Raw genomic sequence first — 70850 nt, forward strand, 5'->3', positions numbered from 1 at the left:
AGAGACAAAACCATCCCTTGAGGCCCCTCGTCCAGCGTTTCCTCTGGTCTCTCCCCTGCCTCCCCACACCCCTGTCCAGCCACCATTTTCTACCACAAGTGCGTCTGTGATTTCACGTCTTTATTTCTCCTAACTTTCCTCTCCTGTGCTTGGCAACTGCTCATCCTTCAAGGTCCACACATTTCTTCAATTGTTCGATTGTGGTACTAGGGCTCCTTGTCTCTGCCACATCAGAACTCTGGGCTCCACCTCCCCTCATTTACTGTGAGCCCTTAAGAGCCTGGTAACCATTCCAGAGGGCAGCTCACACAGATGGGACCCCTGCGAATGAACCCTAGGGGTGGGGCTGCGGCCTTGGGCGTGCAGAAGAGGCAGCCTGGGCTGGAGGGGCGTGGAAGGACTTGGGGGAGGCAGCACGTCTGGAGGGGTGGCTGCCATCAGCCAGACTACAAGATGTCTGTACACAGGGGCAGTGCCAGTCTGGCAGGGATGGCAAGAGTAACAGGCAAGGGGCTGGCTGCTCCTCCAGAAAGGGAGGATAAAGACCCCCGAGAACAGGAACTGTCGGGACAGAAGGTGCTGGTGTGTGTGTGTGTGTAGGGAGAGCCAGGCCCACCTCACATGCTTGGAGACAGGAGAAAGGCAGAAGGCAGGATTCCTAAGGCCAGTGACACTAAACGGTGGGAGAGGAGGTCAAGCAACAGGGCAGGTCAGACAGCAGAAGAGCAACAAACCAGTTAAAAAATGGATCACCAAGAAGCACATGAAAAGATGCTCAGCGTCACTGATACAAATCAAAACCACCTAGTCCTCATTAATATGGCTACTATTTTAATAAATAAATAAATTTTGTTATGTATATTTTACCACAGTAAAAAAAATTGGGGGGGATTCCTTGGCTGTCCAGTGGTTAGGACTCTGCTTTCACTGCCAAGGGCCAGGTTCAGTCCCTGGTCAGGGAACTAAGATCCCACAGCCATGTGGCATGGACAAAAAAAAAAAAAAAAACCTGGGAAAAACAGTATAACGGAAAGCCATTTTCCAATAGAACAGAAGTTAAAAAAAAAAGAAAAGAAAGCCAGCTACAATCCTATCCCTAAGAATAATCAATTTTAATATTAATTGAATATCAATTACACATTCTTTTAAGGATGGTTTGATATGCTGTGTTGTATCCTATTCTTTGGAGGAAATAAAATATGATCAATCAATCCCTTATTATTGAATATTTTGATGGTTTCCAATTGTTAACTATTATAAATGATGTTATGATTAAATTCCTTGTATATATTTTTTAAATGAATGGTTTATTCAGAGAAGGGAGGCATTCAAATGGGTGATGGGTCATGGGGAGAGCAGGGCGGGGAGCACAGTCCATGCTGGGAGAGGACCAAGGGCTGGGGAGCCAGCAGGGCCACCCAGCTCTTTGGAGTGAGAGTGGAGCTTGCCTTACTTCAAGCCTTCACACAGCTGAGCATGTCCAAGGATCCCTTGGAAACGTTGCTACAATGGAGATTCCAATTCAGTAGGTCAGGGTGGGCCCAGGCTCTGCGTTTCTCGCAGGCTCCCAGGTGATGCCAACACTGCCGGACCTACCTTGTGCCACCCTTGAAGTAGCAAGGATAAGGATACCCTTAGGATAAAGGGCGAACACACAGGGTACAGCCTGTAGTAATAGAGATATTTCCCGCAGCATTCGGTCCAGCGGTTTGTAAAAACTGCACCTGATCTCCATTTCATAAAGACCCGCAAGAGAAGGGGATTCTGGGCACCTGATGCCAGAGCCAAAAAGGGGGAAGCCATGCATCCCAGAGGTGGCCGCAGGGACAAAGTCAGAAACCTCCAAGGGGCAGCTGCAGAAAGCTGGACCCCTGGGAATGTTCCCGCCTGGAAAGTGCATGGATTTCTGTTTAGCTTTTAATCATGGAACGGTTCATTCACTCTCTTAAGTAGGCAAGCCCTCTTATTCCAACACTAAGTTATACAATTATCAAGTCATGGCCCATTTCCTCCAACCATCTGGACCATTCTCAACAGATTACCTCATTCAAAAGTATTTTAAAACAAAGCTCCAAAATAGAAATCCTTTCTTTTAAAGCATATAGGCTTTATTTCTATAATTCAAAAAGATATATGCACTCCTCTGTTCATAGCAGCACTATTAGCCATAGCTAAGACATGGAAACAAACTAAATGTCCATTTACAGATGAATGGATAAAGATGTGATAGATATATACACAGTGGAATAAGAAAGGACACACAGCAAAGAATGAAATAATGCCATTTGTAGAAACGTGGAGGCAAGTAGAGGTTATCATACTAAGTAAGTCAGAAAAAGAGAGACAACCATATGATATCACTTATATGTGGAATCTAAAATCGGACACAAATGAACCTCTCTATGAAACAGAAATAGACTCACAGACTCAGAGAACAGACTTGGGGGAGAGGGTCGGGGGAGGAATCAAATGGGTGTTTGAGGTTAGCAGATGCAAACTATTGTGTATAAAATGGATAAACAGCAAGGTTCTACTAAACAGTGCAGGAAACTATGTTCAATATCCTGGGATAAACCATACTGAAAAGAATAGGAAAAAGAATGTATGTGTATATATATATAGATAGATAGATACACATATACATATAGCTGAATCACTTTGCTGTACAGCAGAAATTAAGACAACATTGTAAATCAACTATACTTCAATTTAAAAAGAAATGAAAAAACATACATTTTGTTTTAATAAGGGGAACAAATCTTTCTGAAAAGCCATTTAACAATATCTGTTAAAATAATTTGTTACAAAATAAAAATGTTGGCAAAATAATGTGTTAATAGAGAACGTCTATTTTCCACTTTCACAGAATGCAAAATATGCAGTGTTTAAATATCCTGTGAGAAGATGCATTTAAAGATACAGAAAACTGGTGGTGTCAAATGGCAGGTAAAAAACGTCAGGTACATAAGAATATAAGCCAGATAACCTTATTTTTATAAAACCACAATACAGACATATACGTGCACAGGAAAAAATATATCAAAATTTCAAGTGGTTCTGGGTAATTTTAATTTTCAAATTGTGCTTTTCTGAATGTTTCAATTCAACCGTAAGTACATATGACAATCATAAAAACAGTGTTAAAAAATACAATGATGGAAGAGATCATAGGCAAAATATTCTCTGATATAAATCATACCAATGTTTTCTTAGGTCACTCTTCCAAGGCAATAGAAGTAAAAACAAAAATAAACAAATGGGACCTAATCAAATCTTCAAGCTTTTGCGAAGGAAAAAGGAAATCATAAACAAACAAAAGGACAACCTACAGAATGGAAGAAAACATTTGCTATCTAACAAGGGCTTAATTTCCAAAATATACAAGCAACTCATTTAACTCAACAACAACAAAAAAACCCAGTTGAAAAATGGGCAGCAGATCTAAATAGACATTTCTCCAAAGAAAATATACAGATCCCCAGTAGGCATGTGAAAAGATGCTCATAATCACTATTATTAGGGAAATGCAAATCAAAACTACAATGAGGTATCACCTCACATCCATCGGAATGGTCATCATTAAGAAGTTTACATATAACTAAATGCAAGAGAGGGTGTGAAGAAAAAGGAAACTTCTTACATCGTTGGTGGGAACCTAAGTTGGTATAGTCTCTATGGAGAACAGAATGGAGGTTCCTTAGAAAACTAAAAATAGAATTACCATATGATCCAACAGTACCACTCCTGGGCATATATCTGAGCAAAATTATAATTCAAAAAGATACTTGTACCCTTGTGTTCATAGCAACATTATTCTCAATAGCCAAGACATGGAAACAAGCTAAATGTCCATCGACAGAAGACTGGATAAAGAAGATGTGGTACATATATACAATGGAATACTGCTCAGCCACAAAAATAGAATGAAATAATGCCATTTGCAGCAACATGGATGCAACTAGAGATTACCATACTAAATGGAGTATGTCAGAAAGAGAAAGACAAATACCATATGATATCACTTACGTGTGGAATCTAAAATACGGCACAAATGAACTCTCTCTACAAAACAGAAACAAATTCACAGACATAGAGAAGAGACCTGTGGCTGCCAAGGGGGAGTGGCGGATGCGGGAAGGATGAACTGGGAGTTTGGGGTTGGCAGGTACACACTATTATGAATAAACAACAAGGTCCTACTTCACACAGGGAACTCTATTCAATATCCTGGGATAAATCATAATGGAAAAAATATTTTAAAATATAAATAAAAAAGAATGGATGTATATGTAAAACTGAGACGCTTTGCTGTACAGCAGAAATTAATACATTGTAAATCAACTATACTTCAATAAAAAATAAATAATACAGTGCTGGTATGGCTTCCCAAAGGGCACCTGTGTCCTCCCAGGACTTTTTCCTCAGCCCACAGCTTCCTCCCAGTTAGTCCAGTTTTCTGGGTTAGGGGTGGGCTCCTTCAAAGCCTCCCACTCAGTTCCTCTGCTTGGCATTAAATCCTAGCCGGCCCCGTTTGGCTCCAGATGATTGGCGAACCTGTTTCTTCCCCAGTAGCTTCCCTGGAATGTCCTTTTAAGCACCCATGGGGCTGGGCCTGGAGTTTCTGGACTTGATTTATTGGACAACGACCTCACACAATCTTAACCCTTCATCTTACATTTGGCCCAAGAGACTGCAGTGTCACATGTTGCCAATAGGTGGTGCTGCCTAACACAAAAGCACTCTTGTCCAGGCGTTCTGAAGATGGATTTCAGAGATCATGATGTAAAACTAACTGCTTGTGAGGTTGTGCATACATAGCATTGCTATGTAAAGGCATGAGGACAAATCTACCACCTACCACGACCACTACCATCACTGCACAAGAACAGCCACTTCAATACCAATGCAGGAAGACAAAAATCTCAGGATAAAGACAATCATTGTAATGGAGTACATTTTGAGAAAAAGTTGTTTGGTTCTTATTCTTAACATTGCACCTCAGGCCAGTGAAAACTTGACCCTAGACCAGCACAGGCCCTGGACTGGCCTTTAGAACCCCTGTTCTAGCCAAGGATTTAAGGAATTGGTGGCCTCTTCATTTTCCAAGTTCAAATTTCTGTAAAAATCAATTTGCTTTAAGGACACCTTTATTCTCCCAGTGTGCAGTGAGACACCATGCATAGACCTGTGCTCCACTCATGGCCGCAGTGACGCGGCAAGTCACTTTAAAGCAGAGCCATCTCTCTCTTTTTAAAAAATTGTATTGAAATAAAGTACATTTACAGTGTTGTATTTAATTTCTGCTGTAGAGCAAAATGACTCAATTATACATACATATATACCTAATTTTTAAGCATTTTTGAAGTGGACTATTTTTAAAGTTTTTATTGAATTTGTTGCAATATTGTTTCTATTGTCTATGTTTTGGTTTTATTTCATTTTAGTTTTTGGCTTTGAGGCATGTGGGATCTTAGTTCCCCGGACAGCAATCGAGTCCATACCCTCTGCATGGGAAGGTGACGTCCTAACCACTGGACCAGCAGAGAAGTCCCCATATACATATTCTTTTTCATATTCTTTTCCATTATGGTTTATCATAGGTTATTAGATACAGTTCCCTGTGCTATACAGTAGGACCTTGTTGGTTATCCCATCTCTCTTAAAGACACAGGTCTGACCACATTATTCCTCTGCCACCTCCCTTTGTCTGTTAAGTTAGAGGACTCAGCATTTCACACCAGTGTCTTCATGTTCCAGCCCTAGGATCCACTCACTAGGATGACACAATGAAAGTCACTTCCAACTCACCCCAGAAACCTAACAAGAGGAGGAGTGCTAGCCTCGCCACCTGTTGTCCTCAGGACAAGCCAGTTTGCATCCCCATGGGGTGTGAGTGCAGTTTCCCACACCTACAATGCTGTCATGTCCCTTCGCCTTCCTGGCATTTGTCTGTTCTTCCCTATCAAGTCAGCACAATGTCTCTTCCTCCAGGGAGCCACCTCCTCTCTCATTCCAAGGCATCAAGCATGTAAGAGTACGCATCATCTTGCTGCAATGTCACAGTCCCCCTGGGCACAGACTATGTCTCTTCAACTTGTATCCCCTCTTCAAGGCTTGACACAAAGAAGGTATCCAGTGAATCCTCACTGATTTGCTGATGCTCCGTATTGGCAAAAAAACCTGGGTCAGCTCTTTCAGTATCTTTCCTTAAGATCTTTTCAATAAACCCAAGAGATGCTGGCAGAAGCTGGCAGCCTGACCAGAAACAAGAAAAATGGCAGGAAAACCTAGAATTCAGGGAGCTGTGTCTCTGGCAAGAAAAGTACATTGGTTCTCCTGACCCCCTGAGGAAACTCCACATGCTTTGGTATCCCCCTTATAAAATATAATTCTGAAATGTATTAGCTCTGCCATCATTCACCAAAAAACATTTTTTTTTTTTAGAAGTTGCTCAGTTGCGTGTAACTCTTTGCAATCCCATGGACTGTAGTTTACCAGGCTCCTCCGTCCATGCAATTTTCCAGGGAAGAGTTACTGGAGTGGGTTGCCATTTCCTTCTCCAAAAAATGTTTTTTAATGGAGCTAAAAGTGCCCATGATCTGTAACTAGAAGTGACTTGCTAACAAAAAACAAATTGTTTCCAAATAAGCGGGTAGGTGAAAGAAGAGATTTGTACACTTAAGAGTTGTTCAGTGTATAATGCAAGCTATCAATAGGCGGGAACATGAAGAAACAAAATGTGTTATGATTATGGTTTACTGGGTACTTCGCATGGCCAGTCACCTAGCAAAATGTTTCACCTACATGACCTCATTTAATCCTCACAACTGTTCTATAAAGTGGGAATTACACTCTTCCCCAGTTTACAGACTCAGAAAAGTTGTCATTTTTCCAAGATTCAACAACTGAGAATGAAATCCAGGTCTAGCAGCAAGGCCCAAATACTTTTTCCTTTCCTATGACAACATGCTTTTTCCTGGTGTGCTACAGTCCGTGGGGTCACAGAGTCGGACATGACTGAGCAACTGAACTGACCTGATAATATATTTGATTAATTTCTTTAAATTGCAGCTAAATATAATTTAATTCCTGCCTTTGTGAATCGCATACTCAGAATATATTTGCATCCGAAAGATGCAATATATATATATATATATATGCAATATATAAAGATCTCCTAGGGGGCCTACCCCACAGCCAACCTGGAGCCCCAGACACTAAGGAGAACAACTCAGGCACATCTTGAATTGCCTTTGTTTTTAATAAACCCAAGCCATCAGCTTACTTTATGACTTACCTCTTTTCCTTAAGTTCAGATGATAATATGATAAAGCTCAAAAGGCTAAATTTCTTCTTTCGCTAAATTCCTTAAAACCAGTAAGAGATTAATAATCTAATTTTTAATGGGTCAAAGCTATTAATAAGTAGCTCATAGAAAAGAGATATAAATGGCCCAACTTAGAGGAGTGCATTTTAAAACACACCATTTTCCATGTGTCAGACTGTCTAAAGGTCAGAAAGCTCTGATACCACAAGGAAAGCTCTCACACACCGGTGACTGTGACACTGGGAAGACCCTCCTCTGTGGGGAGAAAGCTGGCAGGATCCCTCAGGAGCTGCATACACGCTAGCTCAGGAACACCGCTTCTGGGAACTCATCCTTCAGATTGCCTTTCAAGTGACGAATAACCCACATTCGCCATTTATTGCTGCAATGGCTGTAACTGAAGAGGACTGGTAACAATCAAATAACTCACCATCCAAAGGGGCCTGGTTAAACAGAGAATGGTTCAGCCATATCCACGCAACCCTAGACAAGACTGGGGAAGCTCTTTCAGTATGGCTAAGGACCTCTTCAGAACACTTTAAGTGAAAAAAACAAGAAACACACAGAAAACTGAGGATAAAGGCAGCCTCTGAAGAGGGGAGGTGGCAGCTGGGGTAGGAAATCTCACTGTATACTCCTGAGTATCTTCTGAATTTTGAACCAAGTGATTATTAGCTATCCAGAAAAAGAAAATTAAAATGCTTATACATATTGAGGCCTTCCATGTTACAACAAACAAAAGGGCTTCCCAGATAGTGCTGGTGGTAAAGAACCCGCCTGCCAATGTAGGAGATACAAGAGACACGAATTTGATCCCTGGATTGGGAAGATCCCCTGGAGAAAAGGACATGGCAACCCACTCCAATATTCTTTTTTTTTTTTTTTCAGTATTCTTGTCCAGAGAATCCCATGGATAGAGGACTTTGGTGGGCTATAGTCCATAGGTTTGCAAAGAGTCAGACATGACTGAAGTGACTTCAGTCAGTTCAGTTGCTCAGTTGTGTCCGACTCTTTGCAACCCCATGAATCACAGCACACCAGGCCTCCCTGTCCATCACCATCTCCCGGAGTTCGCTCAGACTCACGTCCATAGAGTCGGTGATGCCATCCAGCCGTCTCATCCTCTGTCATCCCCTTCTCCTCTTGCCCCCAATCCCTCCCAGCATCAGAGTCTTTTCCAATGAGTCAACTCTTCGCATGAGGTGGCCAAAGTACTGGACTTTCAGCTTTAGCATCATTCCTTCCAAAGAAATCCCAGGGCTGATCTCCTTTAGAATGGACTGGTTGTATCTCCTTGCAGTCCAAGGAACTCTCAAGAGTCTTCTCCAACACCACAGTTCAAAAGCATCAACTCTTCGGCGCTCAGCTTTCTTCACAGTCCAACTCTCACATCCATACATGACCACAGGAAAAACCATAGCCTTGACTAGACGGACCTTTGTTGGCAAAGTAATGTCTCTGATTTTGAATATGCTATCTAGGTTGGTCATAATTTTTCTTCCAAGGAGTAAGCGTCTTTTAATTTTATGGCTGCAGTCACCATCTGCAGTGATTTTGGAGCCCCCAAAAATAAAGTCTGACACTGTTTCCACTGTTTCCCCATCTATTTGCCATGAAGTGATGGGACCAGATGCCATGATCTTAGTTTTCTGAATGTTGAGCTTAGCACATGCTAAAAAAATTTCTGGCTTAAGTCCAGCTAATTGAGTTACTGTACTCTGTCCTACTGTTCTACAGTATATCCTGCCTCACAGAACTCCAGAGATAAAACTTAAGAGACACTGAATTAGGTGGGTTCTGTCCTCAGCCAGCTCAGGAAAGGGAGAGACTCCTTAGGGTCAAAGAGGCCTGTACTTCCTCTTTATCATCAACAGATGGCGCTACAGGGCCTGCTGCCTGGGATAGATGGCTTGGAACCTCAGGCAGCTGACAAAAGAAACAGGCAGACACAAATAAGTAACATAAAATAGAAACTAACTTTATTTCTCTGGAAGAAGCAGATATTCATAGCTGGGGCAGCAACTTTGGCAACAGAGACTGGTGGGAAAACACGGAACAGCACAGGGGAAGAGCTGGGTCAAAGAGGAAGCACTGGTGTCCCTCCAGGGCTGCTGCCCCCTTGGTCTCCTTCCAATCCTGGGCCCTAGGGCCCTGGTCCCTGCCAGAGAACAAACTGGCACCCTAGCTCTGCTACCTGAGCCACCTCAGGCTATTTTCAGGCACAAGATCCTAAGACCGGCCAAGTCCCATAATACGACCATGGTGAGGCCACATTCTGTTCGACAGGGCTCCCTGGAAAGGGCCTAGCCCTGTGAAGGGCCCCCACCCACTTCCTGGTCCACTTCTCTGTATGGCCAACACATCCTCCCTGCCCAAGGTCAAGTCTGGCTTTCCCGCCGGCAAGGCCTGGCCACACCCTTTAGCCACAGGCTCCACCAGGGACTGAAGCCCAGAGGCAGGTCCCTCCTGCACCTTGGCTGGGGCAGCACAGGCTCTGGAGCTGCAGGGTCAGCACTGGGGGAGCGAGGGACAGGCGGGGTGGGGGTCCCAGCGTCCCAGCTTCCTGCTGCCGTGGCCTCGCTCTGCCACTGGGAGCCGTGGATGCAGCAGGTCCTCCAGGCCTGGCAGGGAGTCTCCCCGCCCTCCTCAGATGGACAAGCTTAAGTGATTCCTTCAGGGCAGATCCTCTGGCTCTTCAGGCATCTCAACGCCTAAAGGATGGGAAACAATCAGAAAGCCCTCCGTCAGCAGGGGTCAGTGCAAGAGGATGGAAGGTCCAGGGTAAGCAGGTACGAGAAGGCCTCTTGGTGCAGGCCAAAGGGGTTGAAAATGGGTGGTTCTAGGCAATAATTTTGGAATTTATCATCCTGGATGCCTTCTTTAACCGTGTATCATTAACTGATGCAAATGAGTAAGAATGACCACAAGGTAACGGTTAACATTCAGGGACAGCGTCCTGTGGGCCAGACACCTGCTGTGTGGTATGACAGAGGCATCCCTCATTAATTCTTCTAACCATTTCTATGAGCTTGGAACTAACACTGATACACATGTTACAGATGAGCACCCTGAGAGATCAGGAAAGGAGCATAAGCTGACACCATATGTGAGCAGGGCGTTGGGCTCCAACCAGGCTGTCCTGCCAGGGGACTCTTGACACCCCACACCCTGCCAGCACCTCCCAGGGAAGAAGTTCACTTTTGACTCAATAAAACTTTCATTGGTATTTATACTCTACATCAAGTTTGCTATTAATATACATCTATATATTTTGTCAGATTACATATAAATTTTTTACAGGAAAAGTAATGGATTTTTTTTTATTAGACATTCCTTTAAAAAGGCATTAAAACTTCAAGTGTTATTTTAAACACAAATAGGAAATGAGAAGGTGAGAAGTATTTGTCTAAATTATTGGATCCTAAACTGCTGCTCGCTAGAGCCTGCTTAGGAAGCAAGCTCCCTGCAACCAGAGTGGCTCTGATTCCTCTTACTCATTAGTTCATCTGAACAAAGAAGCTATGAAGTCAAGACAAACGTGCTTAGGAGAAACTGTTTTCCTTGAGAACTGCCTGTCTTGTGGGATTGGGACCCCCTCCCTCCTCCTGCCTGGAGCCCTGTGTCTGGCCGTGCCATGTTGGCTACTCCCAGGGGGGCTGCTCCAGGAAGCCCGGGGACAGGAAGATGGCAGATGCAGGGTTTGCTCACTTGTGGTGGGCAGGGCCGCAGGAGCCCAGCAGGTGGCAGCCGGCCTGTTCCAGGTTCCAGTCGAACATCTCCAGCACATTGTGGCACTCGCCTCGTGGCCGCAGACCCAGACCAAAGAGCTGCTCCACCTGGGGAGCAGAGGGCGGTGCCATGGGACACACTGGGGTGGGGTGCTGGACCAGGGCAGGGCAGAGGAGGGGGGTGGGGGGAGGGAGGGAGAGAGTGGGAGGAGAGCCGCAGAACAGTCTTCAGGGTCCCTGAAAGCCAGAGTGGGCAGGAGGTGGTGGTACCTTCAGATACTGGGCAGCCCTCTGCACGCTCCAGCTGTGGCTCTGCAGGGCCGCCTGGCACTCCTCTGTGGTCACCCCATGCACCATGGCCTGCAGCTGGGCACACCACCCCCACCCGTCAGCACCACTCAGGCCCCTTCCTCTGGGTCCCTCGGGCCCCCGCCCCTTCTCACCCTGCAGCCAGGCCCACTACTCACCATCTGGATCTTGTCTGCAGGCCGCCCAGCCTCTGGCCCGTCCCCGGGGTAGCCCCTCTGTGGCAGCCGAGCAGTGGCCCTCAGGGAGGATGGCCGGGCCCCTGGGTTGCTGTTGTTGCTGGAGAAGTTGGCCTTGGGGTCTGGGGCAGCCTGGGGCATTGGTCGAACAGTGGCAGTGGGGGCGGCTGGGGCTGGGGTGCTGGGCGGGGGCAGCAGCAGGGGTATGGGCGTGGGGTCTGGCCCTCTGGGGCTCTGGGCCTCATGCAGGAAGCGCTGGTAGCGCTCCAGGTAGGGCGGGCGCTCGGGCAGCAGGTAGTAGTGGGTGCTGCTGACCTTCTTCCCGTCTCGGACGATGGGCAAGATGCAGGGGCCGGCCCGCGGGCCAGGCGCCTGGATCACCTGGGGTGTGGCGTACTTGGGGTCTGAGGCAAAGCTCTGGGTGGTGGGCATGGTCTTCCCAGGTGAGCTGGAGAGCCGGGGAGGCAGCGGGGAGCTGCCAGGTGGCACCAGGGGGCTGGGAGTCCTGGAGCCTTGTGGAGACAGGGGCTCCCGGGGAGGCACCCGGGGAGGGGAGGCAGGTCCGGGCCACCGGCCCATCTCCTCCTCACCTGGGGGGACTGGAGACAGCTCACCACGCGAGCGCGTGGGCCTCGGGGGGATGGGCACCCGGGGGGGCACCTGGGGCTTGTCGTCACCCCCAGGGCTGGGTGAGGGGACCAGAGAGCCAGGCGGGACCTGTAGCTGCCGCATGCATTCCTGCTGCAGCGCCTGGAAGATCTCTGCGGTTTGGGCCGAGTTGGGTGGCTTGCCCCCACTCTGGGGTGGGAGGAACAGGTTGTCCTCCAGCGGGGGGAGGAGCCTCGCCGGCTCAGGCACAAAGGCATAGTTGGTCTCGCCCTGGCTGGGCTCAGCAGAGACCCCGGCGCCCACGAGGGTGCTGTTGATGGAGCAGACCTCGAAGTCATCCTCATCCTGGGCCACGTCATCGTAGGCGGGAGGCGGGGGCAGTGGGCGTGCATCCCAGTCCACCACAGGCGTGGGATGCAGGGGCCGGGGCAGGGCCCGTGTAGGGCTCTGTGGCGGGGTCTTGTCCAGCAAGGAACAGGCGTCCATGGCCAGCTGCGCCAGTGATGGGGCACAGGGCCGTGGGGCCGGCACAACAGGCTCCTCGCCGAAATCGATGAGCGTGACCTCGCCACCACCGCGGCCGGCCTTGGTGCCTGGCACCCGGGCTGAGGGCTTCGCGAGCCACAGCCCACGGGGCAGTCCTGGCTTTCGCAGGCCCAGCCTCTTGAAGTCGCTGGACAGGGGGTCTTGGTCCTCACTCACGGGGTCGTAGGTTGGTTCTGTGATGGAAGGGAGAACCCCAACAGGGAGGCAGCGTCAGGCAGGTGGATGGGGAAGACAGTCAAGTATCTCTACCAGCTCCCAATTCCCTGGAAGGGCAGCCCTCAGCCACCAGAATCATCCGTGCACACAGACCCTTTCCAAACAGGAGGGGAGAACCTGCTCTGGGGGCTAGCAGCCCTCCACAGGGGCCAGTGAGCCCCTGCCTCCATTGCAGCTAGAGCAAGCAATACCCCACATCCGCCCGCTTCAATACCCTCTCTATTGACACAAGACCCCAAATCCCTGTGGGCCCTGGTTAGCAATCCCTACTCCGTTACAGCACACCATTAGTGCAGGCAGGGGCTATGGGCCATCTCCCACCGTCAAGGGCAACAGGAGCCATCCTTAGAGAGGACAGGGCTCCCGACAAACTGGCACGAAAGCCCAGACACAGCTTCTGCAGGTCCAGCAGGAAGTGAGGCAGGGCTGCACAATGGTGGGCAGAGGTGGCGGTGGGCACCAGGACCACACTCTTATTCCAGAAGCCCAGGCTTTGGGGGGTTGGGGGGAAGGGCAGGCATGCTGGGCCAGGTCAGCCGCAGAAGCTCACAGCACACGCCCACCTCCCCTCCCCCGGCCGGCCAGGGCTCTGTACCTTCCAGAAGGAGAGGAGTGAGAGGAGAGAGGGGGCGGGGGCGGGGGCCAAGGCACCGGGAGCAGCCCCACTTACTCTGAGTGAAGATGGCAGGCTGAGGAGGGCGAGGTGGAGGCTCCCCTGCAAGAAAGGCCATGCGGAGAGTAGAGGGGCAGAGCAGGAGAGGACAAGGGAGGGGAGACAGAGCCGGAGAGAAGGGCAGAGTGCGGGGGGGAGAGAGAGAGAGAGAAAGTGAATAGGGGGAGTGAACGCACACACCCAGCAGCGATGGGAAGCAATGGGGCGGCAGGATGGGAAAACTGTGTTCCGGACCCACGGGCCCAGGATCCGGGAGATGGATGAGGCTCCCAGCCAAGATGGAGCCTGGGGGGTGGCTTTGGCTCAGGAAAGGAGAGCAGGATTAGGGGGCAGTGAGGAGAGCCAGGATCTGAGCATGGCGGGGAGGAGGAGGGAGAGGAGGAAAGCAGAGAGGGCAGGCCAGCGCTGGCCAGACTGACGATGCCCACCTCGGCGGATACCACTGCCTCTCACCGCCCGCCCCACTCCCCGCCGGAGCCAGGGACACAGCTGTCCCCCGTGGCCCTGACCCAACCGGCTCAGGGTAGCCCGAGGAGGCAGCACCTCTTGCTCGGTAGCTGATGAGCTAGGGGACTGAGGGTTTGGGGACCCTTACTTTTCACCCTGCCCAGATGCTGGGTGGGCCTGGATGTGCTCAGTTCCACGCTCAGCAGGTCAGGAGGGTCCATGGGGTTTCCCAGATACAGTCTGTGGGGAGAAAAGCGGGTCAGAGATGGGTGCAAGTAGGGTGGTGGCAGAGAGGGCACCCTGGGGGAGTTGCTGGGCCTGTGCCCAGGCCTCAGGCAGAGGACAGAAGAGTCCTGTCCAAGCCCCTGATGGACGTGGGTCTGGAGCACAGGACTTCTGGCTCCCAGGCGCTCCCTTCCAAAGATCCAGCAGTGACCAGGGGAGGGTGCCACGGAGAGGGGGCAGAGGAAGAACTCCTGAGTGTAGGCTGAAAAGCCTAGGATTGTATGGGCTCCAAGTACTCCCTGAAAGGGTAGAGCTGGCCCTCTGCAACCCCCACGGCACCCCCACCCCCACTCAGCAGCCACCTGCTGCCACTCTCTTCTCTGCTGCCAGGCCACACTGCCACGGCCGCCTCCTGCAGGGGGTCTGCAACCCCAGCTCTCTCAGGCCCTCCCCGGCTCTGGTGAGGCAAGAGCCCTGGCACCCTCCCTGGGCTCAGTGTCCTGGTGTGCAGAGCAGGGGGTGAAGGGCAGGCTGAACCTCGCCCCTTGGGACAAGGCCTGTCAGAAGATGGAGAAGAAAGCACTGCTCAGAAGCCCAGTGGGGTTGGCACAGGGGCTTGGAGTCCCAGTAGGAGGAGCTCCAGGTGGCTCCCTGGGGCAGGGCCCTCAGGAAGTGACTAATCCTCCTGTGTGTCTTCCCCAGATGCCCCTAGATGACCTCATCCTTTCGCTTAAAGGAAGCTGAACCCCCTCCCAGGTAGAGTAAGCAGGGTGGGGTGGGGTGGGGAGGGGCAGAGGGCTCCGAGCTGCTGCCTAAATGCCCTCTGGAGTGTCCCTGCAGGGAGTTTTTCTGCACCTTGCCTCTCAGGCCTGAGCCAGCAGCTTCCGTCTCTAGGACATGGGTGCTTCCAGCAGAAGAAGGGAAACTGCCACCAAGTACTGGGGATCAGGAGATGCTTCCTACTAACTGCTTCCAAAGGCTACTTCCAAGTCCATTTTCCTAAGGTCAGTTTTCAGGGAGAACTTAAGAGGTGCAGGCCCTAGAGGCCCTTCCACCAAAGGAAGACTTGGTCCAACCTTTGAAGCTGCAACCTCAGGCCTGCCTGCAAGGAAAGGCCTAGGACAGGAGACCCTTGGCCCAGGGCTGTAATGGGGACCTTGGAGGCCTGGAGAGCCTGAGTGCCCGGAGAAGGGCTGCTGGCCCTGGAGCCCCCATGTGGTACCCCACCAGTACTCACTCATCAATCTTGTCAGGGAAGCCCCAGCAGTGGCGGGGGTCACTGTCGCCATGCCCCGTGTGGATGAAGCTATTCTGCAGTGGCTGGCTGATGTCCTGGGCTGACAGACCAGCCACGGAGGTCACCACGTTGCGAGGGAAGGGCCCCACGCACAGCGTCCGCGTGTTCTGCCCACGCCACCAGTAATTCTCAGCCCTGCCCAACAGAGGTGATGTGGTAAATGCCAGGGTGTGGTGGAAGGTCCCAAGGACGGGACCCTTTTCATACCAAGCTCTCTGCACCATGGTATCTGACCACCTCAGCGGAAAAGAACATCAGGGTGAGGGCCCCAGGATCAGAGCAGCCCACCAGCAGCCCCCCAGGATCTGCCACTCACCCAGTACAGGGCCTGGCGTTAGCACAGAGCCTTACCCTAAGCGACTCAGATGGGCCAGACAGCTTTTCCTCCAGTTTAGAAATAAAGAAACACGTTCAAACAAGTAACACAACTTGCCTACAGTTACCAGAGTGCAGCAGATCCAGGATTCAAACCCAGTTGTCAGTCTGTGAAGCCGTACTCTTCTCACCGTACCACCTCACCTCCCTTCTCCCCTGGCAAGGCCTAAGCCCCTGTCCTCCCCTGGCCACCCAATTTCACTCTTCAACCTGGTTCCAGGAGCTCTAAGCTGCAGGGGCCCAAAGGAGCACCACGGCCTTAGCGTTGGGCTTGGGGCCAAGCCCTCCAACCACATCCCTCCTGCAGGCAGGTACTCCTTCAGAAGCTTGGAAGCACCTGGGGCAACCCAAGGTTTACGTATCTCCAGGGCCTTCCACCACCTCCTGCCAGGACTGTGGGACCCTCGCTCTCACCCCCACCCACCTCCTTGCCTTAAACAAGGGGTCCAGGAGGGACCCCAGCCTCCCAGTGTGGCTGGACTGTGGGACCACCAGCCCCTCACTCTGACTTCAGACAGACTCTGTTGGCACAGCCTAGGTCCGGGCCTGGGGTCGGCGGTGGAAGCCGGGCCAGGTGGGCAGGAAAGAACAAAATGCCCTCTTGGATGCTTCGAAAGCCAAAGAGTCAACAGCCCCGAGGCTCCTGCACCTGCTGCTGAGATCGCTCACACTGGGAACAGGCCCAGATTTTGGGCAACGGCAGAGGTGGGGAGGGCCTCCTGCAGCTGTAGGGGGGGTCCATGTGGCACCAAGCTGTGTCCCTTCACTGTCAGCCCCCTACCCGTACACTACCTGTCCACACCAGGGGCATAGAGCAAGGTTTCCTCCCATCTGCAGCCAGATCGGAGGGTTGGGGGAGGTGGAAGCAGGACGGAGGCAGTGAGGCCCATGAGCACAGTGATTCTGGGGGAGCTAGGAGGTGCAAGGGGAGGGCTGAGGGCCCAGCCTCCTTGCCAACAAGGCTGCTTGCCCAGCCACCACAGACACAGCAACCCTGTGATTACCGCCGTGCCTCTCGGGGGTGAGGGCAGGAAGGGAAGGAAGAAGAGAGGACAACACCCGGGAAGGGACAAAGCCCATCCAAAAATAGCAGGGCCATTCCAAGGAGAGGAGCACATCCCCTCCCCACCCCACCTCCAGGCTGGCTGAGGCCAAAGAGGCATAGAGGGGAGGGCCTGGCACCCAGCCCCCGATGCTGCCCTCCCCCCAACACCCACAGGCCCCCGGGTCTCATGGGCCCCTCCGCGGAACAGCCTCAGACACCAAACCCAGCAGCTGGATGCTGGATTCTGCTCTGCACACCTCTCCAGAGATGCTCACTAACTGAGCTGGAGAAGCAGTGCAGAGTGGAACAGACTCACACCGGAATCACGACCACCCAGGGGGGCAGGTGGTCACTCCCTCCACTCCTTCCCTTTTGCTAACACAGCCCCTCACCTGGAAGCCTCCTCTGGACCCACTTCTGAGAGGGGAGAGCAGACTAAGCCTACCTTCCTTGTTACCTGTATGGCCAAGACAAGAGCCAGGCCTAGAAGGAAGGGATCCTTTGTCACTGCTGGGAGTCCTGACACCAAGTCTCAAAAAAGGCTTTGCTACAGGTGGGGGCTGTGGGGAGTGCAGAGTATGTGTAGGAAACATACTTGGGAACCACATCCTAAGCACGGAAGCAGCATCCTCCCAGGGAGAGTCAAATATAACTCCCGAGGTGGCCAATGCTACGTTCCACTGCTCCCAGTCCCCTCCCCCGCCCTCCAAGGCTCTGTGGGATGGAGACACCATCAGCCCAGGAGAAGCAGGTCAGCCTTTCCCACCCAGATTGCTCTGGCCACACCTCCCTTCAGCCCAGAGTCTCCATGGCAACAGGAGGGCACAGTCCCTGAAGCAAACCAGCATCTCCAGCAGGATGGCCTCACAGCATCCTGGGACAGGCGAGATATGAAGCAGCAGCCAGGAACCGGGGCCTGGATTAGGAACCACTGAAGGCTGCCCCAGTCCTACTGGGGACCAGTCCCTGGAAACCTCAGTCCCAGCCTAGGTAGCCTAGAAATGGCTGACAAACGTGGCTTAAACAGTGCTCTAAACACCACCTGAGCGCTTCTCTCCGGGTGTCCCCAGCAGCCCCTGGCCTTGAGGGACAACACAGCCTTTGCTTCCTCCTCCCTCGCCTACCAGAGGAAGCAGAGGCTCCAGGCACCAGCCAGGCCAAGGACCAGCACAATGGATTTCAAAACCTCTGTTCCCCCACACCTCTGTTTCCCTTCTCTGGCTGGTGGAAACAGAACATCAGAGTTCTGTCAGCCATCCTAGCCTCCAAAGACGCACTGGAGAAGAGCGGTCTTCACCCATCCCTCTCAGTCTAGACAGAGCCTCGCAAGCTGGGCTCACAGAACATCTGGTGTCCTCTCTCTGTCCACTGCCTGATACCTCGAGAAGCACTGAGTCTAAAGAACTGGTCAGAGTCAGGGGCAAGGGTGCTCCCAGACTGTGGCTAGGAGACAGTTTCGGCAAGAAGGAATCCAAGTCTAACAGAAGAGCACAGATGTGAGAGAGCTGAGAGCCAGGCTGCTGGAGGATGGAGAAACAGACTGAGACCCACATGCACAAACCCAGACCCAAAGGGACACCCACAGACAGACAGCCCATCCACCTGGAGATGTGGAGACAGAGCCAGGCAAACACACACACTTGGGACCCAAGGACCCAAAGGGACACCCACAAACAGACAGCCCATCCACCCGGAGATGTGGAGACAGAGCCAGGCAAACACACACACTCGGGACCCAAGGACCCAAAGGGACACCCACAGACAGACAGCCCATCCACCCGGAGATGTGGAGACAGAGCCAGGCAAACACACACACTTGGGACCCGAGGACTCAAAGGGACACCCACAGACAGACAGCCCATCCACCCGGAGACATGGAGACAGAGCCAGGCAAACACACACACTCGGGACCCAAGGACCCAAAGGGACACCCACAGACAGACAGCCCATCCACCCGGAGACATGGAGACAGAGCCAGGCAAACCAACGCACTTGGGACCCGAGGACCCAAAGGGACACCCACAGACAGCCCATCCACCCGAAGACATGGAGACAGAGCCAGGCAAACACGCACTTGGGACCCAAGGAAACGAGGCGGCAGCTCAAGCCCTGGCACTACTGACACACGGCCCACTCCCCAAGCCTCGCCGGCTGCCGTGCCTCCTGCCCTCACCTCCCACCTCCTGAGCGGCTCCAGGGACCCACGGCAGGCGCTGTGGTCCAAGTCGGACTGCTGGCCCCAGAGGAAGAGCCCAATGAGCCCACACTGGCAGGCGGTGGCAGCGGAGCCAGCAGCCCGGGACGGAAGGGCGGGGTGGGGGCGGGGTGGGGGCGGGGCCCGCCCACTGGGGCCTCCCAGGAGGAGCGGCTTCCCTGAGCCTCCTGTCCCCCGCCTCGCTCCAGGGGTGACCCTGGGTGCCAGCTCCAGAGACACACGCCCCAGAGACACACCAAGCCCCTGAGTCACCTCCTGGGGAACACTGGGCCCTGGCACATGGTCCCTCACTGAGAGCAAGGGCCTAGGGGCCCTTTACTGAGAGTAAAGGCCTGGGATCTACAGGGCAGAGGAGAGTGCAGGCCCAGGGTTCTGGCATCTGGAGGAGGGAACGGCTGCAGGCTCAGGCTCTGGCCCAAGGTCCTGCCTGCACCTCCAGGAGGGCCCTCATCCTCATCTTCCTATTTCCAGAACCTTCCCCAGACTGCCAAGCCGGAATGCTGGCCTGGAGAGAAGATGCTGGGGGCCACAGGGGTGCAGGTCCCGCTCCTCCACAGACAGCCTGGGCTCTGGGGCCTGTGTCATCAGTCTGACTCAGACCCAGAAGCTCTCCCTTCTCAACAAACACCCATGAGGAACAAAGTTTCTCCAAAGGCCCCAAACCCCAAACCTGAAGTGCAGGTAGAAAGGGCTCCGTGGGAAGCCCCTGCCCCCATCCCTGCCCAGCTCTGAGTCAGAGGAGCTGGGGACTGGGGTGTGGGGTCCAGGGGATTTCCTCCCCTGCTCCTCCATACTCAGCCCCCACCCCAAAGGCACCTCTAGCCGGCCCCACCTCAATCAGTTCCTCAGACATCCCAGGGATCAGATAACAGAGGGTGGGGTGAGCGGTGGGTGGGGACTCCTCCAAGGCAGGCCCACTTGAACTGCGGGGGCTGCAAGTAGAAGACGTGACTCAGGGGATGCTGCCTGTGGGCAGACACGTGCTGCCAGGTGTGAGGGGGAGGGAGGAAAGAGACCCTGCGAGGGCAGCTGGGGACAAAAGGCCTAGCAGAGGATGGAGAGGAGCCCTCGGAGGGAGCTACGGGCTCAGTGGAGGGCAGAGGCTGCCAGGAAAAGGCGGGGCTGCTCTGGGCTACTGCAGGGTGCCCAGGTGAGAGTCCAGAGTCCTTATCCTGACAGGAGGGGAAGAGGAGGGTGGGGGAGGGTAAAAGGAGCCCCCGAGTCCCCAGTTGGGCCCCAGGCCCTGATGCTCCTTCCTACCCACAGTGGTAGCATGGCCCACTGCAGAGCCGCAGCTGAAGCCTAGTGGGCAAAGGGTGGAGGAGACTCCAGGAAGGGAAAGCCCTTTGTATGCCTCGGCACCTGCATACTTCACTCCTCACACTCAGGAGGGGACCCAAGCCTGCCCTCCATCTCGCTGCAGGAGCCAGGGTGTTGCCACAACAGCCTGAGGGGCAGAGGAGCTCTCGGGCCCCAGACGCCTCCTGGCTGAGTCCTTCAAGGCAGTGGGACGCAGACCCCAGGCTCCCTACCTCCCCTCGATGACGGTGATGACATCATTCATCTGGATGTGCAGCTTGTCAGGTTCTTCGAAGTCCTGAAGGGCCCGCATGTCGGTGGGCTGAGCCTGGGGGAGACACCAGTCACTGCCCGCCCCAGGCTGATCTCTGCTTAGATACCCCTGCCCTTGTGGGCACACCTGCCTCACCTCCAGCAGGAAGTCCCGCAGGGCCACAAACGTGGGTCTGTCCTCGGGCTTGTGAGCCCAGCACTGGACCATGACATTGTAGATGTCCTGGGGGCAGTCCTCCGGCCGGGGTAGACGCTCCCCCTCCTTGTCAATCTTATGCAGGATCTGGGGGTGGAGGGGCAGTTTAAGGACAAGCAGAGCACCTGGCTCTTCACCCCCATCTTCCATGTCCCCCAGTCACGGAACCACTGGAACCACAGTCTGCCATGCCTGCACCGCAAAGACCACCTGTGCCTGATCCCCAGGCCTCAGACCCTGACCCCCAGGTCTGCGGCCTCCAAAGAGAGGGCCATGGCAGAGGAGGACCGCGAGCAAGCCAGGCTGGTCTGTTCCTCACCACTGGGGCCATGCTCCCCGCTCAGCTCTCTGAGGGGTTCGAGCAGACACAGGGCACTGGACACAGCGATTCCAACAGGTGAGAGCCACTTCCAACTGGGCCAGGCAGAGAGCCAGGGATCAAATCAACCCCCGGCCACCCGGTGGGGAGCACCACCCCAGCCCCCTCACCTGACTGCCATTGAGGCCAATCCAGGGCTCCTGGCCATAGGTGAACATCTCCCACAGCGTGACCCCAAACATCCAGGTGTCGCTGGCGTGGGAGAAGGTGCGTGTCTTCAGGCTCTCTGGGGCACACCTGGCAGAGGCACGGGTCAAACAGGTCTCTCAGAGAACCCTTGCCCCTGCAGCAGCCCCAGTGGACCCCAAATGCTCCTGCACAAGCCTGCTGTTGCTCTGAGAGCCCAGGCACACAGCAGGCACTGGGGGCACAGTGTGAAGTGGACAGGGCAGGCCTTCTAGACTACGGGGTGCACAGTCGTGGACCCAACCGTCTCTGCTCAGGTCTTTCGTCCACATGCAGCCTGGAGCAGGAAGAGGGGGGGCATTCCCACAGGGAAGCAGGGCAAGGAGGAGGGTCAGAGGCTCCAGGAGGGGCAAAAGGGGGGCGGGGATAAGATCCCAGGCTGTTTTCTAATTGTGGTGGGAGGATGACAATTTCCAGATTTGGGGCAGGATCCTAGGATTTAGGCCATTTCAGCAGGAAGGTGTGGGTGGGAAATCTGGACAGGGCCTGAAGAAGAACCAAAAAGGGTGGGAAGAGGCACAGTGGTGTCCCCAGACGTCCCCACATGCCCTCCGGGGCGAGGAAGAAACATGCCACTGCAGTGAAGCCAGCAAGGGGCAAGCACTCCAGGGTGGACTGCGGTGCCAGAAGTGAGGAGGAAGTGCCCTCGGGGGAGAATCAGAGATGTCTTGTGGGACTCGAGAGCTGGCCCAGCCATTCAAAGAGGGGGTAGAGGGTTGGGGGTGGGAGGGAGGGACACAGGTAAAATCATGTTCCTTAAGACCCACATTCCTCATCTATGAAATGGTAATAACAATAGTCTGCTCGCTTCATAGGGTTGTTTTAAGAGGGCTGCATAACAAAGTGACCTTATAATTTACCAGGGTGCCTGACTATGAAAAGAGGTGTTATTAATCACTGGAGGACATTAGGCAGGATCCAGGATGTGTGATCATCCTCGATATAAGGTCAGTAATTAATTAGGGTGATCGTATATCCTGGATTAGAAGGGTTTTCTGGCAAGCAGAACTGGACCGACTCCTCCCACCCCAAAGCTAGGAGACCACGCTCCTCCAGGTGCCTCTGATATCAGAGGCCCGTGACGGTCTCAGCGCAGGATAAGCTCACACAGGGGCCAGGGCAGGGCCAGATACCAGCCCAGTGTGCAGGTGAACATTTCTCATCAGTCTACAAGGCCCTGCCTGGAACACACCAGCCAGTCTCTGCCTGGCTGACTTCTGCTGTCTTAGGAGCTTAATACTGGGTCTTCCCCAAAGCCTTCCCGCATCCCCACAGCACTTAGCCCTGTGTGTTCCAGCACCCGCTACGAGGGCCCACAAGCATTTCTGGATGGATAAGTGAATGGATGGGCACACGAGAAAGGAAGCCAGGCCCAGAAGACACAATGCCTAGTGGAGGTACAGAAGGCCCTGGAAGCGCCAAGGCCTGGGTGTGTAGGGACTAGGGCGGGGCTGGGTCCAGGGCCTGGGAGCCAGCAGCGCCTGCCCCTCACCAGGCAAAGGGCACCTTGCGATGTTCCTGCATGACGTAGTGGTCGTCGTTCTGGGGCAGTGCTCGCATCAGCCCGAAGTCCCCTATCTTGACCAGGTCGCGGGTGGCCAACAGCAGATTTCGGGCGGCCAGGTCCCGGTGGATGAAGCGCTTGGCCTCCAGGTAGCCCATGCCCTCAGCCACCTGCACAGCGTAGCGGCTCAGGGTGCCCAGCAGGAAGTGGCCCTGGTGCTTGCGCAGCCGGTCCAACAATGATCCCAGAGGTGCCAGCTCTGTCACCTGAGGCCGCAGGGGAGGAGGGAAGGAGGCATAAGCATGGCTGAGCCCTGCCCCTCCCCTCAAGGCCTGCCACTGCCATGCTCCTTCCTGACCTGTCCTCCGGGGCCCTCGCCCTCCAGGGAACATGGGAAACTGAGGCCCAGAGAAGCCACCCAAAGGGGCCCAGCTTTTAGCAATGCCAAAAACTAAACTCTGGGGCCAGGCTCGCCCATAGGTGCAACTCTTTGCCAGAGAACACAAGCACAATCCGGAGAGGGAAGAGAGGTCTGGCTGCACAGTCAGCAGGGCAGGCCTGGGAACCCCTCTGCCACTTGGGGGTGGAGGGACCAAAGCAGGACCTTCGTCAGGAAGGAGTGACCGCAGCACTAGCAGGAGGTGAGGGGGGCCTGGGGGCCCAAGACCACAGGCCCTTCCCTGTCCCCAGCCCCCTTCTGCCCACGGTATGCACCATCTTCATGGGCGGTGTGAGCACCACCCCGTAGAGGCGAATGAGGTTTCGGTGGTCAAGCGAGTGCATGGCGTTGACCTCCCGGATGAAGTCGTCCATGGCCTCCGGCTGGCTCAGCACGTCGGGCTTCAGGCACTTCACAGCCACGCTCACCTAGCCAGAGCAAGGGATTGCAGGGAGTCAGGACAGACCCCAGTCCCAACCCACTGGGCCAGCTTGCTCCTCCTCCTGCCTCAGGTCTGCTCATCTGGGTGAGCCTGTCCCAGGCGCCCGTGGCCTGGCATGGGGAGGGCAGCTGGCTGACGTCCAAAGGCCATGAGCTGGGCCTCCCCTTCGTGAGGGCATGCCCAGGTTAAGTGGCAATGATAAGGAAAGAGATGACTGGTATGATGATAGAATATTAAAATATTAAAATAAAAAGATGTTTTTGGTGTGGAAAGTAAATGCTTTAAATATAATGCCATAAAACTAAGCTATGGTGACAGGAGTCAGACCAGTGGCTTTCTCTTGAAGGAAGAGGACGCCCAGTGGAAGAGGTGCAGGAGCCTCCTGGGGCAAGAGAGATGTCCCATACCATGATCTGGGCAATGGTCACACAGGCCCGTGCGTATGTGAAAATTCACTGAGCTGTACGCTCAAAAACTGTGTGCTTTACTGCACACGTACTATCTATCCCTCTGGGGAAATTTTTAAAGATACAATACTAAGACAAAAGGGCAAGAGTTAAAAAGCTGTGTTTGAAATCTGTATCTTGAAGAAATTCAATAAAATGCCTGAGGGGGGGAAACAGGTGGAAACACTAACTTGGCTTCCTCTGAGTGGTGGGAAACAGATATTTTTTAATTTTAATTTTTAAAAGAGTTTTCAAACTTTTATGATAAGTAAAACAGTTTTATAACTGAAAAAGAAACCCTTGTGTCGAGTTAACCCTGAGCATGGACTCCAGGGTGAGCCACTCTGGATCTGTGCCCAGCCCCCTTCACATCCGAGTGGAGGGGACCGATCCACCTTGGAGGGCAGAGCAGGGCCTCTGCCCCTCCACCACACCCCCAAGGACCCAGGGAGCTCACCGTCTTCCCCGAGGGGGCGTCCCACTCGCCCCTGCGCACCACGCCAAAGGAGCCATCTCCCAGCTTCTCGAAGAGATGCAGGTCCTTCTCCCCAATGAGGCAGGTGAGGCTCTGCAGGGACCCCTCCCCAGCAGAGCCCCCTGGGGTGGGCGAGGTCTTCCGGAAGGTGCTCTGAGAGTGATGAGGGGGGAACTCAGCCTCCAGCCGCTTTCCACTGAACACCTGTTTGAAGGCAGTCGGGGGCCAGATGGAACCCTGAGGTCCCAGGGCCAGTCATTCCGTCCTGCCCCACTTGGTCCTCGGTGAGGCCTCCACACAGGTACTGGCTTTGCCAAACTTCCAGGAGACAGCCTGGCTGGAGGCCCATGTCCCCTCCTGACCACACCACCAAATGGGAGCCCACGGTCTCAGGGTGGCCTCAGGATATGTGCCAGAAATGGACTACAGGAGTGTAGCCCGTGGCTGCTGTGGCCCCACACCCAGCTGTGGGGTCAGGGACAGCTCAAAGGCACCCCCCTCCACCCCACCTGTCCCTCTCTGCACCCCTGCCCAGCACAGACTCCAGCCCCTCACCCAAGCAGATGGGCTTTAGCCTCAGGGGCCCTCACAAACACCTCCCATCCATTTTTAGCCCTGGCCCCTTCTCTGGGTTGCCCATTTGGCGCTGTCTGTCTCCACCCTCCCCAGGGAGTCGGCTGCCCTTCATCCTGCCAGGAGAGAGGATAATTTGAGCCTGAGGTTGGACCGTGAGAGAGAGAGAGAGACAGAGAGACAGAGAGAGAGAGAGAGAGAGAGAGAGAGAGAGAGAGAGAGAGAGAGAGTGTGTGTGTGTGTGTGTGTGTGTGTGTGTGTGTGTGTGTGTGTGTTTGTGTGTGTGTAATGGGGTGGGGGTGGGGGAATGGGGAGAGGGGGTGAAGATGAAGCAAGGCCTTGCTGGGGAAGGGCCTGGGAAGACAGCTGGGCTTCTGGAGAGAGGCCCAGAGCTGAGAGCTCAGAAAGAAGGAAGGTTGGGGGACTCTGTAGCCTGAGCTTGGGAGGGAAGGGGCCAAAGGTCAGGGAACAAGAGGGAAGCCCTGAGAGTCAGAGCAGCTCTGACAGTTTAACATGGCCACCCTACCAGGGCATGCAAAGCCCTTGAGGTAGCACACTCTGCTCAGCTGGGCACCTGCCCCCAAGGCTGGCAGAGTCTCGTCTGTACAGGGTGAAGGGGTCTCCAATCTGAGGGCCTCTTCTCACCACTGCTCCATCTTTCCTCCCAGCAACTGGAATCTCTTCCATTCCAAGCCACGTTCAGCTGACAAAGCCCTTCACAGCCTTTTTCTCAAGGGATCCTCCCCAAGGCTCTGAGGTGAGCTGGGCAGTGTGGCTGGCACTGTTTTACCGACCACATATCTCAAATCTGGAGAGGTCAACTGACTGGCCCAGAGACCTCCAGTCAGTCGGAGGTAGATCCAAGACCCCTGAGTCCTGCACACTGCACAACTCTTCTCTCCTGCCTTCACCCACCCCAACACACTCATCCTTCCTGAAAACCTGGGCAAGGGACCAGGACAGTGTCCCCAGAAAAGGCTACAAGATCCCAAGACACAGCCCCTTTGCCAGATCACAGCCAGGAAATCTCTGCTGCCCAATCCCAGGTCCAGCTGTTTGGTACTGCCCACCCCCCACCCAACCCTGAGGCCAGAAGTGGGGCGGGAAGGCCCGGCTGGTTCATTTCCTCTCGCATTGTCTTCCAGACAATGGGCAAAGTTCCACTGAGTCAGACCTGGGACTCACCACTCCACAGACCCAAATTAGAGAAAGGGGGGTGGGGGAGGCCTTGGGGAAGGAAGCTGTCAGGGAGGCCAGTAGACCAGAGAAACCCTCCACAGACTAGGAAGGTGGGGGAGGAGGGAAGCAAAGCCATCCTGGGTCCAGACAGTCCCACCGCCCCATACTGGACAGCGGCCCCAACACTCAGCGCAAGGGCTCAAGTTACAGAGCACTTGTCAACAAGCGCCTGCTCCATGCCCGGCACCACCACCCAGCGGGAGGGGACGTGGAGCCAAGGCTGCATACAGGCCACTCAGCACCGTCTCCAGCGGAGACAGACACTTAGCCGGGCAGCTCTACAAGTACCCTGCCTGATAAGACCCCGGAGGAGGAGGTCTGTACAAAGTGTGAGATTACACCGCGGGGAGAGGGAAGGCTCCCAGGTGACGTCAGAGGCGCCCCGATGAAACCCCACTCCCACCTCCTTCCCAGTCCACCCACCTTGCTCATCCAGGACTTGCGTTTGCACATGGCCTTCCTCCTCTTCACGGCCTCCCATAGCCGCCGCTGGCCTGCGGGGCAGGGGGGAAGGGGAACCCATGCTGTTAAAGCGCTCATCCCCCCACAGAGGCTGCTTCCTCGTCCTCCTGGGGGAGGCCACCACTAGACAGTGCGCAGCGCAGCAACGCCAAGGAACAAGCCGTCCCCACCACCAGGGCCCGGCCGCCATTAACCAGATGGGCACTGCGTCCCACTTCCAGGCAATTCTTCTCCAAGTGGACGGAGTGTTTAACCACCAAAACTGAACAGCAGTACTCTTATGTCAACTCTCAAGAAAAAATAGTTAAGTCAAGGTGATGGATAGAATTTCTTCAATTTTGAGTTTTTCTCCCATAAGGCTGTATTATGTTCCTGGCATTAACTGTCAGTTCTCTAGGCTACAAGCAGCGTAAATCAGTATCTAAATTCTCACATTATCACTTATTTAGCTATTTTAGGCTGAATGCAGTAAAAAGTTGCTAACGTTCTACAAGGAACACCATGACTTCTAGAAGCTACAGTCAGTACTTTTAGGATAAACACATGGGGGGAGGGGAAGTTAGCCTATAGAACAGATCTTTGTAGGAGAGAGGAGAGAAAGGGACAGATCAGGAGAAAGGCAGCAACCCATCTGAGGGTTTTTATCTTTCCTTCTCCACAGACCTCCAGACACTAGCCCTCCGGGTGTTTGGCACAGGCTCAATTTACAAACGAGGAGGAGATGGAAGAAATACAGCCTACGTATGTCTGCACAAACAAAACTCAGTGTGTTGTTAATCCTGAGTAGCTAGAAATTTAAGTCAGACTCCTCCAACTGCAATTCACCTTCACCACTGCACACTCATTGTGCACAGCTTTAAGCCCCACCTGGGGAGATGGGGGGGCGGATCTTGGACAGGCAGTGAGAGCTCTCAGCTCTGCCACTCAGAACAAAGCAAGGAGGGCTCTCCCACGAGGCCGGCAGTTCTGAGGACAGACAAGGTAACTGGTCTGTGGGTGACGATGGGCAAGGCCACACCCCCACCTACCGGGCCGGCCCATGCCGATCTTCTCCAGGTCCTCGTTCTTGACATACTCAAAGTGGGACAGGCGGGTGACGTTGAGGTCGTCGCGGAGGCGCAGGAAATACTGCTGGAGCTGCACCTCGGACAGCAGCTCTAGCAGCCAGCCTGTGCCCTCCTCTGGCTGCATGCTGCTGCTCCCCAGCCTCTGTGGGAACAGAAGAGCTGCTCAGGGACTGCAGAAGGAAGGGAGGTAACACGCGGCCCTGCTACTGGCCTGGGCTCACCCACATCTTACTGTGTGCTGCAGGGAAGGACTCAAACCCCCGTCCTGCTCCCCCAAACAGCTGCACGTCGTAAGAGCCTGCAGCCATGTCCTGCTTCCTATGGCAACAGGGGTAGAATCAGGGTACCTGGGACATGGCCCAGGCCCTGGAGTCAGGGTCTTACTCCCTAAATCTGTCACCTGTGGTCGAGTGACCTGAGATCAAACTCTGTCCTCTGGTTCCCCACTGGCTCTTCGACTCTCCTGGCATCACAAACTCTATAAAAATCTGATGAAAATATCGATTGGATCTCCAGGAAAATACATACATTCTTATTCATAATGTTACTTAAAAAAGTTGGGGGGGGGGTGCAGTGTCCCTTGAGACCCATCCAAGAGCTCTGCAGATCTGAGGGACCCCACAGGGACTAGATGAGCTCCAGCATGTTCCTCCCAATGCCTGACACTGTAGGAGCTTCTCCTCTGGTCCAAAAACCACTCCCCAGGCACCACACAGAACCACAGGAGCTTGGAGGGAAAGAGGGGTGGAGGCCAGGGCGGGCTCGCAGCCGCAGCCCAGGGAGGCAGTGTGGCTCAGCTACAGTCAACAGTTGTCACAACAGGCTGTGGCCTAGTGGTGTCAAAGATTTTCAATTTTTAAAAGAAATACCAGAAATCGGAATCTGTGTGTAAAATCTCACCATTAAAGAAAGTTTGAGGGACTCTGCCAATGGTCCAGTGGTTAAGAATCCACCTTCCAAGGCAGGGGACTCGGGGTCGAACCCTGATCAGGGAACTAAGATCCCACATGCCACGGGGCAGCTAAGTCATAACTAGAGAGAACCCTGTGCACTGAAACAAAAACCCCACATGCAGCAACTAACACTCGACACAGCCAAATAAATATCTTTAAAAAATTTTTTGAAAAGGTAATATAGGCACATGTAAAATACCAAAAGGCACAATGAAGCCATAATAAAGTCTCATCCCTGCCTGCTGCACGGCCCGTCCCCAAAGTCAGCTGCGTTAATGACTTTTACCCATTCTTCCAGACTTGTTTTCCCCCCACACACATACTCACCCATTACCCACACCATTCTGTTCCTTGTTTACACTTGACATTAGATCTTTCTCCTGACTTTTGAACTATGTCAACTAATTCAAGTTTGAAATATACACACGCAAGCACGTGTGTACACTGTGCTGGCCAAACAAAACTCCGTGCAGGTCACAGTCAGGCACGGGGCCACCAGGGAGTGGGCTCCTACCGACACTCCCTGGGGCCCAGAGAATGAGGCCAGTGGCACCCTCAAAGCTAGGCAGCTTGGCTCATCCGACACCAAACCCATCCTGGTCTGAGTAAGACCCCCTCGGAGCTGAGGGCTTGGCCTAGCCCTGACCTGTGTTCAATCCCCGCTGAAGACAGGGACCAGGGAGAAGGCCAGCTGCTCCGAGAACCCCTCCTCCCCACTGGGAGGCAGGCTTGTCCCCCCAGCTCTCCTCCCAGGTCGCTCTGGGAGAGCAGGCGCTCACAGCTTGGGCCCAGGGCGAGCCTCCTGCCCCCACAGTTCCCAGCGGAGCTGCCAGCCCAGTGCCAGAAGCTCAGACTTTCCCAGGCAGCCCTGGGCAGTACAAAGAGCCACGGACAGAAACGAGACGCCCTCAGTTCAAACCCTGGCTCCTCCACTGAGGCGGCGGCCCAGAAGGGGGTTTCCAAACTTTAAGCCCTAACCATTCACCCGCATGGTTCTCAGGAGGCCTGGGTAGCCCCCTAGAGAACATGTCTGGCTGTCAATATGTTGGGGACCGCTAGTGGCAGTGAGTGAGTGCTGGGATTCTCATACTGTCACAAATCCCATACAACTCAATTTATGCAGGTGAAAAATTTACTTATAGTCATCTGAACAGAGAATCAGATTCCATTTTATACACAAACAAGAAAGTATTTTTCTAATTTTAATATAGACTGAATTTTCCTAGAATGGAACTGCTGTGTAAACTGAGGAGAAACTGGCCTTTTGCTTTGTTCGGAGATGAGAAGTTGTCCACCATTCAGAAAGAGGTCACTGCAGACAGCCCACCCTTACTATTTCAAATGTCTCCTCTCAGTCAGCACTTGCCTGACAACATCTTTGCCTCCACGCTGGTTCTACCTGAGGTCTTAGGATCTGACTGCTTCATAACTGAAGCAGTAACTGATTTCCTTTCCATTTTCCTTTATATTACAGGAGGCATTATGTTAACTGACTACACACATAGGCACATGTGCATACACACAGAATAAACAGGTTGTATTTCTATTAACTTTATTTAAGAAAAATAAAAATAACTAACACTTCAACTACAGTTAACCAGATGCTGGGGACAGTTCTAAGCACTTGGCTGATTAACTCACTTATCCTCATACAAAGTCATCCATTACAAACAAGGGGGTATGGACTGAAGAGAGCAGGGCACCACCTCTTTCCAGAAGAAAGCCCCAAAGGACCCCTGTGAAAATCACTAACCCAGGCAGTGTCTCTCTATGGAGTGACCAGACGGGGCCAGCTCGCACCTCCATCATCACTACCTGGTCCCTGGAGCAGAGTGATCCCACCCCCTACACGGCTCAGCCTAAGATGAGGCTGGCCACCAGAGCAGGTGGTCTGAAGACCCCCACTGCGTCCTCCCCAGTCCTCAAGTCCCAGTGCTCCAGGCCCCTCAACCCTACGCTCCTGGGGGCAGGAGGCAGCCACTCCTGAGAACAGCTCAAAGAACTGCCCTGTGTGGTCAGGGCTGGGGGAGACCCAGGGGCCCCTCCCCTGAAGAAGTCTCTGAGAAAGCACAGTCTGGCCTGTTCCTTTTTCCTGAAACACCAGCTAACAAATCTCCCTGCTCCCCAACCCTGGGAACAGGCTGCTCTGCGTGGGGGGGGCATGTGTGGGAAGACGGGAGAGAACACTGGGATCCCGGGGAAAAGAAGGCGGCAGCCAGGGTCCCAGCCCTGTCTCTACCACCCAGCCCAGGGTGACCCTGGACAAGTCCGCTCCCCCACACCCCACCACCAGCCCGTGTCTTGGCTTCCCCCAGCACAGCCCAGTCTACACACCTGTGTCTGACACGTGTAGCTCTCGTGGCTGGCACACACACTTCCCACACAACACTTTGCCGACACACTCGTCACCAAGAACACAGCCACCAGGGCAGAGAGGCCCTGAGACCCTGTCGAGCCCGCCCCGTCCTTCTCGCTGGCCCTCAGCGCAGGGCTGGCTCTGACGAGCTGATTCAGGCCCGGCTGTCCACTCCCGCCCCCAGCCCCCCACTCACTGTGTACAGTCTCCGCCGGAGTCTGGCTAGAAGAGGGAACGAGAGCTCGAGGCCCGGGAACCGACGAGCTGCTGGCATCTCCACGGAGAAAGACCCACCCTGACCAGGTCACCGGGGCTCTGGCCCGAGAAGTGGGGGGGATGGGGGACAGTGGTCTCAGCTCCTGAACTGCAGGTACTGCCCAGAAGGGAGGTTAGCCAGAGGTCTGCCCCAGAGGCCCCCAGAGTCCACACCAGGAGCGGTGAATACAGTAGAAAAATAGGGTGGTTCCCTTTGCTCTACTCTACAGCTGTTTCCACAGCTGGCCAGCCTGGCAGGAACGAGCTAGTTCTTCTCTGGGGTGGCTGTAGCCTGGGTCCTCTGTCCTGTCTCTCTGTCTTCTCTTCAGTGCAGTGGTCACAGCTCAGCCCTACTCCCGGGCTCCCCCACCCGACTGCCCGCCCTCCCTCCGCCTCCCTCCCTCCCCAGCTGAGCAGCTCTGACACTGGCTGAAAAAGGACCTTTCTGAATCACTGCCAAGAAGGCGGCGGGAATGGGGGGACTCTTCCTCCCAGCCACCCGCGCTGCCCCCCCCACCTCCACATACACAAGGCCCCCTGTCTCTGGCTTCCACCCCAGCCCCCATAGTCGCAGACAACTCCTGGGATTTTAGGGTGGGGGCCATGTCAATCAAGCAGCAATATACAAAGAGGCCCCCATATGTGCTTGTGTGGGGGCTCTGAGGGCTAGTGAGGGGGCCTGGACACCAGAAAGTCAATCCTGGACCTTGCATGCAGACCCTTCAGAGACCCTCCCCCATCTCCCAGCCCCAGCCTTGGCTGGGCGTCTCCTGGCTCAGGCCCTAATGTGGCCCTGTTACCCTGGTGCCCGACGGAAATAAGAGTCTGGCAGCCTGCCAGAGTGGGGCAGTCCAGCCAAGGGTGGGTGGGGGTGAGGGGGAAGGTGAGGAATCTCCACCCCCTCCCCTGGGGTTCCCTTGTCTGCTATGCACATCACCCAGGATGCCTCCTCCCCAGACCAGCTGGCCAAGATCCAAAGCCCCCTCAAAACAAACAAATAAGCCCCTAAACCCTGTGATGGCTCCACCCCAAAACTATAGGATTCCAGGCTATAAGATGTCTCCTGAACAGTACCTACATACAGGGACAACAGCCCCAGCTAGAGGGAACTGCATCACTCCATCAACCCCCCTGGGCCCCCCATGTTCCTAGAGCTGACAATTGATCCCTCTGGCCCTCCTCAAGGGTGCCAGCTGCTCTTACACCCCCCTCACTACAGCCCCCAGACACACCTGACAGCTGCAGGAAGTTCTCTCAGGCTCCCTCAGCCCCCACCCTCAGCCATGCCCAGGGAGCCCCTGTTTCTTGCACACTGCTCTCTTGTCCCTCTCCAGCTGGCTACCAGCTCTGGGAGCCCCAGCTGGCTGGTGGAATAGGCAGCTGGGGTGAGAGTTTTGGGGAGTCAGCATCCCAGGCTCTTTCTAGGGCCTCTCTCTCAGTGATTGACCTTCCTGGCAAGGAGGTGCTTGAAGGGACAGACATTTCCTGATCTGACCCAAGGCGGGAGGAGGGGGCATGGGACACCCCCAGGCAATCAGTCCCTCTTTCCCAGCCCCCTCTCATCCCCCACTACCCAATACTTATGATGCCAGCCAGGTGCAGCCTCTCCTGGGTCCCAGTGAATCACCAGTCTTAGAATGGAACCACAGCTAACGGACAAGAGGAGGTCAGGTCGCAGTCACACTAGAGCTAACTTTCCCCTAAACTCTGGCACACAATGCCCACAGCACAGAGAAACCTATTACCTACCTCCCACCAAGCACCACTCTGAAGGAAACCCAGGCACCTGACTTAAAGGGGACAATTTAAGCAGGATCACTCCCTCTGTCGAAAGTTGGGGGAACTACTGGATTGGAAGGGCCGAATTGAAAATTACAACCGCCCAGAAAGATGTGTCCCAAACTCACTGGAACCCCAGACCTGATTCTCCCCTTGCACGTCAGGTAAGAACAAGCCTCAACAGCTTGCTCAGCAATCCAGCTGTAGGAGGCTGTGAAGAAAAGTAAAGCGTGGTCAGGGGTCAGAGCTCCGACTAGCTCTGGACCCCTTTCTCCCAGCCTTGGAAAACAGCACCCTTCTTCCCCAGCTTTGTCCTGTCAGTGACTGCCCTCTATTGGCCAAAAGAGAAAGTGCTTGATCTCCAAGGGTAAGGGAGGCAGACCCGTAAACACCCTGATCATATTTTCCAAAGCAAACAAGGACATTTGGCTTAATATGCAGATTCATAAAGCCAGTAAGAGGGAATGTCCAGGCACACGGACTCTGTGTCCGTGAAAGACTAAATCCATATCCTGGCAGTGCTTCCAGTGCTCCCATGCAGCACTAAGGCAAGCCCAAAGGGCAGCTTAATTGGGTCCTAAGGACTCAGAGACACTGAAGCAGATGTCAGCAACAGAAATTCATCACCACTGACTTTCCCCATCCTACCCCACACACAAACACACCACCATTCTTCACCCAGCCTCCTAGCCCCCAGGATCTGTCCTGGGGCCCAGAAGCATAGATACTCCTCACTCCTGACAGGCTGTCCTCAGCTCACCAGCAGACCTCGGGGTCCAGGCTATCTGGCTGCCCCTTTACCTGCGATTCCTCCTCAGCCCCAGTCAGGCGCTGATATGCAGATCTCTCCCCCATGAAATCCAAACTCCCGGCTTTAGGGCCAGAGAGGGGAGCAGAGCCCTCCCGCAGCCCCCCACCGCTCCAGCACACCGGCAGCGTCACTGCCCTGCGTCCTGAGGGGCCGGGCCTCTGACATCCTTCAGAAGGAGGGCAGGGGCTGTTATAGCGCCTCGGCCAGGGGAAGGCCAGGTCCTCTGCCCCACATGCACCCCACATCTGCCACCTGCAGCCCGAGCAGAGCGGGTTGGTTAGCGGCCTCTCCCGCTGTGCCTGCGGCTGCCCTTCCCCCAATCCCATGCCCAGCCTCCATTCCAAGGAGCCACCTCTCCGCAGAGCAGCGCCACCAGCTGCCCTCCCGCCCCGACCCAGAGAGCCAGGTGTGGGTCCGCACCTTTACTGACCACAGACCCACAGCTCCCCTCAGCCCCTGGCCGCCTCCAGGACCTCAGAGCCACCGATCAGGTCCTGGGAATTCAAGAGCCCCCATACTCCATGATAAGGAGGGGGATCCATCCAAGAGCCCCTATTCTGACTCAACCCGAGACCCCTCCCTCTAGACCTTGGGGCCTGAAACCTCTCCTTCCAGCCCAGCTTCTACCTGGCTGCAAGAATGCGCCCACCTGGCAGGCTCCGCAGTGCACCGCCGCGGCTCCGCACTGCCGCTCCGCACTCCGAGCTAACCTGCCCAGCCCACTCCTCGCCGGCTATGGAAGCCACGCCCCCGGCATCCACACAGGGAAGGAGACCGCAGGCCACCGCAGCCCCCGCCTCCGTCTCTTGGCCTTGACTTCTCCCTGCCGCCGTCCCTCCCCCATCCCACCCCAAGACTGTGCTGGCCCAGTGCCAGGGAGCTCAGAGCCTTCAGGGCCGGGGAGAGTACTGGGGCTGACCTCTCTGGCCTCAGAAGAGTGCAAGTACCCACACTCCCTGCTGGAGGAGCTGCTCCAACAGGAGTCCAACGGGCAGTCTCCCCAGTGCCGCGATGAGGACACTGCCAATGGAAGAAGGCCCACTGCAGAGGCTCTTCCTCTCCCTCTAGCCCGGAGGGCCCCAAGGTGCCACACGCACACCCTCTCATTACGATGGCATGTGAAGCATCCACTGACTCCTCAGCACCAGCTATTTAGGGCTGAGCTCAAGGCACCCTCACCCCTTTGGGGTTTGGGGCAGAGGAGGAGGGAAACGCTGAGACATCAACACACACCACTTCAAGACTGAGGAAGGAGACCCCAAGTGGGCACCAAGTGAGTTCCCATAAGGCTCACTGTCTTCAAAAGCTCCTTCTCCACCTTGAAGCACGCTGGTACAGGGGATGACCTTGCCAGGGTATGTGTTGTTACTCAGTCATGTCCAACTCTTTACGACCCCATGGATGGTAGCCCACCAGGCTCCTCTGTCCATGAGATTCTCCAAGCAAGAATACTGGAGTGGGTTGCCATTCCCTTCTCCAGGGGATCTTTCTGACCCAGAGATCGAACGGGAATCTCCTGCATTGCAGGCAGATTCGTTACTGCTAAGCCACCAGGGAAGAGACCCTACCAGGCAGGGTGCTTATTCTAGGCAGAAGCTCCTTTGCTCCTAGTGCAGGTCTCCAGAGCTCCAGAAGGCAGAAACTGGTTTTGGGAACAGCAGCAGGAACCCAAACTCAGGAGACTGTAGAGATAGAGAGGTTGAAAAAGATGCCCACACATCCTTTCTCCAGGTTGGATAAAGGGTTCGATCTAAACCATTCCCCCTTCCTGCTTTCTTCCTGCCTCCTCCCTTCCTAAATCTCTTGCCTCCTACTGCCATCCTGTTACAAGACATCCACAAGATCCAAACTGCCTCTCGGGTTTAGGGAATCTACCCCACAGGTACACCCCATGATCAACAACTTGGCCCCTTATCTCCAAAGGCAGCCGATAATGGCCAGGAACCAGCCTGCCTCTGCTGTCCCCTCCCCTCCCCCAGGCTCTCCTACAGCATCAGTGGAGTGACAAATCTACACTGAGGAGCAGACGTGACATGTAATTTCCGGCCAGAGGATTTTTCCAAAACAATCTACCGTATTCTCAAGAATATATGCCAACCCCACCTCCAGGCCAGCCCTCTCCCACCTCTGCCTTCCCTCTTCTCCAGGCCCTGGAGGGAAGATAACATATAGGAGAGGAGAAAGAGTGTGTGTTTGGGGAGAGGGGGGCGGGGGGTAGGTTATGGCTCTTCTTCCGACCTGAGGATTATCTTGCCTCCACATGCTAGCCCCACCAAACCCAGTCAACTTCAACTCACCCCTCTGTGTGCAGGGCCTAAGCTTCTGGACCAGGGCCAGGCTGGTTCCCCGTGGGACTTCATCCCAGAGGAACTGCATCAGGAAACCTCACTCCTTCAGGTCATCCCAGGTCTGAAATCACACTGGTCTGGGAGGAGGCTGGCCACAGGCCAAGGGAGAGAAGAGGGTGATTCAGACACACACCATGACTGTCCACACCCTCTCCATCTCCAGGACGCAGTGACCCACTCCCTTCCAGGGGAGCTTGGCAGCTGAGGTCCTGGGATAGACAGTCAAGGCTGAGGCATATTTGCCAGCACTGGGGGGCGCACAGGCCTTGAGTCTAACTAACCCTGAAGGTTCTTCACCCTTCTCCTTAACTGCTGGTATTTCTTAAGACTTTGAAACTCTCCCTTCCTTCTCTCTGTACCTGGGGGGTGGCAGTGGGGGGTCACCTCCTCTCCTCCTAGGGTTCCGATTAGCCCCATGTGCATTCCTGAGCTCCTGAAGCTCTAGACCTGTGTTTCCAGACATGCCCAGCTGGCTCCACCAGGGGGATACAGGGGTACCACACGCGTCCACACTGAGCTCAGCCTCCCCGACCTTAAACCAAGCGTGTGCTCCTGTCTCCGGACTGAAAATGTCATAAGCCAATGCCAGCCACCTAGGCTGGAAACCTCACCCTGGGCTCCCCGACCATAACTCCCTACTCACTCCCCCATGGGGCAGACCATAAAATCTGCTCTCTGCCTCCTCATTCTCCCTCCCATCAATCTCACTGCGATGAGAGTCAGAAAGAACCTGAACTGAAATCTTGGTTGTATCACTCTCTAATCATTTGGGCAACTGACAACCTCTAAGCCTCAATTTCCTTATCTGTAAAATGGAGATAAACAATGCCTCCTGCATCAAGTGCAAACTCAGTGAGGTCACGAGTAGCACACCTGGCACAGCATCCGGTACACAGTCCCTACTGTTACACTCATCTGAACACAAGTCTCAAGTTCCTTTCCTGCTTGCATCCTTCTGTAACTCCTCACTGAGCCAATTACAAGGCCCTTCACAATCCACCTCTCGTATATTTGTCCACCTCCACCTCTTTTATCATTTCCTTCAAATGTCTCCATGTTCCAACCAAATCAAATAGCCTTTCCTGGAGCTTAATGTCTTTGTGCTATGCTTTGCGATTTACTGTCTACATCATGAACTCCTACACATCCCTCAAGACCCAGCTAAAACATCACTTCCTTTATGAATTCCTATTTCCTATTCCCAAATGGTTAATTTTTTTTTTTACAATGCTTCCTATGTTATCTTGTTAAAGTATATTTGAAACCAAAGTGGCATATCACATAATAGCACATGTGGAAAATAGTCAAGAGAATGAAAAAAAATGTTTAATTATCCATCATGTTCTGCTCCTTTAAGGGTCACTGTTTCTGTACCACTCTGTATTAATATAAAATTCTATTGAGGGAGCCCTACATACGTACCTCTCTCGTGGTTTATACATTGTAAAATAACCATCTGAAGAAGAATCTGGCAAGGCACAGGTGGTCAACAGAGTTCGCTGAAAAGGACCTCAAGCCTTTGTGATGGACCTGTCTATATTCCAGTGAGCTGTGCCACCTACGTCCAGTGAATATCAGGAATAAACCTGGTTGCCCTCGTTGGCTCTGGCTTTGCTCCGCTTCCCCCACCAACCCCTACCCTCTGTCATTATTTCTAATCCAGAAAAGCAAGTAACTTTGTGTGGGCTACCAATCTCGTTACAGTTACCCCTGTCCCAGAACTACTAAGCTACTTTGCTCCCACAAAGCTATCTCAGCTCCGGGGGACAGCACAGCAGTCCCTCAAGACAGAGGGGGAGTTTTGACTGAAGGCTGCCTTCTCATCAGACTGGACGGAGATGCTGAGAGAGGGAGAGCTGGGGTACAAGACGCCACAGGGTTGACTGATGGGAAGGAGGTCTGGTTTGTCAGGCATCCCAGCCGCAAAGAGAGAGAAAGGACAGGGACAAGGCAGTGAGAGGGTGGGAAGGCAGGGCGTGGAAGCCGGCACAGACACACCAGGTCAGGGACCCTCCTATACCTCATCTCCTTTGACTCCAACAGAGAAGGAAGTGTAACTTTCAGAAAGCAAAGGGAAGAAGCTGACTAAACAGCACAACACAGACCCAGGCTGACCCCAACACCTCACCATATCTATCAATTTGCTCTTGAACGTATTTTGTAGCTGTTTCACGCTCCACCAGTTGAAGACTGGTGTGCCAACCCTGACACCCAGAGAGAGGACACAGAGAGTCCTGACACATTCCTGAGGCATCCCTCCCCCGCATAGAAACACCACCCGCGTGTGTCAGTGGGTAAATTCCAGCAGCTGTCTGGGTCTCTTGCACACACGTACCACACACGCCTGAGTGCCAGGGCTGGGATGCAGGGCACTGCAGCGAGCTGCCTCTCAGCACCCTCTGGCCCAAGCATCATCACGGCACCAAGGCCCAGAAGTACAGGCTCCTGGGAAGAGATGAAGGATGGAGTCCGGCTTGCAGCAGCCAGCCACTCCCAGAGCTCTTCAGGGCTGGTCCTGCTCAGGCCTCACCCCACCCCCACCCCCTCAGCAAGAGCCTAGAGCTGAAGGGGCCTATTGTTGGGGCCTGGAGGTGGGGTGGGGAATGAAGCCAGAGCTGTGAACTGGAGAGCATTTACTCTGAGAGCAGGACTGCTCATCCCCCTGGGACCATGTCCACACCAGAACCCCAGGAGCTAGGAATATCCAGTGCAGGGTGGACTGCTGAACTGGGAGAGGAGGAGTCCGAAGGTGGGAGTGAGAGAAATGTCAGGGACTACAAAATATTTTAAGTTACCTTACATCCCACCCATTTTAGCCATAAAGAAACTGAGACCCTGAAAGGGAAGGACCACGCCAGGTCTCAGGCGCCTTAGAAGCTGTCACAAGGAATGGATGCCTACGAGTCAGGGGAGATCAACAGTTCAGAGCAACGGTGATTCCCTTCTAGCCATGAAGGGGCAGCCTTGCCAAGGTCAGGGGCCTGGGAAGAGAACTTGCCTCAGTGGGAGTCACAGCATCCAGGCGACAGGCAGAGACAGGAAGAACCCGGAGTTCTCACCTCCAACAGAAGCCTGTGGCTCCCAGAACCTAGAGGTGCTGAAGGAGGGCCCAGACCAAACTTCTCAACACCCGCCTCCTTCAGTCACTCACCACATACCCACTATGTGCTCACCCTGTGCTAGGTTTGGGGAAGTATGACAGAGAAGTCACAACCTGGGTTCTCAAAAAGACACTGTGTGCAAGTTCTTCACTAAAAGCTTTTATTTTTTTATTGCCTGAATAACCTTCCCCCTTACTACCCTACGTTATCCCAGTTTTACAGATGAGGAAACTGAGGCTCTGGAGACATGACCAGGGTCATGCAGGGAGTAACAGCTGAACCAGAATTCAGTCCATATACAACCGGACACGAAACGGCTTGGTTGGAGGGTTGGGGCTCATGGAGGGCAGGACTGGAATCCTATTTGTTTATATTTAACTGAATGAATTCATGGATCCTGGGAGGAAGTTTAAAGAGGGGACAGAGGTTTCAGGAAAAGACACATGCACATAATTCCACTTCTTCCCAAAACCCTCCTGAGGTGGCAACTGTCAAAAGAGGAACTTTCTGAATGGCACAAGTCCCTAAGGACAGGAAGAAGAGCAGAGGAGAAAAACCACAACAAAGCTTTAGAAGCCAGAAAGCAGATGGGCCAGTGGCTACGGAGAGCAGACCTGAGAAAATCCCCAGTCTCAGGGTGAAAAGTCCTTGACTGCCCCCCACAGAATCCTCAGAAGACCTGGGAACTAGCAGCCCCAGAAACCTCTAGAAGAAGAACAGGAGACAGAGAGAAGTGCTAAAAATACACAGGATTAGTTAAAAGCTGTTTAAGAAGCAGTAAGACCCCTCTGGACTCCCTCCCCAATACAAAGCCACTGGGTGGCTGCCCTGGTACCACCCAGCAAAGTCGGGACTTTCCTTCAGAGGTAAACTGCCGGTCTCTGACTGGCACAGCAGGCTTGGCTGAGAACCGGATGCCATGGCCCTAAAAAGGAAGGCACACATAGACATGGCGATTCTAGTTCCCCTTCTGCATTCCCTCCAGCAACGTGGAGCCAGGCCTCCATCTCCTAGCAGAAGACAGGGGTATCCTTTCGGAGGACTCTGAACAGGCAAGAAAGATACAAAGAAACCAACCCTGGGAGTCCCCCTCAAACCGTCCAGCCAGGTCACCATATGAAGAGGCTCAGTCAACAAGACCACCCAGTGCTTGCAGTCAAGAGCAGATGACAAAAAAATTCTCAGACACCCAAGCAAAGCCTCTAACATGGAAGAAAGTAAAACACAGAAAAAAAGAACTGAGAATAAACAAGACTACACAAGAGAAGAAACTTTCTGACAGAAAATGCTCATTAATATCCTGAGAGAGACAAGATGTTTCATCTTGTCTTCTTATACAAAACAAGAAGACGATATATATATATATATATATATATATATATATTTTTTTTTTTTAAACAAGGGGAATAAAAAATTACAAACAGGCAGAAGACATAAAAAATTCAATAGACCCATCACCACCTCTCCCAGCAGTCTTGCCCTGGCAGTAGGTGCTTATAAATTTGTTCAACAGATCTATTTGCAAATCTATTTGTTGAATAAATAATGAGGTACTATTTCAAACTTTAATGCCCATACAGATCACCTGAGGATTCTTGTTAAAATGCAGATTTAGATTCCACACATATGGGGTAGGGCCTAAGTTCTGCATTTCTAACAAGCTCCCAGTGATAATGTGCTGGTCCTTAGCCTACACTCTGAGAAGCAAGGGTCTCTGCTAAACTCTGGAGCAGTGGTTCTCTGCACTAGCTGTGTATTAAAAAATCACCTGGTGGGTAGGAATGTGTCAATGTATGGGTCCCACCCACTGAGATTCTAAACTTGGTCTAAGTGAGATTTAGGCACCATATCGTTAAATCTCTTCAGATGAATCCAGACTGGGGTTAAGAACTGCTGCTCTAGAGAGAAAGCCTGTAATTGTGCTAATCATTGGTCCTGGCCAGAACAGTCGTGTTTTCAAATATTCTCCGCCACTGACCCTGACCACTCTCAGAAGGCTCTTCTCATCATGGCCATGAGCACCAGTTTATGGGACTACTTACTATACAGATGATAATTCTTAACACTAAATCCTATTAATGTCAGTGGATGGAAAAATCATTCTACTAAATTTCTAAGAAATTCATTCTGAAAATTTCTTCTTCAGATTCACACACTTCTCTTAATTTTTCTAATTTAAAAAAATCTGAGTCTTAAAATGTTAGCAAATTAAGTCCTTAAAAAAAAAAAAAAAGGTGTTTTTTGTTTTTTAGTGAAATATGGATACTTCCCTAGCCAAAAATCCTAACCCATTCTTCCAATATGTCTATTAAAACTTAAGGTGACTTTAGTAGTTTTCTGTCTATTTCATCCATGCCATGGGATAAAAGAACATCAACAGACATTTTCTGCTATCAAAATTGCTAAAATCACAACAGAAGGGATGGAGGGAAAAGTACAGGGAATTGCCACAATGGAGAGCAAAAGTCCACACCAAAGCTACATAATTAAAGAATATTGGAGATGAAGAAAAGACGCTATAAACTTCTGGGCAAGGGGACAAAACAAGGATTGGGAATGACTTTAGACATTAATGTTAACTCTGGAACTTAACAGCAATGTTTTTAAGATTCCAGAGCAACTGCCAGCCTGAAAGTGAAAACCGCTCAGTCGTGTCCAACTCTTTGCGACCCCATGGACTGTATGCGACCCCATGGACTATACAGTCCATGGAATTCTTCAGGCCAGAATACTGGAGTGGGTAGCCTTTCTGTTCTCCAGGGGATCTTCCCAACCCAGGGATCGAACCCAGGTCTCCCAAATTGCAGGCAGATTCTTTACCAGCTGAGCACAAGGGAAGCCCAAGAATACTGGAGTGGGTAGCCTATCCCTTCTTCAGCAGATCTTCCCAACCCAGGAATCGAACCAGGGTCTCCTGCACTGCAGGCAGATTCTTTACCAACTGAGCTATCAGGGAAGCCCATTTCCAGCCTAGATCTCTATATTTACTAATTAAGTGACTTGATTATCAGACTGGCAAGGTCTCAGAATAATCTACCATTCTTTCACCCTCCTCTTGGGAAGCTATTGAACGATGCGCTATCCCAAACTAGAGAATAAACGGAACAAAGGGGAAGATAGGAAATGGGAAATGCAACACGGGAAGGCAGTGATGGAAATGCCCAGGATACTGAAAGGGAGAGCCCAGGAGGACAGCTAAGCATCAGTGATAGAGAGCAATTAATCCATGCCATCAGAGCACAAGGTCTGAAAGAGCCTTCTTCAGAAAGGTGAATCTGATAGAATTCTTAACAGAATTGACATCCTGAGAAATTCAGACAGCTAGTGTGGGGTCTAACTGAAAGGTACATAGAAAACTAAGCAAACAAGAAAAGTCAACTCCAGGAAAAACAAAAAAGTGTGCAGGAAAGGAGAAGTCATGGTTTACTACATCATACCATAAACAATGAATAGCAGACTGATGAAAAAATGAGATACATCCAGAGTGGATGGACTGGAAGATGGGAAGAGTAAAGGTGGTAGTGAGAGAATTAAAGTAAAATCCCCAGCTCTGGCCAAGACAGAACAATATAGATCAGACTTATCCTCCTGACAGAAACAACAGAAACATGGACAAAATACACAAAATGGTTTTGAAGACACCGTATATCAAGATACAAAGACCAGTGATACCTAGGAGACAGGAAACAGAGGAAGTCAGCCCTATAGTTGAGTTTCCAGGCTACAGAACAGGGAACTAAAAGCCCACAGATTCAAGAAGCTCAATGACTCAAACACAAGACACAAGAAGAAAAGTATATCATTGCACATCATAACCCAATTGCTCAAAGTCAGTGATAACATCTCAAGAAGTAGTTGGGAAAGGCAAAGGAGACATGCTACATACAGGGAACAAAGATGACAACAAATTTCTTGCAGAAAACAATGGAAATGAGAGGACAGAGACACTGTATCATTAAAACTAGTGATTTACAATTCTATTCCACTGAAAATATCTTTTTTAAAATAAAGACTAAATAAACTGTTTAAACATATAAAAGCTGAAAGAATTCAATACCAGCAGACCTGCACTATAATAAATGTTAAAAGAAATCCTTCAGACAGAAGAAAAATAATACCATATAGAAATGTGTGTGAGTGAAAGTTGCTCAGTCGTGTCCAACTCTGTGCAACCCTATGGACTGTTGCCCACCAGGCTCCTCTATCCACGGGATTTCCCAGGCAAGAATACTGGATTGGGTTGCTGCTTCCTTCTCCAGTATAGAAATATAGATTTATGCAAACAAATGAATAGCACTGGAAATGGCAACTACATGGTTAAATAGTTAACATATTTTTCTTACTGTTCAAAATACTTTAAAAGATAAATTAACTGTTTAAATAAAAATCTTACCATTGCTGCATGGGGGTTGTCACGTGCATAAATAAAATTTCTGATAATAACTGCATAAAGGAAAGAAAAAGTGAAAATGTACTATTTTATGGTTCTTACATCACTTGAAGGCAGACTATAATACATCAAAGATGTATATCATGAATCCTGCAGACATTACAAGGAAAGAAAACTATCCTCATAAAAATAGATGCAAAAAATCTTAACAAATTTTTTAGAAAACAGCATTCAACAATAGAAAGAATAATCATCATGACCCAATGGAGTTTGTCTCAGGAATGCAAGGTTGATCTAGCATTTGAAAAAAATTAATGCATGACAATTCCACACATTAACTAAAAAAGAAAATCCTATGATCATTTTGAGAAACACAGAAAAAGACATTTGACAAAATCCAACATCCATTTCTATGGATTTTCTATTAAAAATCCCAGTAAAATAAGAATAGAAGGGAGCTTATTCAAACTGATAAAGATCATACATGAAAAAAAACTATTCATAATGGTGAAATACTGAAGACTTTCCCCTGAAGATCAGGAACAATATATCTAATCTTCCACTTAATATTATGCCAGAGGATTAGCCAGTGCAATCAGGCAAGAAAAAGAAATAACAGATATAAAGATCAGAAAGGAAGAAGTAAAACTGCCTGTGCTAGCAGATGACATGACAGTCTATGTATAAAACCCAATGGAAGCCACAAAAAAGCTACTAGAACAAGTCTGTTCAGCAAGGTGGGAGGATATGAGTATATAATACTCAGAAGTAAAAAATTGGAAATTGAAATTTAACAAACAACACCATCTTACACCAACATTGTTGGCAATAGCAAAAGGTCGTAGCAATCATTGATGAATAAATGAAATGTAATATAGTCATACGATGGATGACTATTCAGCCTTAAAAGAAAAAAATTCTGACACATGCTACAACATGGATTAACCTTGAATACATTATGATAAGTCAAAAAAGCCAGTCACAAAAGGACAAACACTGTATGATGTCAAATTCATAGAGACAGAAAGTAGAATGCGACTGCCAGGGGCTGAGGTAGAAGGAGGAATACAGAGGTTGATTAATAGGTACAGAGTGTCAGTTCTGCAAGATAAAAAAAAGTTCTGGAGATGGATGACAGCAATGGTTGTACAACATAAATACACCTAACCTGGAGAATCCCAGGGACAGAGAAGCCTGGTGGGCTGCAGTCCATGGGGTCGCAGAGTCGGACATGACTGAAGCGACTTAGCAGCAGCAGCAACCCTACTGAACGACACACTTAAAAATGGTTAACATGGTAAGTTTTCTGTTGTGTATATTTTACCACAGTTAAGGTAGATAAATTTTTAAACAAAATGCTGAATTCCATTAAAAATGCCATTTATAACAACACCAAAAATTTGCAATACTTAAGGATACATCTGACAAAAGATTTAAAAGGTTTGTACACTGTAAACTACAAAACATTGGTGAAACTCATAAATATAAATAAATACAGAGGTGCACATTGTGCATGGGTCAGGTTCAATATTCTAAGATATCAATTCTCCCCAAATTGGTCTATAGAGTCAATGCAATTCCAGCAGGCTATTTTGTAGAAATTAACAAATGGCTCTAAAATACAAATGTGCAACAAACCCAGAATAACTACAGCAATTCTGAAAAGGAAAAACAAAGTTCAAGATCTTTCCGTGATTTCAAGACTTACAATAAAATCTAGTGATCAAGATAATGTGGTCCTGGGATAAAGATAGAAAAGTTAGATCAATGGAACAAAACAAAATTCACAATCAGATCTACACATATACAACTGATTTTCAATAAAGGTACAAAGACAACTCCATGGAGAAACAAGTCTATTCAAAAAATTCTGGTGAACAACTGGACCTCCACATGCAAAAAACTGAACACCCTGCACCATATACTAACCCAAGAATTAAACCCAAATAGACCATAGACCTAAATGTAAAATCCATAACTATAAAAGTTATAGGAGGAAACCATCGTGCTTTCAGTCAGGCAGAGAGTTCTTAAGACACCAAAAGCGAAATCCATAAGAGAACACATTGGTAAATTGAAGTTCATTAAAATCTAAAACTTTGGCTCTTTGAAAGACACAGTTAGGAGAATCAAAATGCAAACCAAAGCCTGGAAGAAAATATTTTCAAATCATATATCCCATAAAAGGCTTGAATCCAGAATACAAAAGAACGCCCAAAACTTAGAATGGAAAAAAAAAACCCACACAATTAAAAAATGGGTAAACAATTTGAACAGACACATCACCAAAGATAAACAGATGGCAAATAAGCACATGAAAAGATGCTCAACATTAGTCATTACATAAACGCAAATTAAAACCAAAATGAGATAGCATTACAGACCTATTAGGGTGTCTAAATTTAAAGAGACTGACAAATGCTGACAAAGTAGCAAACTAGAACTTTCATACACAGTTGGTGGGGATGTAAATTGGTACAACCACTGTGGAAAGCAGTCTGGCACTTTGTTAAAAAATGAAATGTACATCTACCATATGCTCCAACTATTCCAGTCCTAAGGATCTCTCCAAGAGAAATAAAAGTATATGTCCATACAAATAATTATACAAATGTTCTTAATAGTTTTACTGTAATAACCAAAAACTGAAAACAACCCATCAGGAGGTTAATGGATAAAGAGACTGTGGCATGCACATACAAAGGAATACTACTCAGCAATAAAAAGGAATAAGCAATTGATACACACAAGAACATGGATGCATCTCAAAATAATTATGCTGACTTAAAGAAAGCCAAGCCAAAACAAACAAACAAAAATACTGTATGATTCCATTTCCTTAAATATAGGTAATGTGAACTAATGTGTAGTGACAGAAAGCAGACCACTGTTACCTAGGGAAGGGGGATGGCAAAGGAGGGACAGGACGAATGAATTACAAAGGGGCACAAAAGAACTTTTGTGGGGGAGTCTGAAAATAATGGCTATGTTCATTATCTTGATTGTGGTGGTAGTTTTCCAGGTATATACAAATGTTAAAACTTATTAAATTATGTTTTAAATATGTTCCAATAAATATATTCCAATATGTTCCTCAATAAAGCTGTTAATAAAAACAAAAAAGCACTTCATCTTCCAGAATAAAACACAGGGCAGGGTAATAATCATGGACTTCGGGGACACAGGAAAAGGTCTGGGAGCACCAACCCCTCCTACCTAATGTCCACTCCCATGGCTCCTAGGAAGGTGGATGCTAGGCTGGCAAAGGGTCTGAGCCCTCTGCACTGAGGACACTGTCGGGAAAACAGCAGCCCACCTCATAGAGGAGGAAACTGAAGCCCAGAGACATTATCTTGCCTCAGAGGGTTACACAGCTAGTAAATGGTTTAAACCCAGACCTGCCAAAGTCCTTTCTCTTCATCTACCACAAATTCAAGAATCAACCTGAAAAAGGGTAAAGGTGTGCGCTTGTGTGTCTGTATTCAGAACAATTCTCTCCACTGAAACCAGAGAGCCAGAACCAGTCTGGCCATCCCAAGAGCCAGACTCCTTGGACACAGAAGCTGAACTTCCGGTGCCTGAGTGTTTGTGGTGGCAGGATGACAGGCAGGCGTGGGATGAAGCTGACAGTCAAGTCTGGGTTTGCATGGGGAGCAGGCTAACCGGCTCCTCCAGCGGAGTCCCAGCAGCTGCCTGCCGAGGATGCCACCACCACTCTCCATGCCTGACAGAAAAGGACCATCTCCACCCAGTCCGGTTGGGACAGGGGTTCTGGGGGCCATCTGACTCAGAGCCACTCCCTGGGCTGGGGCAGAGATGGGTCTTGGCGACGGTCCTGAGACAGGCAGCAATTTGCACCCACCTCCACCTGAGGGCTAGAGAAGCAAGAACCCACACAGTGCCAGGTAAGAGATGAACATCCGTAAGAGGACGAGGCCCATAGATGAACCACCAAGTCCCTATGGGGCAGGAATGAACAGCCTGGCACCCAGACCATGAGGGAGTCAAAAGGAAGCCATATTTAGCCCCCACCTCTGCAAGCCCTACCTCCAAGCTGGGCTGGAAGCTGGCCCTGGCTGGTACAGAACTCATGATGCCACAGCTCAGCTGCTCATCTGTCCACCTCCTTGGGGTGGGGCAGAGGTCTGGGCCACACAGGATGCCCCGAGTCCAGCGATGCAGATACCCCTCCTCTCCCTCATTTTCAGACTGGGGTCCTGAGAGCCCACACGGAGACAGGGCCTCACCAGTGGCTCTCCACCCTCCTGCCCACTATTTATCCTTGGCTCTGGGCCCTCACTATTAATCAAATGTGACAAGAAGGTGTGGCGGGAGCAGGTCAGGCTCGTGCCCAAGTCACTGATTGCCACACTCATCTCAGCTCATGTGGCTACAGTTACAAGATAAGGTCCTGTCCTTGCAATGTTGCCCCTTCCCTTTTTTGGAATGTGATTTGAGGACGTGAGGCAGCCTGTGCTGACTGCACCACCCCAGCTAGGGCATGAAGCACCTCCACTGGTAGCTGGCTGGGGGGTGGGGGGGAGGCGATTACTTCCTCTGCAACCTCACCCTAGGGCTACCCCTCTCTTCCTTCTGCCCAGGCCTGGCAGTCACCCAGACAGTCTCACCGCCAGTCTAGACTCTAAGGAAATGTCCCATCACTCCAGTTGGCACAAACAGTGCTGGGGGGAGGGGCCCTGCCTTGCCGTTGAAAACTGCACTGCTTGGGTCCTCTCCAGGTTTAAACACGGGGAAGGAAAAAAAAGGCAGTTCGGAGACCACGCTCTCCTGAAGTAACTACAGCCCCCTCCTTCCAATTGAGAACAGAACTGGGCTTCCTTACCTGCTGCCTTCCACTGGCTCACTGCAGACACTGCTTCTATGATGTCCCAGCCGAGGTGGCAGAAAAGGACCCAGCAGGGCACTGCTTGCTACCGGGCAGTGGTTTCCAACGCCCCCAGGTTCGCGGTGCTCTTCTTCTCCCCTCTCCCCAAACCCCTACATTCTGCGCTCACCTCGACCCCGGCCCGGCCCCGCCCGGCCCTGGTGCCGAGCAGCCGGCCCGTGGGTTACCACCTCCTCCTCCGCCTGCGCCTCCGGATCCTGTGCCCCTCAGGGGGACCCTCCGCCTCCTGGGACCCCTTCCCGTCCAGGTATGTTTCCTGGACAGCCCGCACCACCTGTCCCTCCTGTACCCCAGGCAGCCAATTCGCTTCCTGCACCCCCAGACGTCCCTCTCCCTCAGGCCCCCGGGGCCCCACTGGCCGGGCCCTCCCCAGCAGTTCGAGTCTCTTGCGACGGGCCGGGACCTCTCCCAGGACCACCGCCTCCCGTCTGAGGTGCCCGCAGCTCTCCCAGTACTGCTCCCCGGAACTTTCGAGCTCGTCTCTGCGCTCCCAAGAGCCCTCCCCGAACTCGGACAGCTGCTCGGGCTGCTGCAGCAGCCGACGTGGGCTCCCCTCCCCCCGTTCCTGCACCCCGGTGCGGGCCTCCCCCCGCTCCTGCACTGCGGGGCTGCTTTCCCCTTTCTCCTGGTGCTGCTTGCCGGGCCCCAGCCCCTCCTCCTGCACCACCGGCCAGCCCGCGGAGCCAGTCCACGGCGGCGGGCGCCTCCAGTCCGCGCCGTCCGGCGGCCCCCACACCACCCCCAGACTGGGCTCGTGGCCCCGGCCGCCCCGCTCCTGCACCCCCGGGCCCACCCCGCCCTCCTCCTGCACCGCCGGACCCACGCCCCCCTGCTCCTCCACGCCGAGCTTCAGCCCGCGGAGCTGCTGCGGGCCCCAGCTGAGAACCCCGACCAGCTGCGGCTGCTGCTCCGGCAGCCCTGGGCTGAGCCCGCCGCGCTCTTCCTGCACAACTCCCCGCCTGGGGCCCCCAGCCGGCACTGCCCAACGCACTCGCCTGCCCCCCAGAGGCCGCGCGGTCCCGCCCCTCCAGATGGTGCTGTCCTCGGCGTCCGCTCACACCTCCCCGCGCCCGGCTGCTTCCGCCCCGTCCCCCGGGGGAGGGGGCTGCGGGGTAGCGTCCCCTCCCGCTCCGCCCCCCGTCCCGGTCCCGGCTCCCTGCCCTCGCTCCTGGGCGTCGAGGTCCGCCCGCCGGGCGCCGCGCCCTGCGCCGGCCCCCGCAGGTGCTGCGGCCCAGCGCGCCGGCCCAAGAGCCAGGAGCGCCCGCCCTCCCGCCGGAGTTCCTGGAACCCGCCTGCGCCTGCGCCGCCCCAGGGGGCGGGGCCCGGCGGGATTGACCCGCCCCTTTAAGGGGCCCTGTCCTACTTACTCCTCCCTCTCCCTCTTCCTTCAAACCGGCTACCACTCCCCCTTCTTCATCCCGCCAGAGGAGCTGCTTGCGCCTTCTGGTGGAGCCAAAGGGAGAAGACGTGAAGCAGAAGGTAGAGAGTTCACATTGAGCCGGTGTAGTCAACAGGGCCCAGTGGAGGAGCATTGAAATAGGAGCCTCGAATTCTAAGCAGCAGTTCAGCCGCTCCCCCTACTTAGCATGTAGCGTTGAAAAAAAAAAAATCATCACTTCCCCCTGGCCTCAGTTCCTTCGTTTCTAAAATGAAGAGACTGAATTGGGAAGTTTCCAAGGTCCCAATCCAGTGAGTGAGTGACTGCAGAGAAGGAGTCTAATCCTAATCTCTCAGCAGCAGCCCAGAGGCCAAACTGGACCGCCTTGACCCTTTCCCTGGGTCTAAGGGGGAGCTGGGCTCAGGCCTGTGACACTTCTTGCTAGGGGAGTACAAGCATAAAGAGCTCCAGGCAAAGAGGGCCTTCCTCCCTCCTCCACTGCTCCCTCTTGGGCCTGCACCTCGGAAGAAGGAGAAAATTCAGAGCTCTTCTCCCAGTGTCGGTGCAGCCTGCCTAACCCAGCCCCAGGCAGCCTTGTGTGTGTGTGTGGGGGGGGGGGGGGGGGGCGGGGGGGGAGGGGGCGGCTTATAACCCGAAGACTTAGGGCAATTGGCCCTGTTACTGACTGTACTTCATCTGTAAAATGTGTATAGTAATCAAACAACTCCAGACAGAACTGTCCCAAGGATCAGACAGCAGAGAACTCTGTAAAGGTGTCTTCTCTGCGCGCCTATTCTCCCGCGTTGGGCCCAAGGGCTCTGGTCTGAGACAGTGGGGCAATGAGAAGGGGTGGGTTCTAGACGGCTATGGGGGGCTGGACTGGGTGGATTTGGGTCATGGCGTCTTGCCCTGTGAGGTGAGCAGGACAACTTCCTACTAAATCATTCGCTACCAGTGTCTGTAAGGTTTGCCCTTTGTCATGGAGCAGGGGCCACAGAGCAGGAAGGTGAATGCACCCAACCTGGGCCGAGACAGGGTGTAGGGCGCCACAGGTGATAGAAATGAGGCTGTACACAATTAAGCAACAGCTGGTAGAGTGAAGCCAGGGTTCAAATCCAGTTTTCTGACTCCCAAGTCTGCTCTGAACCACTAAGACACAACAAAGCAACACCAAACCCAGGAACTTTGGGAAGCATCAGGTCTGCCTAGGTTTTGGGGATCAGTAGATGCAAACAACAATTTGGAGCAAGTTTTTCTGCTAATAAGCTCAAAATTAAACAAGGCAAGAGGTCAAAGCACCTATGTGCTGGATGGTCCTGCTGATTCTCTTAGGGGAGCCCGACTCCCCATCCTCCCATCTCCCCTCCAGTTGCTCTCAGGGGCCAGACCCATGCCTCTGGTCCCTAGTGCAGGGTTACCTGGACCGTTAGGCTCACAGAAAAGAGGCCTCCTGCTCCCCACACCCATCCTGCCCAGTCCCAGCTCCTGGACTGTCCCCACCACCACGTTGAGCAGTGGGAGCTGTGATGGAAATTGTCTCAGAGGATGGCTCCTTCTCTGCATTGTCTGATGACTCTGGTACTAGTAGCCAGGGAGTCTCATCTCCCCCAAGGGGACTGACACCATAATGGAGTAAATGAGACAGGCTAGAAGCACAAGGTTCAGGAGATTCAGGAGGTGGCTGCAGAAATAACCCCAGCCCTCCTGTATGCCTGTGCCAGTCTCTTCCCAGAACTGGAACTTGAAGAGAGCTGCCCACAGCAGAGTGACTCTGCAGGGAGAAGGGCTTGTCGGGTCTAGTTCTAAGTAGAGGTGGCCCGAGCTGCTTGAGGGAGGCTTGTGGCGCTGCCCTTAAGAAGGCTTGAGACGGTTGCACGCAGGGTAAGCAGGAGGGCAAGGAAGGCAGCCTGTCTCATACCTGTAAGCAGGTGTTCAGCCAAGAGTGGTGGATGCTGCGGAGTTATTGGGCTGAAGGTTTTTCTTTGGTTCTGTTTTGTTTTTAAAAAGAGAGAAATGTTTTTAAACTCCTGTTACAACCTAATAGTAGCTGAACTGAATTTAGTGTTTTAATTGGCTTTTTTTAAAATGAAAAGACAATAATAGAAAATGTCAGAATATAATCTTTTTGAACTTTTCACTGAGTCATAACATGCATCCAGAGAAATGCAAAGACTTGGGTTTTACAAAGTGTGTATACCCAGGACTGAGATCAAGAAACACCACAATCAGGATTCATATATAAGTTTTAAAAGAAACTTTATTATATTAATCTTCAAGCATGCCCTTCATATTCATGATTTACTTTTAACTTTCTGACAGCCCCATCCTGCCACCACCCCCAACATAAACTCCATAATAACAGGAAGTTTTGCCTGGGAACAGACTGGCACAGGCACCTAGAACAATGCCAGGTATACAGTAGGTGCCAGGAATACTTATTGAATGGATTAGAGTCCATCACAGATAGTGTAACCAACCAGATAATGTAACTCTATGGGGCCTTCCCAGGATAGACCACCCCTCTACCCACCCCACCATGTCTTCCGCCTGCCTCTTTTCTGTAGAAAAACTTTAGCCTCTTAGGCCTTCCCCAAGTTCCAATAAAAAATAAATTTAATCAGAGAGGTAAGAAAATGCAGAAATAAAGCATAACAGCCAAGCAAGACGAAACAATAATACTTTAGCCGTTAAACAAAGTCAAGACCCTTTAGTTCCTCCTCAAGGGCTATAGATAATATCCTAAGCCATGTCCTTTGAGCTGTTTGACAGATACTAAAACCCCCACCAGGTGGAATAAGTTAACTGTGTGCCGCCCACAAGCATGTAGACCCCGGACCAATTGGAACCAGCAGGTTGGTGATGTTGACTCCCAGTTACATCACCACCAGCCAATCAGAAGGAGATCCATGAGCTGATTATGCATCCTTCAATCTCCCCTCCCTCACTCTGTCCTTAAAAGTTTTTCCTGGACCCATCAGGGAATTGGGTCTTTGGAACTCTAGCTGCCTGGACTCATTGCCTGGTGTCCTGCAATGAATGGTGCACTTTTCTTGATCACAAGAAAGTGGATTAGCTGTGCACAAGTGAACGAATCCAAGTTTGCTTCAGTAAGAATAATAGAAGTATTTTTATGATATTTTAATTTCATTATTTACAAATGTATGTGCTGTACATCCTGCTATAAAATGTGTTTCCCTCTGTAGGTCAGAGGCAAAAACTTCTGAAGGCAAGTGCTCTAACTTGAGAAAGTTGGGGAGGCTGTGGTTCCGGCCAGGGCGATGAGTATGGATGAAGTGGAATAGTATGCTGGCTTGACCAGTGCTTCTCAATCAGGTTCGTATTCAGCAAGCTGGGAAGGGGATGCTGAGATTCTGTATTTCTTTCAGGCTCCTACACTTGAGTAGTGCCTTGAACCCAGAGATTCTCCATAAGGCTGCACATAAGAATCACGTGGGAAGGGCTTTTAAAAACTCTGCTGCCTAAGTTCCACCCCAGAACAATTAAATTTGAATCTCTAGGATGGGGCTCAGCAGCCATTGGTTTTAAAAGTTCACCATGTGCAAACAGAAACAGTGGGTGCTGGTTCCCTGGAGTACCTCCAGTGCCTGAGCTGAGGTGGGAGGAAAGTGAGGTGTGGGGTTAGGACAGATATCTGAGCAAACGATGCAGTATGACAAAGGACCATCTGCCCCTTAGTGGAGCTTTTAGAGAGGGATTTCTAAAGGAATTATTTGGCATGGGGCTATCTGTTAACCCAGGTCACGTCTTCCCAGGACCGAGAACGGACAGTGCCTTCATCCTATCGAGCAAGTCGGAGCTCCCCAGAGCTGCTCGGGCAGCTGGGCTCACACGCTTCCAAACAGTTCAGACAGTTACTAGAGCAGTGGGAGGAGATTCTGCCAGCTGCTCCCACGTGCCTGCGCCTTCTGCTGTGCTAGAGAAAAAGCCAGATGAACCCAGAGTTTACAAGCCCTGGATCAACATAGACTATTCAGAATGAAGCGCCATAGTCCTGGGTTCTGACGCCCCCTGGTGGACACTTTGAGTTGAAGTTGGTAACCGACAAACGGACTAAGGTACTCTTTTACTTATAATTTAACTTTTAATATAATTTTTAAAGGTTACTTTTCACTTAAAATTAAATTACAAAATATTGGCTGTATTCCCCATGTTGTACAATACATCCTTGAGCCTGTCTTTACACCCAATACTTGCTACCTCCCACTCCACCACCCCTATATTGCCCCCCCATAACAACTACTTTGTTCTTTGTATCTGAGTCTGCTTTTTTGTTTTATTCACGTTTGTTGTTTTTATTTTAGATTCCACATATAAACAATATCATACAGTATTTCTCTTTTAATTAATTTATTTTAATTGGAGGATAATTACAATATTGTGATGGCTTTTGCCATATATCAACCAACATGTATCAACCACAGGTATACATGTGTTCCCTCATCCTGAACACCCCCTCCCACCTCCCTTCCCACCCTATCCCTCTGGGTTGTCCCAGAGCACTGGCTTTGGGTGCCCTGCTTCATGCATCAAACTTACACTGGTTATCTGTTTTACACATGGTAGTATACATGTTTCAATGCTATTCTCTCAAATCCTCCCACCCTTGCCTTCTCCTACTGGGTCCAAAAGTCTGTTCTTTACACCTGTGTCCCCTTTGCTGCCCTGCATGTAGGATTGTCATTACTGTCTTTCTAAATTCCATATATCTATGCATTAATATATGGTATTTGTCTTCCTCTTTCTTATTTCACTCTGTATAATAGGATCCAGTTTCATCCACCTCATTAGGACTGACTCAAATACGTTCCTTTTTATAGCTAAGTAATATTCCATTGTGCATATGTACCACAACTTCCTTACCCATTTGTCTGCCGATGGACATCTAGGTTGCTTCCATGTCCTAGCTATTCCAACAATGAACATTGGGTACACGTGTCTCTTTCAGTTCTGGTTTCCTCAGTGTGTATGCCCAGCAGTGGGATTGTTGGGTCATATGACAGTTCTATTCCCAGTTTTTTAAGGAATCTCCACATTGTTCTCCATAGTGGCTGTAACCAATTTGCATTCCCACCAACAGTGTAAGAGGGTTTTCTTTTCTCCACATCCTCTCCAGCATTTGTTTATAGACTTTTGATAATAACCATTCTGACCAATGTGAGATGATACTATTTATTATGGTTTTGATTTGCATTTCTCTAATAATGAGTGATGTTGAGCATCTTTTCATGTGTTTATTAGCCATTCTTATGTCTTCTTTGAAGAAATGTCTGTTTAGTTCTTTTGCCCACTTTTTGATTGGGTTTATTTTACTTCACATAATGCCTTTAAGTCCATCTATGTTGCACAAATGGCAAAATTTCATTCTTTTTGTGGCTGAGTAGTACTCCATTGTGTGTATGTACCACATCTTTACCCATTCGTCTGCTGATGAACATTTAGATTGTTTTGCTGTATTGGCAATTGTAAATTGTGTTGCTGTGAACATTGGAGTGCATGTATCTTTCAAATAAGTGTTTTGGGTTATTTTCATACATACCCAGGAGTGGAACTGCTGGGGCATATAGCAGTTCCATTTTTGTTTTTTGGAGAAACCTCCAGTTGTCCACAGTGTTGACATCAATTTACATTCCCATCAGCAGTGTACAGGTTCCCTTCTCTCTACATCTTTGCCAACATTTCTTATTTGTGTTCTTTTTAATGATGGCCATTCTGACAGGTGTGAGGTGGTATTTCATTGTGGTTTTGATTTGCATTTCCCTGATGATTAGCAACAATGATTATTGCCAATTACCTTATAATTTGGTTATGCTTTTTTTGCTATGCAACAATTGGTATGAAATCAGGTTTTTTTTTCCCATGTAACAATTCATATGAAATCATTTTATCAATCTTTTCCCACATGGCACCTCTAATTTTCATTTCACATTATAGTTTATTTACTGTGTTGCTAGTTTCAGGTATATAACAAAGTGATTGTTGTACATTAAATCCACTCTTTCAAAGCTTGACTGCAGAAATAAACTTGTCAGTCCTTGCAAAAAAAAAATCCACTCTTTCTCAGATTCTTTTCCCTTATAGGTTATTATAGAGTGGACTTCCCTGTGCTCTACAGTAGGTCTCTGTTGATTATCTATTTTATATATAGTTGTGTGTATTAATCCCAAACTCCTGATTTATCCCTCCCCCATCTTTCCCCCATGGATACTGTAAATTTGTTTTCTATGTCTGTGAGTCTATTTGTTCTGTAAATAAGTTCATTTGTATCCTTTTTTTGATTCCATGTATAAGTGATATCATATATTTGTCTTTCTGATTTACTTCACTTAGTATGATAATCTCCAGGTTCATCCATGTTGCTGGCATTCTTTTTAATGGGTGAATAATATTCCAGTGTGTGTGTGTGTGTGTGTGTGTGTGTGTGTGTGTGTATATATGCACACACATACCACATCTTTATCCATTCATGTTGATGGACATGTAGGTTGCTTCCATGTCTTGGCTACTGTAATTAGTGTGGCTATGAACATTGGGGTGCATATATCATTTTGAATTGTATTTTTTTTCTGGATATATGACCAGGAGTGGAATTGCTGGATCATATGGTAGCTGTTTTTAGTTTTTAAAAGAACCTCGGTAGTAGTCTCCACAGTGGCTGCACCAACTTACATTCCCACCAACAGTCTAAGAGGGTTCCCTTTTCTTCATACCCTCTCCAGTATTTATTATTTGTAGACTTTTTGATGATGACCATTCTGACTGATGTGAGGTGATACCGCATTGTAGTTTTGATTTGCATTTCTCTAATAATCAGCGACGTTGACCATCATTTCATGTGCCTTTTGGCCATCTGTATGTCTTATTCAGAGAAATGTCTATTTAGATCTTCTGTGCATTTTTTTGATTGGGTTGTTTGTTTGATTTTGATTTGTATGAGTTGTTTGTATATATTTGAAAATTAATCTAAAACAAAAAGACAACCTACAGAATGGGAAAAAATACTTGCAAATGATGTGACCTGTTAGAGTGTTCTTAATGAAAACCAATGACCAAATGGACATCCACATGCATCCACATGCAAAAAAATGAATAAACCATATATTCTTTACAAAAATCCTTTATATGGAAAACTATAAAACTCCTAGAAGATAACATAGGGGAAAATCTAGATGGGTTTGGTGATACATGAAAGAAATAATTGATAAGCTGGATGTCATTAAAATTAAAAACTTTTGCTCTGCAAAGATAAAAAAGACAACCACAAACTGGGGGGGAAATATTTGTAAAACTCATATCTAATAAAGGACTGTTATCTAAAATACACCAAAAGAAAAAAAATCTTAAAACTCAACAATAAGAGAATAAACAACCTGCTTAAATCAGGAGCAAAAGATCTGAACAGACACTTCACCGAAGATATACACTTGGTAAATAAAAACATGAAAAGATGCCCAACATCTTGTCATTAGGGAAATACAAATTAAAATGAAACACCACTACAAACCTACTAGAATGGCCAAAATCCAAAACACTTGACACCACCAAATGCTGCCTAGGATGTGGCGTAACAGGAGCTCTCATTCTCTGCTAGTGGGAATGCAAAATGGCACAGTAACTTTGGAAGACATTTTAGAAGTTTCTTACAAAAAGATAACTCTTAACATATGATCCAGCAATTGCATTCCTTGGTATTTACCCAAATGAACTGAAAACCCAACGTCCACATAAACACCTGTACACGTCTTTATTCATAATTGCCAAAATTTAGAAGCAACAAAGATGTTCTTTGATAGGTGAATGGAGAAATAAACTCTTACATCAGATAATGGAATATTATTCAGCACTAAAAATAAACAAGCTATCAATCTATGAAAAGACATAGAGGAAACTTAAATGCATATTACTAACTGAAATAAGCCAATCTGAAAAAGTTACATTGAATGACCTGTATGATTCCCTAAGATGTAATGGAAAAACCTGAATGAACTTTTTGGCCAACCCAATACATGCCATTCTGGAAGAGGCAAAACTATGGAAACACTAAAAATTATCAGTGGTTGCCAGAGGTTACTGGGAAGGGAAGCTGAAGAGGCAGAACAGGATATTAAGGGCAGTAACATTACCCTGTCCGAGAAGGCAGTGGCACCCCACTCCAGTACTCTTGCCTGGAAAATCTCATGGGAGGAGGAGCCTGGTGGGCTGCAGTCCATGGGGTCGATAAGAGTCAGACATGACTGAGTGACTTCACTTTCACTTTTCACTTTCATGCATTGCAGAAGGAAATGGCAACCCACTCCAGTGTTCTTGCCTGGAGAATCCCAGGGACGGGGGAGCCTGGTGGGCTGCCGTCTACGGGGTCGCACAGAGTCGGACACGACTGAAGCAACTTAGCAGCAGCAGCAGCAACATTATCCTGTATTGTACTATAACGGTAAATACATCATTATACATTTGTCCAAACCCATAGAATGTAAACCACCAAGAGTGAATCTTAATGTAAACTATGGACTTTGGAGGATAATGATGTGTCAAGATAGAGTCACTGATTGTAACAAATGTACTTGGGGGTGGGGCACTCTCAGGATATTGATGGTCAAAGAAACTGGGATGGGGGTGGTGTGCAGGCAGGGAGTATATGGGAACTATACTTTCCGCTCAGTTTTACTGGGAACCTAAGTGAAATCTATTAACAATGACAACTCAGTGTTCAAGCATTTTATTAAATCATTTGAGGAATCTCCACATTGTTGCACATACCAGATTGTATACAATGTAAGGGCATATCACTTGTTCACAAACACAGCTGAGCAGTAAGTTGGCAAGTCTAATATGCTATCTTTAGTAAACTAAAATTTCAAGAACATTCCAGAGGAAACACAATAAAGGTCATGCAAGTTCTAGAATAGTGAATCATGACAAAGCTCACTCATTTTATCCTTTTACTTTCAAAATACATGTGACATCTAAAACCAGAAAAAATCTGACCAGCTGGTTGACGTTAGTCAGATATCCATTTCCTTCAGGAATATTAAGCCCCTTACCACATAATGACTTGTTTGATTGTAAATAACTTAATCCTAACTACAGAAATATTTTCTGAAGAAATTTACTGCTGTAAAATGTATACCCGTTATTCATAAAATGCCTTGAAGTCACTGTACTTTCATTAAAATGACAAAGCATGATACTCAAACCAGGAATCCCAACTCTGACCTTTTCACTTACACTAAGTATCAGTTCAAGATAAAACACTAGAAGACTGAAACAGACTGAATAGTCAAACAAATCAGTGAGGCTGTATTCATCTACATCTATTTTAATTTACATAAATGACACTAAGTTTAAGAATCTTAAGATTACCCTATGAACTTTTTTTTTGGTGACAGTATTGAACTGCCTTAGAACAAACAACTGATTATCAGGTTTATAATAAAAATGGGTGAGTAGAAAATAAAGTCCTAACTGATGTGGTCTCAAACTTACTTGTTCATGTCTACATTTAACTTATAACCACCACACATACTAATGGTTGGGGAGACGTGATCAAAGACCCTTTAGCAAACTTTACCTCCCCCCACCCTACAGTTGCCCCTCCCCCCAAACTCTGGTACAAGTTTCTACTGCTTTAAGCTAAAAGGTTAATTCTGGATTCAAACTTGTGTGAACTAAGTTTATAGGAGATAACATGCAAATAAGGGGATAAAGTTAAATTTACTTGACAACAGCAAACATTATAAATGTATGCCACTATCCTGCCTAACAGAAGACCTGGAGAAACCACAAATAACACAGCATTAGGTTTAAAAACAAAGAACCTTGAAGGAAGTAATTTTATTTTACAGTGGTTGAAGTTATCCACCAAATGCTTAATGACCACGAAATGTTTCTGCAACTAAAACTAAAAGATAGAGAATTATAGGGAGCTGGGAATACATGTTAGATACTAACGATCTTCAAGCTTTGCAGATGTCATTGCATGAAGAAAATTATGGGAAACACTGTTCCCGATAATTACGTACACCCTTAGTGTAACATATGGAGATCACTGTCTCCGATATAGACACTGTGGTAGGCAAAAACTACCATGTTCTTTATACATTATGGAAGACACTGCTCCCGATAATGTGAGTTAGGTTTGTGACAAAGGTACTGGAAATTTTGCAAAATTCAAATTGAAGTTACATCTTGGATAAATTGAACTGTAAAATTTTGCATGTATGAATACAATCACAGCTTTTAAGTGACATTAATTTATAACTTGGTCACAATTCACTGCATTTAGAAGAACTGCCATTTTTATCTGGTTAGCTAAATAGAAGTTTAACTTGATTAGCAACCACTAATTAAGTTTAATTCTCAAGACTGAGCTTTATAATTTTATTTGGCTTGTGGTTGTTTTCTAACACCCTTAAGTGTTGACCACAAGTGCAAAACTTCCAGTATCTGTTGGGTTTTATTAGCAGATGCTGCTTTTATTTAAAAAAAACCAAAACGACAGTATAACTGTCATAATTATGGAAGGCACTGCTTCCGATAATTATCTTCTATTAAAAAAAAACAAACCACCATTTATAGTGAACTCTGTCACTGATAAATAAACAATAAATATCTCAGTGCCAAAATGACAGGAAGCTTTTCCAAAAAATTAACACTTTGGCCAAAATTTGGCACTGTGTTCTCTAAAGTCTGACAAACTGAGTTTGAAATTAAACACCTAAAACCTGGTTCTCTTTCAAAATACCTTGGAATAAGTGAAAACAAAAAACTAACAAAGGTTTATGGGACAAGAGATAGAGGAAAAGAAAATATACTAGGTCTTTGGCTTTCTGGTCTCCTCTTTTCATAGACAATCTTGAGGTTGCCACATTAAGGCCTTACTCCTGTGAACCTCACTTTATGCAGCTGAAGTTCTTCTATTTCAGACCTCAATGGCAAGAAAACATGTCCCATCTCTTCTGAAAGTGAACTGTTCCACTTTCAGAGGTAGAAACCAGCTAAATCCTTACAGAAGGCAGAGACCCCATGTGGAGAGTAAAGCCTTACAGTCTGGTGTCTGTCTAGCATCAGATGAAGATGGAAGACCACTCTAAGCCACCACCTTCCACCTTCAGCAGGTATCACCTTCCTCCTCCAGCTCAAAAGATAACCAGCTCATGTCCTTAGGATTTAGACCAATAGTTCACATAACTGGTTCTGACTTTTTCAGAACTATGACAGGAAAGAGGCAGTTACCATTACAAAGCACTAAAAATTCTAGAGATAATCACAGAAAATATTCTATTGTGAACATTTTAAAAAATTATTTAATTTAACTAGAAATGCAAGTACCTACCCTGTATTAAAAGCTGCTGTCTAAAGACCAACATCTAGTAGTACCAAGATTGGGTAGAATTTTAATATTAGTTTTTTAGCCCTACTGAAAATTTAGCATAACCAATACAAGTCTAGAAACCACACTACCCTGATGTTTTAGCATAAGTTATGGGTGTCACATTTAAAATTCGTTGTCAATGTCCCAAATGTCCCCAGAGAGGGCATTTGCGGCTCCCTGAATAGTCCAAGTTGCCAGAGCCAACTGGTTTTCCAACAGTGTTTGATTAAAAGCACCGTTATTTTTCTTACGCAGCTTCAAGTGCTCCAGTAAAGCTGACAGAGTGTGAGAGCCAGAGCCCCAGAAGATGTGTCGGAAAGGAAACTCTCTTGGAGATACATAGGGTGAGAGGAGGTGATATTCCACCTGCAAAAATAAAACACAGACCTTACACAGTGCTCAGCTTTTGTCGTGAGAAAATGACCTGATATAGTAAAACAACCATCATTCTCTCGCTTCAATGTTTAAATTTCCCTGAATTTTAAGAATGTTGAGAACCAAGCTACTAATCTTCTAATGTTAAAACTGTAAGGAAAGCTGTCAATCCCTTTGTAAACTCTAACTGCACTGGGTTGTTTTTTGTTTCTTTTTTGGTTGGCGCCTACATACGGAAGTTTTACAAGTTTCCACTATAATAAAACAGCTAAGGGCTGACTTAAACAGAAATACAGAGAAAATGACAGATGAAAATCATTACTGATCCTTTCTTTAAAATGATTTCAGAGCCTAAAAAAACTAATACTAGGTCAAATGTCTTCTGTATTTTCAGTTTAGATATACTAGCTTTAGATCTTTTTTAAAATTTGTGCTGAATTCTAAAGCGGGAAAGGATTCCAGGCTCCTAGAATTATAAAATCTACTTTTTAGAAACACAAGATTTACCAATTAGACATGAACAAACTTGAATTCCTCCTTTTCTAAGGATTACGTACTTTCATGATACGGTCATTGATTTCCCTCATCACAGATCTGTCTGTTTTCTCAGCATTCTTATAATCCGTAGTTAGTCTAGACGTAGCACGGAAGAAGTCTCCACGAGCAGAATACAGCCACTGCATATTCAGACCCATATCCTGAAACAGAAAGACATGAGAGTCACTATTAGACGTTATATTTCTAAGGGTGTTATTCCACATACCTTTCTAAATTTAGGTATAGTAACTGAAACGATCCTGATAAAAGGGGATGAGACTCACAAACAAGCTCAAGTCAGCAAAAGCTGCTGCTGCTGCTGCTGCTAAGTCACTTCAGTCGTGTCCGACTCTGTGCGACCCCATAGACAGCAGCCCACCAGGCTCTGCCATCCCTGGGATTCTCCAGGCAAGAACACTGGAGTGGGTTGCCATTTCCTTCTCCATGGTGTGAAAGTGAAAAGTGAAAGTGAAGTCACTCAGTCGCAACCGACTCGTAGCGACCCCATGGAATGCAGCCTCCATCCATGGGATTTTCTAGGCAAGAGTACTGGAGTAGCTTGCCATTGCCTTCTCTGCAGCAAAATATGCTAGATATAAGCGTATTGTACACAAGGTTCCAGGCTCTATATGCTAAGTAACGTACTCATATTTAAGCTCAGCAAATAGTACTATTATCCATTCTTACGTCCCAGTTTCTGATCAGTTACAATTAGTTTCAAGAAAGCCAATCCTTATAATTAAGATTCGGTTATCGGTGATTTACTTTATTTAAGGGATCTGTTGAATTGACTTCTGGTACTATAAAAGCCACTCATTAATATTAATTTGGTTTTATCAAAACTTTGAATATTTGATACAAAGGATCAACACTAAATAAACCCACTGGCTAAGTGCCTCTCTTCACCCATGTGATCTCTGAAAAGTATTTGTGGCACAAACTCAAAAGTTCATAGTTGAGATCTTCATATGGTTTACATCCAGCCTCTTTATGGGGTGCTAGGAATACATGAATGAGAGAACTGTTTCAGATGAATGAGGTAACACTGTTGTAGATTCTGAAACACTGCTGTGGTCTGTCCTATGTACTGCAGTCTCTGGGCTTCCTCTCAAGTGAGTTGTGGATTCTATGCAAAATTATACTTCAGTGCACTTTAAAACATACTTTGTCTACCTGTCCTGCTCCCCAGGAATAGCTAAACAGTATTCTTCAAACTGTTTGATACTTTACCAGTAGGAACCTGATTTAATTAGTGCTTACCCTTATGTCTGCTCTGAATAGGTTCATTTCCTTCACAAACCGAAGTATTTCGTCATTATACATCTCGTAGTTCAGGTTCAGCTCAACCCCATGGGTAAGTTTAATCACAAGCTGACCGGCCACTTCTGCTGCTGCACGTGCCACTCTGTTCAACTGAGGAACTTCTCTGTTCAGTGTCTCATAGGTGTCCATGGGAGTGCCTAAATAAGGGTAATCTGTGTCCTGGGAAACAAAGGTGGGTTATAAGACTAGGAGTTTCACATTCTAGTTTCCCCCATCAAGGTAACAGTAACTATAATTCTTCCTTTGCTTCTAATATATTCCTACTCCAACTTTATCTCCTATCCACTACTTTAAGAAGATACTGCTTTTGCTTGTTCCTCTGAACCTTACCTACTCCTGGAATGATTTTACTTTCTTCTAAGCTGTACTGAATCCCTGTTCTATCACATCACAGACCCTGAATGGATCTGTAGCCAGAGCAGGTTGTATCCTTGTTCTTGTCTCCCTGTGAAGTTTGGCATGAGGGAAGAGGAGAACATGCCTGAAATGTACTTTCAATATAAAGTGTTACTTTTAGCCAAAAATTTACCTTCTTTCTCATCATGCAGCTTTCATCCATTCATGCTACCTTTCTGACGAGACAGTCACAAGAACTCTCTCCTTTCACCAGACAACTTTAGTAACTATTTCTTCAACACTACCACTGTCCTTGGTGACAGTCTCATTGGCAATCCTTTGGTTTGACCTCAGTCCTTAACTTTCAGACTGTACATGCTTATCTGTATGTGTCACACACATATCTGTATAGGTATGTATGTTATTTGTATAGGTATTACCTATACCTCTGAACAGCTTTTAAAAAAAAGACTCCTGAAGGTCAACAGAAATCATCCATAAATTTCCTCAACCCTAGGACCTGATACTCAGTTCTTCCTAGGGTACTAAATAGACATCATGACCTAATATTTCAATACCATTCATACTGCTGATCTAGCAGAAAGTTAGGGGAATTCCAGCTATGTTAATCTCTAAATCCACATCTTTCATCACTTCCTCACTTTTTCTGTCCTAATCCCAGGCTAAAACACCCAGTGGGAAGAAGTCTAGTAAGGACCTGGCCTCTACTGGGTCAACAATTTGATGCCAAAGTTTCTACCCTGAACCCCTGTACGAACTCTGGGATCTCTTCACACCTTGGAAGAGCCTGCTACAGAGCTGGTTTTTCAACTCCAACACAGAGGCCTTCATCATTTTCAGTCTGCCTGGATTTCAGTGTCTTCTAATTGGCTCTTGTACCAAGCCAATCTTGGTTTTCCAACAACTTGGTCAGTTCAAAGTTCTGTCCCTTAAAAAGCTTGCCTTTTTTGTGTGTGCTTTTATCTATAATCCCTGCCTAAAAAACTAACTAACATCTTGGGATAAACATCTACAATCATATTTCAACAGGCATCAAGATCAGCATTATCCAGTAGAACTTTGTTTGAAGGAAATATTCTATACTTGCACTCTCCAATAGACAGCCTTGTTACTGAAAGTCATCATATATAACTGAAGAAGTTTTAGCAAATAAACTCAAACGCTAATTAAGCTGAGATTAAAATTCTATGTTAAGACTGACAATAAGAAAGATTACAGTAACTGCACATGTATAATTTCTCAATACATACTAAGCATTCTAGGAAACTTGGTCTCAAAACTGACCAAAGAAGATCTAAGATACGGTGCTGTAGCATTCTTCAGACTTACCTCACAAAAACAGAAAGAGACCGCTGGGATTCCAGAATATGCAAGGAAAGGGAAAGCAGCATTATCCAAAGAAAGTTTTTGCCTACAAGAAGAGCCAAAAAGCATCTTTAGAAAGTTTTCCAAAGAACAGACTATGCTACATGCACCCCTATCCTACCCTCAGGTAAATTCTTAAACTGAATCTTTCCAGGTACAGGTAAACTCAATGCTAGGTTATTTTTAAACCTCTAATGGACATAGTAGGTGCTATTTATTGAGTGACCCTGCTTTCCTGTTAGCTATTCATTGACCTTTCTCAACTTACACTTTGCTGATCCAGTTGCTGTCCCGATACAGAGACAGCCCATTAAGTGGATGCTTCACCTGTAAAATAAATTATGATTAAAATGAATTTTAATCATAAAATTCTGGATTTTAATAAAATATTAAATTTATTTATTCTGGATTTATTCATTCAGACTAGTCACTAACATTTTTCTCTATAAACATTTATTTAAAACATTACATTTTTTATTATATCATCTTGAAAAAAATTTCTTTAAACAGTTACAATCCATAATTTCTGAAGTTATTCCTTCTAGGCTTGTGCTGTTAGTTCTTTTAGTTATGAGAAAGAAAGTTTTCATTTTTAACATTTTAAAGGGGGCTTCACCCAGTTTTAGCAGTGCTTTCTAGACTTTATGTTCTGCCTACTATCTTCTTTCTAGTTTCTTCCTTCCAGCACATTTTATACTACTGCAACCTAACCTGCAAACACATTACTGCCCTGTTGGGAGACCCTACAGTAACTCCCCAGTTTCCCATGGGATCGAGGTCAAGTTCCCTGACCCTTTTTCATCTCCAGCTTTAATCACTCCAATATGTTTTTTCCCTGCTCATTCAAAACTATAGTCATTCATATGTCTGTTTTTATTCAGTGAGTATTTCATCTGGCTTTCTTATTTAAGTCTCAGGTATGGTTTAAGTTCATTTAACCCTTCCTTAACATTCTGACTCTAGACAACCCTCATAGACACCTACAGTAGTTCAATATAAATGTCTGTCATCCTAATATTTTGTCCAACTTTCATTACACTTTGATGATTAAGGATATACTCACATCTTTCATGATTTTCTCAATAAGTGAATACAACAGTGGGCTGGCAGAAACTTTGAAATTGGTAGTACCTGCAAAGAGATTAACATTGCTCCTCCTTTAGTCAAGCAGTTTGCACGCTACTACTTCTACAGCTATAACTACTTGGCAAACAGGAGGACAATAACCTAATCGATGGCATATACAACAACTCTCCCTCTTTACGAAGTAGACAAAAAAGTGGTTGAGGAGTCAAGCTCTTTAGTGACTGCTAAACACCAAATTTTACTCAACTGAAGCTCTTAGTCCTTGAGTTTGTATATTTAATGTTAACGACTTGTATTTTTGTAACTTTTTGGTTCACCCATGTTAGGGCAGTCATCTATTAGCAATAGCAAGCTTGTTATATTCAATACATTTTGTGGCAAAGGTAAAATAGCAATAATGACTAATAAAATTTAGTTTAATTGTAACTCCTTCCTTTTTCTTCCCCAAATAGACATGTCATTACTCTCCACTTCATCCACTGGCTACATCTGTATTTTTACTAACACCAGTCTCTTTCAGAAGTTTGATTATCTTATATTTCTATCCATGAAGCCACAATCTAGCAAGTTGTGAATTAGTCTCCAGAAGTACCATTCTATTGGCATGGTTTATTTCCTCCTGGTCCAGAGTAGATAACTAGTGGTTCTCAAACTTTAGTGCATCATAAGCACTGGTTACAACAGTTTGCTAGATGGTACGGTCCAGATTCTGGTTCAAAAGGTCTAGGGTAGGGCCTGAAATTTTGCATTTCTCACAGTTCCCAGGTGATCCTGATGGTGCTGATCTGGGACCACGTAAAGAACCACTGCTCTAGGCAAGGCAATCCACACCCATATAAATTTATGCATTATTTAAGAGAAAACTATGTCAATCTTTTGATCTGGCTATGTCCAGTGTAGACTGTAAAAAATAACAAGTGCTGCTTTAGAAAGCTTTCTTCTTCTTTTTTATAAGTAGTTTATAAATTTATCATGAAAAGATACTAAAGAAAAGACACTTACCAACAACAGCTTTATCCAGATTAATGTAAGTGAAAGCCTTTAAATGCAATGAGGAAAGGTATCCCTGGAAAAGGAAAAATACGAATGTACTAGAATGTATTCATCCAATTATCACCTACAGAGCTATTATTAGGGATTTCTGTTTAAGTTTGGATTTTATTGAAACTAAATATACAAAGTTAAAAAATCACATAAACAAATCTAAAAGAGCATGGTGTTTGGAAGACAGCTTAAGCAATTACAAGTGGGAGGCCCATTCTGGGTATGGATGAGATATAGATAATACCTCTAGCCATTCAGTGGCACCAACGGCTCCAAAGTCTCCACCACTCCAGCTGGCAAAGACAATGCTTCTGCTGGGTTTAAACTGACCTAAGAGACAACAAACAGTTAGTTCTATCTTGGAAAAGGTTACAGGTTGGTAACTGACTTAAGATGCATCAGAAATTTCAGATTACAGACTACAGATTCAAAACTATTTCTTTTCCTTTTGAGGCCCCAAGTGAGAAGAACCAAAAGAAATAGAAATAAATTTTAAAAGTAATAGGAGATCATTTGCAAATAAGACCTGAAGTACACAGTAAGGACCAGCTTACTAGACCTCACTCCTACATTCCATTCTTTGAGTCCCATAACTTCCAGACCAAGAGCTATTTGAAATCACAACCGAAGTATATTCTTTGAAAACGATTTGCCTAGAAGTCACTTAAAATACCAGATTACTTTAAAAACAAATGTTTGAGATAGAATTAAAACTCACAAATTTAAGTTTAGGAAAGAGTGAGTTTTCAGAGAAATTAATGATAGTTCCTTTGGGGCTTTTATGGGCCACTACCCTCCACTCCACTCCTCCCCCTCCCCTGGGTACATCCTTTTCTGCATTAATTTACTTTTGTTTATGACTTAAGCACTGCAACTTGCCCTAGGACCCAAAGATTCAAGATTTGTGATGGGGGTTTGCATGTGCGGGTGGGTCGATATAAAAGAGTGGCAAGTACCATGTGACAGTCTTGAAAGTGAGCCTTTCTTACATAAACATATTATATACTATATAATATACTTATAAACCAAATATTCTATATTTTACTTATAAAGTTATATATTATCATTCTATAATCAAACTATAGAACATAGTGCAGAGGTATGACACTGCTTGCTTTCACACGGATTCCTTAGGGACCATGTTAGATTTGCTGTATCATTCTGGTTATGTCAAAGAGAATTTAGGGCCCAAGACAATGCTTTTCAGTGTCTCAAAGAAACTCATGATTCCCAGTATGATTAAGACACTGCACAGAAAACTGTTTCAAAGTCAAAGGCAAATACAACAAAAGACAACGTACTTTGTACTTAAGAATTCAGGGTCTAGGGATTCCCTGGTGGTCAGTGGTAAAGAATCCGCCTGCCAATGCAGGAGATTCGGGTTCAATCTCTGGTCTAGGAAGCTCCCACATGCTGCAGAGCAGCTAAGCTCGTGTGCCACAACTATTGAGCCCGCAATCTAGAGCCCAGGAGCCGCAACTACTGAGCTCATGTGCTGTGGCTACTGAAGCCCCAGGTCCTAGGGCCTGTGCTTTGCAACAAGAGAAGCCACGGCAATAAGAAGCCTACACACCTCAACTTGTCTCAAATAGAGAAAGCCTGTGCAGCAATGAAGACCCAGCACAGCCAAAAATAAATAAATAAACTTTAAGGAATGTTTATGTAACAAAGGCTTACTTTTAAGCCTTTCTCCCATGGTACTTGCCACTCTTATACCCACCCACCCACACATACAAACCCCCATCACATTCTTGAATCTTTGGGTCTGAGGGCCCAGCACAAGCAAATCATAAGAACATAGGCAAAAGTGAGCAAAGCATATTATAACATTTAGAAGCACAGTACATAGATGCTCAAGTTCTCAAAATTTGTACTCTACCTTTTAAGACCATATCGGAAAGTATCCGGGCAAGTGTCAATAGCAGACTTGTTCCTACACTGGACTTTGCAGCTCCAGGACCCCAGGCATCCCTCTGGGCCCCTACTATAACATAGCGATCTTAAAAAAAAAAAAAAAAAAGATAAATTATTCAAACAGCTTTTAAACTGTTTTCTAATAGTGAAGTCTAGAATAAGCACATTAGTAGAAGGGTAAAAAATGTAGTATATGTAGTAAGGGTAAGAGATACTTACTTCAGACCTGATTTAGGACTCCAGGGATTAAACATTCATACGACAATACTAATCTCTTTTTTCTACATTACTAATTAAGGTTACTCACTGCCTACTTATTTGTGCTCGCTAATTGTCTAGTAAGCACTGAAGTCCAAGGGCTTTCCTTACCAAATGGTATGACTATTTGATAGCAAACAGATATAGTGGCAAACTCCAGCCTGCGTGCCCATTCATTAATATTGTCCATGGCTGTGTTCATGCTGCAGTGGCAGAGTTGAAGAGTTGCAATGGAGACTATTTGGCCTACAACATGTTTATTATTTGCCCCCTTAAGAAGAAATTTGCTTACCTCTGGTCTACTTAATAACTTAAAAAGAGATTTCCTAGGCACAATGGTCAGTTCGACAAGTTAACTTTCTAGGTTGTTATTACCTCCTACTAAAGCTGACACTTGAACAGTTAGTTCACTTTAGGACAGATATGGTTTAGCATTTCAAGAAACCAAGCCCAGTCAGTGCTCCTGCCCTCTCTCCCTCTAGCCACTTCTTTAGTGAGGAAAACCAAACAAAAAGTCCCCAAGGATCTTTACCTGGTTCTTCAAAGCCCTTAATAACTCCAAAGACGTTAAGAATTCTTATCTCCTTCAGCACATTGTTCACGCTAAGTTTCACATTCTTATCCTGTGAGGATACCAGCTTACATGAAGAGTCTGTTCCCCAAATACGAGGACAGTCTCCTTCCATATTTCTAGAAGCAGAAAGTAGAGATCAGAGTTCTGAGTTACTGTTAACTTCCTCACGGTTTACAAAATCAG

General features: G+C 48.7%; 2 protein-coding genes and 1 long non-coding RNA gene across 24 annotated transcripts in view; 1 reads left to right on the plus strand and 2 right to left on the minus strand.

The window, feature by feature from the left end:
- Positions 1-9284: 9284 nt before the first annotated feature.
- On the minus strand, positions 9285-49096 carry TNK2 (tyrosine kinase non receptor 2). Of its 19 annotated transcripts, XM_059883486.1 has the most exons (17): positions 49005-49094; positions 36620-36758; positions 28130-28310; positions 27063-27133; positions 24810-25031; positions 23740-23892; positions 23014-23291; positions 21446-21572; positions 20897-21043; positions 20721-20815; positions 15494-15688; positions 14180-14271; positions 13507-13626; positions 11523-12868; positions 11326-11421; positions 11036-11163; positions 9285-10038 (listed from the first exon to the last, which is right to left on the minus strand). In XM_059883486.1, exons 2-17 carry the CDS (start codon positions 36680-36682, stop codon positions 10032-10034), a joined length of 3321 nt encoding a protein of 1106 aa, XP_059739469.1. In that variant the 5' UTR covers positions 36683-36758; positions 49005-49094; the 3' UTR covers positions 9285-10031. The 19 variants fall into 19 exon arrangements, with proteins under 19 accessions (XP_059739469.1, XP_059740453.1, XP_024837781.1 ...); XM_059884470.1 differs by lacking the exon at positions 36620-36758 and having other exon boundaries at positions 49005-49096; XM_024982013.2 differs by lacking the exons at positions 36620-36758; positions 49005-49094 and adding an exon at positions 34972-35059.
- Positions 49097-50333: 1237 nt separating this feature from the next.
- On the plus strand, positions 50334-54516 carry LOC101906292 (uncharacterized). Its single transcript, XR_003035459.2, has 3 exons — positions 50334-50546; positions 53649-53778; positions 54219-54516. It is a non-coding gene; the product is annotated as an uncharacterized lncRNA (long non-coding RNA).
- Positions 54517-59163: 4647 nt separating this feature from the next.
- The window catches only part of TFRC (transferrin receptor), a 30720-nt gene continuing 19033 nt past the window's right edge, over positions 59164-70850 (minus strand). For 3 of the 4 annotated variants that reach the window (XM_024996557.1, XM_024996516.2, XM_024996657.2), the window contains exons 10-19: positions 70626-70783; positions 69801-69920; positions 68166-68251; positions 67880-67943; positions 66855-66922; positions 66060-66118; positions 65756-65837; positions 64007-64228; positions 62767-62907; positions 59164-62200 (exon numbers count right to left, since the gene is read on the minus strand). In XM_024996557.1, the coding sequence (XP_024852325.1) occupies positions 61958-62200; positions 62767-62907; positions 64007-64228; positions 65756-65837; positions 66060-66118; positions 66855-66922; positions 67880-67943; positions 68166-68251; positions 69801-69920; positions 70626-70783 (1243 nt within the window). In that variant the 3' untranslated portion in view covers positions 59164-61957. The remainder of the gene's footprint in view (positions 62201-62766; positions 62908-64006; positions 64229-65755; positions 65838-66059; positions 66119-66854; positions 66923-67879; positions 67944-68165; positions 68252-69800; positions 69921-70625; positions 70784-70850) is intronic. The other variant, NM_001206577.1, reaches the window with a different exon arrangement.

The sequence above is a fragment of the Bos taurus genome, chromosome 1 (genome assembly GCF_002263795.3).
Source record: "Bos taurus isolate L1 Dominette 01449 registration number 42190680 breed Hereford chromosome 1, ARS-UCD2.0, whole genome shotgun sequence".
In the NCBI taxonomy this organism is placed as follows: Eukaryota; Metazoa; Chordata; class Mammalia; order Artiodactyla; family Bovidae; genus Bos; species Bos taurus.

Coding starts and splice junctions, on each gene's coding strand:
- TNK2 (XM_059884750.1), bottom strand. CDS start 34,648: ATGGGATTGGGGGAAGGGCAGCCGCAGGCACAGCGGGAGAGGCCGCTA. Junction 27,134..28,129: donor GATCGGCATGGGCCGGCCCG/GTAGGTGGGGGT, acceptor CCTGCCCCGCAG/GCCAGCGGCGGCTATGGGAG. Junction 23,893..24,809: donor ACGCCCCCTCGGGGAAGACG/GTGAGCTCCCTG, acceptor TGCTCTGGCTAG/GTGAGCGTGGCTGTGAAGTG.